Here is a 62,382-nt window from a genome sequence, read left to right as displayed (position 1 = left end):
GGTCTGAATCAAGCAGAAGGAGCCGCACTGGCTATTGAACTTCCTTTTTCTCGGCTCGTCGTACGTGTTGTACGTCACCGCGGTTTTGTTGTCGAAAATCCGATCGTGTGTACGCGGCATAAGAGTTGGTACATGTAGCCTGATTGTTGCAGTAAATATATCTAGCAGCAGTCATAATCCAGACCATGAAATGATAATAGCAATTCTTCTCTAAGCAAACGTTATAATATACAACTGACAGTCCCCACCTCTCTGCTCAGGGAGCTCTGTGAACTGAGCACTCAGTCCTCAGTCTAAAGCCTCGTACACACGATCGGATTGTTGGGCATCAAAACTGTGGAATTTTGCCCGAAGGGCGTTGGCCCAAACATGTCTTGCATACGCACAGCCACACAATTGTTGGCCAACAATTACGAATGTAGTAACGTACTAGACATACTACGTGTTTTTTCAGCTCTTTAGTGCCACCCTTTGGGCTTCTTCTGCTAATTTCGTGTTAGTAGAAGTTTGGTGAGTGTTGATTTGCGCTTTTCAGTTCGCACTTTTCATTTCATGCTTTTCAGTTCGTTTTTGAACGGCCGTTCGTCAACCAGACATGTTGAGGAATCGGAGGAGATAACGTGCTATTTATTATTGGCCTTGCGCAGTTATTGCTTTGACATAATTTTTTTGGTTGAATAATGATTTGATTTGGTATATTTTCTATATTTTTGGATGCATAAAATGCACTTTTTGGTTAAGTTCTATTGGCAGATAGCATGTCTAATTTTATTTGTTTTCTTTTTTTAATGCACAATTAAAAAATTGTGTAGGCTATGTGTTTTACTTCAAAGGACACTTTGGGGGTAGGCAGTTACATTTAAAAAAATACAATGTAAAATTGACAAGGAACATAGTTGTATCTTTGATCTTAAAAACTACGGGATAATGGTGTTGTGGTAACTTGCCCAAAAAAAAAAAGCATAATAATATTATTCTTGAGATCACTAGAAAAAAAAAGCCTTTGAAAATGTGTTTGCAATAACTCCATCAGTATCACCAGCAAAGCAGCTTCATTATTATCCCATTAAAGAAGAAGAGAATGTGCGCTGCATTTCGAGATTTCATAATTTGCCGCGTCATGAATGTTAATTCTCCATTACGAACGCTAGTTTACAAGACCGACCGATTCTGGCTCGTCCTTGCTCCCGATCATGCGTGTTTGTACTTTGGACTTTTGTCCGACAGACCTGTGTACACACGCTCGGAAAATCCGACAACAGACATTTGTCCGCGGAAAATTTTAAAACCTGCTAGCAAATATTTGTCCATGGAAAGTCAGACAACAATTGTCTGATGAAGCATACACACGGTCGGATTTACCGCCAACAGCCTGTCATCACACATTTCCCATCGGAAAGTCCAATCGAGGACTACTCTGTGTAAAACCAACTGCACATTGGAGGTAAGTATGACATGTTTGTTATTTTTAAACAAAAAAAACCCAAGATGTAATATCACTTTAAAGGTTGTTGCATTTTTTGGGAGTGAACCTGCAAAGTTTTCAGCCAAAAGTTTGCAATTTGTTAAGATTGCGAATCCCCGAAATTCACCGCAAACCTATACAAATGGTGAACCAGAACCTCACCCTTGACAAAACCGATCTTTGAATTCTTTACATTAATTAGCAGTCCAAGTGCTCACATGTAACCCCCACCCTTCCTCCATCTGAAATACAGCAGGAAAAACCTACAGATTCAACACTTGAAAAGGTATGCAAACTAAATTTTGGGGTGTACACATTTGAGGGTGTAGACATTCAAAGCATCCCAGCAATAATAAAATGAATATAATGAATGAATAAAATGAATATGGCTGCAGCATGGAAGTGTGGGCTTTTAGGGGTTAAAACAAAGACATAACGCCTCCTCCCCTCCTGAAATGCCATATCGAAGAGCAATCCACAACGGATTTCTCTTCAGAGGGCTAATAAACCCTTAGGAGCTTTGAAAAAAAGGCAAGGGAAAACACACTGCTGTCGTACATAGACAGTAGCCAATCGGAGATGAGTAATTTACAGATCTGTAATGCTTTAAACCGAACTGATTGGCTGCTTTTGATTACCGCTATTTGAACTGTTTTCTTAAATAAGCCGGGCAAAGTTGATCTTCATATAGTGAATTCTCTCTCACTTGCCACATACAGACATGCTAATAAAGTGTTTTGCACAGTTTGTCTTTCCACTTCTTTGGGATTAATGAGAAATCACAATGTGTATTTGTGTGACTTCCTCTTATTTGTTCCCCACAGTGTCTGTACAGCTGTCCAGGTTTCCTCTAATCTCCTCCTTGCTGGGAATTGTCCTATTTTGTCTGTGGGGCCACCAATACTCAAACAGTCTACAGTAATCAGAGATCGTCTCAGCTGAAAAAGAACCAGTTATATACATGTCACTGGAGAAAGAGACATGGCCTAGTGCTGTATACCTTGACAAAGCCTTATTTCTGAGATAATATGCTCCTCAATCCTGACGAAGAGGGATGTAGAATTCAACAAAGACTAGACCTCATGCATTTTCTGTGTTGGTGATGCCGCTGGTATTGAAGCTTAAGCCAAGACAGACAGGAAAAGCAGAATATTTTAGCTAGGGACTCCGGAAAATAGATGCCGAGCACTTCTTAATGATTCTCTTAAATACTGAAAGTTCTGAGAGTTTACCAGATTTTTACAAAAATGTGTTTTTTTTTAAAGTATTAGGAAGTGGTACCTACTAATTTAATTCACATATTTTACTCATTATTAGCTAGACATTAATACAGTAAAACCTTGGTTTGAGAGTAACTTGCTTTGAGAGCGTTTTGCAAGACAAGCAAATTTTTAAAATAAATTTTGGCTTGATAAACAAACGATATCTTGATAGCGCCTTGTCACAACTGAGTATACAAGAGAAGAGAGACGCCTCTAAGTGTAGCAATATGGTTACATTTAATGAAGGTACAACATTTAGCAACATATTGCTACACTTAGAGCAGGGGTCTCAAACTGGCGGCCCTCCAGCTGTTGCAAAACTACAAGTCCCATGAGGCATTGCAAGGCTGACAGTTACAAGCATTGACTCCCACAGGCAGAGGCATGATGGGACTTGTAGTTTTGCAACAGCTGGAGGACTGCCAGTTTGAGACCGCTGACTTAGAAGCTCCTCTCTTCTCTTTTATACTCTGTAGCTCCTGATGGATTTTGCTTCTAATCCCCTTGTGGAGGCTTCCATTTGTGGATGGACATTTTATGGTTATTAAATTGCTATGAAATTTTTATATGGACTATAAACTGAAGGACCTGTGAATAAATGGTTGTGGAACGAATCATTTGAGCTTCCATTATTTCTTATGGGGAAATTCGCTTTGATATACAAGTGCTTTGGATTACAAGCATGTTTCTGGAACCAATTATGCTCGCAATCCAAGGTTTTACTGTAAATACGTTTAATGGGAGCAGAACATTTCAATGCAGCTGCTGTGGTCAGTCCATGTCACGTATTCTGTGGATTACTAAGCAAATGTCCAACCTTTTAACTGTCTTATCCTGATTTGTTTCTAATCTATGGATATTAACTGTGCTGAATTCCCAGTTATTATTAGACCTTAATCATTATTGATACAGTCAGTTTATAGAAAACCTCTTTCATAGGTCTGTACAGACTAATGCTTGAGCATAGAGGGACAGTTTTGCAGACATTACAACATGCTTATTTATACGGCAGTAAGCAGAGTTATTCTTTTGGTATGTACATGACCGTGCATATGTGTGCGTGTGTATGCAGGTTCAGTCCATTTTCTCCACTGCAGGTGGCACTGGTCCACAGTGGCAATGCAGATGAGAAAGTCAAGAGAAGTAATGTTTCTCTATGATTTCCTCGGTCACTTGGGCAGTGATCTGGTGGGATACACATTCCCCACGCGACCCTGGGGGGTCATTCTTAGGTCAGGCAGAGCCTATGGTAGGTTAATTGGATCCTGTCTAAATTGGCCCTAGTATAGGTATGAATGTGAGTTAGGGACCTTAGATTGTAAGCTCCTTGAGGGTATAGGGACTGATGTGAATGTATAATATATATATGTAAAGCGCTGCGTAAATTGACGGCGCTATATAAGTACCTGAAATAAATAATAAATAAATAAATAAATTTAAGACTCTTGCCCTTGGGTTTGGGGCACTTTATGTGAGTGGACAGGTTAGGGACAGGTTCTCCATCTGACAGAGACAGTGGTAGCGGTAGGGAAAGGTTGAGTAGTGGAGTAGGGAGAGAGCAGGGCCTACCTCTTCAGGAACCTGCTATTTGGGTGTGGACTTCTGGCCACTGTCACCCTCTGCATGACTGTAAGTGGCATCAGATGGGTGAGTTCCCCGCTGGGCCTGTTGTACTGTTGACTTACTGTTCAATACAACGTTCTATACAAATTGGGACTGTGTGCCACACCATGTTGCACCTACCGAACACATGCCATGTGGTATTTTATCATATGCCAATAATGCTGCATAGCTGCATTTATAGACCACCTGATGTAAATTGATAGTGCTGATTGTAAACGAGGCAATGTATGTTCAACCGATGGTAAATTCAGAGGGGGGGGGGGGATAAATGAACTTCTATATAAATGTATACCCGTGCAAGTGCCCAACAATTTAAATATATTAAAATAGCAAACTAAATCTGTAATATGTGTAGAAATGTATTTGCTTGGGTAGCCAGTCACATAATACTGTGGAAACATTGTGCTTGAGTGCTGTTTTTAGCACAAGGGGCTCTTCATGATATTCATGTAGGCAGGTGCACTACTTTCTCTACTGCAGGTGGTGCTCTTCTGCAACGGCACTGCAGTTGGAGAAGAAGTTAAGACAAACATAGTTCATCTTTGGTTTCCTGGGTCATTGGGGAAACATCCAATTGGTTGCTGCTGCCTCATGTGACTTTGGCAGCCATCTTGGGTCAGGCAGAGCCAATTTAAGGCCCTGGCTCCCAGGTTTGGCACGCATTTGTGAGTCGATAGAGTAGAGACAGGTACCCCGCCTGGTAGAGACACTACAGGTGGCAGGGAAAGGTTCCTGGCGAGGAGGTAAAGCGTAGGGATTGCAACTTCTCTGGACTCCTGCCTGTTTAGGCACAAGACGGCCAGGCCGCATTCTGCCCCTCTCTACAGTTTGGCTGCATTCCGCTTTCTACATGCTTTTGGAACTGTGAATGATCCTGGTTGGGTTGCCTTCTTACCGGATTATTTCTGAACTGTCTGCATTATTTCAGTACAAGTTATTTCATTGCATGAGGACTGAGTGTGTTATTCTCGCCGCACTGCACTCCACCCTACCTGCTGTACATTCGTAATTGTAAATCTTCCTCTGTGTGGCCAGCAGAAAGGTAACACAATCACAATCATTTATTATAGCACAGAGCAGTAACCAAAGGCCAGTAACCAATATCAACAGATAATTTTTCATAAATCTGTCTTCACTAAATTTCCACTCTTTTATCTAACAAACCAGAGTCAACCACTAGGGACTGCTTGGGAACTGCATCGTTGAGTTCACTACTATTTACAAAATTGACCATGTGTCACTCATACACAGGTGAGCTAAGTTGTCTGAGAATTTTCCCTGGAAGCTGCTTGCAGCCCTTTCTGAAAAACATTTGGTATTTACAGTGATGGGCAAATCTGAAAAAAAAAACTTGGGGGATGCATTAAGTCTGCCAGGCACTAAAATTGTTCTGGTAATAGTAGAGTTTCATGGACTCACTAATGCTTTATTGATATCCAAGCAGATTATTTCTGAAGTTGAAATCTGTGTTCTGCCCAAATAATGCCATATGTAGAGGCAGAGAAAGTCTAAAACACCTTTTTTTTAGCAGATAACTACATGTATAGACAAGAACAATTTATTCTGCAACTATGCAATGGATTAAAAAGCCAGAACTATGCTTTATTACTATTTGTAAGCCACAAAAAGCTCTTACTAATGTCTTTCTAAGGTGATATATGTTGTTCTTAGACTGCCTCCCCTTAGTAACATGTCTGTGTCACAAAGAAGGGGCTGAGCTCGGAGTGTAGGAGGATACAATAAGCTGTTCATGAGAATTTCTGTCCTTTTTTGTGTCAGGTTACCTGGATGTGTGATGGGTCCCTGTCCTCTGGTTATGCTCTTCAGTCCCCTATCCTCCTGAGATGGGGTGTGGAGCAAGCAGTAAGGTGCTCCCAGAGTCTATGGAACCCCCATTAAAGAAGAACCCTTACTATGTCAAACTGATCCGTGCTATGGTTCCAGTCCAGTTCTGCAACGAGCCAGTAAAATGCAAAGCTGAATTCTGGGGGCTACAAGAGGAAACCAAAAAAGATCGGGACATGGAGGCAAAGAATATTCAAGTCGCCAGATACCGTGCAAAGTTTGACCCAAGAGTTACAGCCAGGTAAGTTTTTACTGTAGTGATCAATTGTAGATCTGGGATCAGACACAGGTAGATTGAAAAACTTTATAAGTATGGGCTCATGCACTCCAACAACTTTTAAGAAGCATAACAAAGTGTATAAATGGAACATGTGACTACTCAGATGAGTATTTGATCGAATATTTTTGTGCAAATTTACTTTTGCTTTTCAAATGCTAAGATCCATACCCTTTCATCTTTGTCTATCCTGTAATTATATAATACATGTTACCACAATGTGTACACACTACAATTACATGTTTTTGGGAAAAAAAAACTCACCCTACTTGCATACCACATACAAATAGATATGGGACATAACAGATGAACTTCTGTGTCATGGAAAACATTTGTTGACTCACTTCGTGGTATCAAAGAACATTGGTTTAAAATACTCCCCTATAAAAAGCTCTAAAATCTCACATTATTAAAAATAATCAGTAATCTTCAACCCAGGGAGAGCATTTATATAAGTCTGTGTTGCATCATTGCGTTATGTTGTACTTGCCATAAAGTGAGCTCCACACTCTGCAGTTCAAAGGCGGCTATACGGAGCAGTGAAGATTGCAACGCCTGCACATATGAAGTGAACATTGAAGGACAGGTCAACGCAAGCATTGTTCCCATTCCTCATCATAAGTTTTATCCCCAATGTGTGTACAGGGAGTGTGAGCTTTAGGGATAAGTTGGGGTTTTCTGCTTTCAGTTTGCAAAAAGTCACAAGAGCAAACAGTTTCAAAGAACAGATTTCCCGGCCCCCTTTCTACAAAAGGTGGGCTCCAAGCAGCCACATTGTCAGTGTATGTTGTAGTTGTTAGGAAGAACTGTCAGTTCTGTTTAGAGCGATATACTGTTTTTATTTATTTATTTCATTTGGTATTGGCATATGCCCCCCAAGGCAATGCCCAGCTTCTTATGCCTTGGAATAACAAGCTTTGCCCATATAGATTTCAATGGGGCTTGCTGTTCAAGCAAGATTTGTGAAACGGTTTGCGAACCAAAAACCCACGCAGATTTACTCATCCCTAGTGATCTTCAACATTATTTTACAGTTGAGGTTCATTACTTTTACCATGCAACAGTCACAACCAACAGCAACGCATAACAGATGCCTGTGTGCATACAACGCTACTTTTCTTAAAGTGGAGTTCCAGCTTGGTCTCTCCAACTTTGTGATAATCCAAACTACAGGAATACCCCACTTTTAGGTACACATTGGGGTTTATTTACTAAAGCTGGAAAGTGCAAAATCAGGCTCACTTCTGTATAGAAACCAATGAGCTTCCAGGTTTTATTATCAAAGCTTAATTGAACAAGCTGGGGTTAGAAGCTCATTGGTTTCTATGCAGAAGTGAGCCTGATTTTTCACTTTCCAGCTTTTGTAAATAAACCCCGTTGCGTACAGAAAAGTGGGGTATGACTGTACAAACAGCAAGTCTCACACCTTTCATTTTTGTTGATGACAGCTCTGAACGTCTGCTGGTCACAAAAAGATGTGTTTTTATCATTAAATAGAAGATACACTATATTATCAAAAGTATTGGGACGGCTGCCTTTACACGCACATGAACTTTAATGGCATTCCAGTCTTAGTTCGTAGGGTTCAATATTGAGATGGCCTACCCTTTGCAGCTATAACAGCTTCAACTCTTCTGGGAAGGCTGTCCACAAGGTTTAGGAGTGTGTCTATGAGAAGGTTTGGGCTTGGCCTCTTAGTTCCAGTGAAGGGAGCTCTTAAGGCGTCAGCAATTTCATGCTCCTAACTTCGTGGGAACAGTTTGAGGATAGCCCCTTCCTGTTCCAACATGACTGCACACCCTACGGACTAAGATTAGGATGCTATTAAAGTCCATGTGTGTAAAGGCACTACCAATACTTTTGGTAGTATAGTGTAGATTTCAATGGGGCTCGCTGTTAAAGCAAGATTCGTGAAAGAGTTTGCGAACCAAAAACCCAGGCATATTTACTCATCCCTAGTGATCTTTAATATCATTTGACAGTTGAGGTGCACTACTTTTACCATGCAACAGTCACAACTAACTGCAACGCATAACAGATGCCTGTGTGCATACAACGCTGCTTTTCTTAACCTCCCTGGCGGTTTTCCCGAGTGTGGCTCGGGGTTAAAATTCAGCACCATTAGCGGTAACCCCGAGCCACACTCGGGATTACATTGCAGGATCCTGGTGCCTCCTTACTTACCTTGTCCCCGGGATCCTGCGATGTCCCCCGCAGTGTCCGTGGGCTGTGTCCTCCTCCGAAGCCTCTCCGTGCCAGGCTCCGTTCCCTGCGAGCGTTGCGACGCACGGGGGCGGAGCCTGGCGGAAAATTAAAAAAACAGTAAAAATCATAACACATACAGTACTGTAATCTTACAGATTACAGTACTGTATGAAATGATTTCACATCCCTTTTGTCCCCAGTGCTTTGTCCCATGCCCTGCATGCAGTTTTACATGATATACACTGTTCTTTCTGCCTGGAAACTGGAGATTGTCCATAGCAACCAAAAAGTGTCCCTTTACGTCAAAAGTGGCTTTAGACCAGCTAGAAAACAGCGATAATAAATTAGAACACTTGCAGAATTGAGCGATAGTGAATCGTGGGGAAATTTATTTTATTACTATTTATTTTAATTTTTTTTAATTATTTATTTTTATTTATTATATTATAATTTATGTTTTTGTGTTTCAAACTTCATCATACCCGGGATATCTACTAGACTCTGGTTTGGACAGATTTAAGTGTGTTATTGTTAAGATTTACAGACCTACAATATAAAACGCCAAATTTCCATGCAAAATAATTGTACCGCTTTCAGCACCTAAAATCCGAAATAATCATACCGCCAGGGAGGTTAAGGTGCAGTTCCAGCTTAGTCTCTCCAACTTTGTGATAATCCCAACTACAAACAGCAAGTCTCACATCTTCCATTTTTGTTGATGACAACTCTGAACGTCTGTTGATCACAAAGGGTTGTGTTTTTGTCATTAAACCAGATCCTTCAGTCATTTTTTCAACTTTCCATCTATTAAATCTCCCTTGCTGTTTTAACTTTGGATAGTAACACATTTTTTTCTGCCGGTAAATACCTTATACAGCCCACTTCCTGTTTCTTGTCTGGTCATTAGCCTAGGCTTATGACATCATGTACAGCTCTCTCTCTCTCACTCTCGTGAGAGTTTGCCGGAAGGGAGGGGGGATGATTTTTGCTGATGCTACATGCATGCGGGAGCCACCAGTCACAGCATGATCCCTTTAGAAAGGGCACTATCGTCTAATGTGCGCATGTGCCGATGACATCGGCGCACGCGTATATTGTAAATATCTCCTAAACCGTGTAGGTTTAGGCGATATTTCCAGCACCTACAGGTAAGCCTTAATATAGGCTTACCTGTAGGTAAAAGTGGTTGTACAGAGTTTACAGCCACTTTAAAGAAATCTTCTAAAGAAAGTTCCTCAGTTAGTACATAGACACTGGACCAGTTAGTACATATCACATGGAAGTCTATCAATTGATCATAAAGAGTCATTTTTCTAACTCTGCAAATGGCAGACTTCTAATCACGCTGTATAATTACTGTACGGGTTATGTGTATACAAGCAAACAATAACTTTGGTGACCGAAGATTAGACATGTGCAATTAGTTTTGTTCCAAATTCGTTTTTTAATGAATTTTGACAAATTTGTTAATTCAGAAATATCTGAATTAACGAAAACCCGTTTAACAAATTTTTCCGAATATTCATAAATTCGAATATTCGTAAATTCGTAAATGTTAAAAATTTAGTAAATTCAAAAATTTGGAAATCTAAAATAATAACTAACTAATAATAACTATTACTAACTATTGAATTATAGGTATTATAATTTCCTTTCAAATTTGTCTGTTAGTGAATGTAACGAATACGAATTTATTTGAAGTTACGAATCATCCGAAATAAAGAATGCCTTATCTAAACGAATGGAACGTAACAAATTAATAATAAAAATGTTTTATTATTATTTATTATTAATTCATTATGCTCCATTAGTTTAGATAAGGCATTCGTTATTTCGGATAATTCGTAACTTCGTATTCGTTACATTTACTAACAGCCAAATTTGAAAGGAGATTCCAATACCTATAATTTAATAGTTAGTTATTATTAGTTATTAGTTATTCGAATTTTCAGATTTTATTTTTTATTTTCAGATTTTCTATTTTACGAATTTTTGAATTCACGAATTTTCGATTTGCGATCATTCATATTTTCAGATTTTATTTTTTATTTTCAGATTTTCGAATTTATGAATTTACGAATTTTTGAATTGCGATCATTACGAATGACCCGAAAAATGTAAAGAAAAAACCCCAAAAAAACGAATGAAAGAAAAAAGAACAAATTTTTCGGCAGTGCACATGTCTACCGAAGATAGGACCTGAAAATGTAAACTTGCCAAGGACCCCTTTTGGTTTTTAACCAGTACTAGTTTTTGGTTTACAGGGAAAGCTGTGAAAAAACATGCCTCTAATAATCTAACACTTGCTAAGCAAGCATTGTAATAAGTTTATCTGTTGGCATTTGTTGCTAAGCATTAATGGCTGGTTAATGTTTCAGGGAACATTGCACGCAGTGTCTATTTTAAAACAGTGATCTGCTATTCAAACATTTCACCTAGATCCTTGTTAGTAACAGGCTATTGAACAATGCTGATCATATGTACGCTCTGCAATGTCTGACAGAGTGCTAAATGCTTGATTTGAATACCTTTGTATATGCAGCCTAACACTGCAACATTCTCCGAAGGCAACATTCTAGATGTGCCAAAAATAAAGATGACAAGAATGATAAAACTACAGATTTCACCTCTGGTGAAATTTTGCCAAATCAGAAATGCTCCGTTTCGTTCACTGAGCCAATTAGTCGGAATGTTCTTAAAAATAAAATCTACTTCTTTTCTTTTTATTTAATGAGTGTGGATTTTTGGGGTCCGTTTACTGTAGTTTATTATATTTCATTTAGTGCTCTTTGTGTTTGTGTTTTTGTTTTCTTTTTATTGTGTATGTGATTAGCACTCATGTACTGATGTTTTATATTATTTATTTCACTTCTTTTGCTGTTTTTTTTTTTTCATGTGTGTAAATAATTAGGCTAATGAGGGGCCAGTTTTAGGTACAAGAATAAGTTCAGCATAGTTAAGAAGAGCTTATGTAACGCTCAAGAGCCAGGTAAAGCCCACTGCACCCTTAAAGTGATTGTAAAGGTTTACATTTAATTTTTTTTAAAATAAACATGTTACGCTTACCTGCTCTGTGCAATTGGATCCTCCTCTTCTTGGGTTTCCCACTGGCGCTCCTGGCTCCTCCCACTCACCAATGCTCCTATAGCAGGCCGTGTGTCCATAAGACATAAAGAGCGGGGCTTTGCCCCGCCCCTCGCTCCCTCCTCACTGGCTGTGATTGACAGCAGCAGGAGCCAATGGCTGATTGCCCACCAGAGCTCTCCCTTTCCCCTTTTAGAAAGAGGCATAAATAGAGCTATGACAGAGTAGTGTGTTGGTTGGAGTAGTGAGAAGTGTCTTGAAGTAAAGGGAGTACAGTGTTCCTGTTTTGACCCCCATGGGGGGCCTGGAGCCTTCTGTGGCAAAAATGTAATGGTTCTGCTTAATGGCCTTCTGTGATTAGAGAACACTGAAGACCTAATGGAGATCAAAGTTTCAGTCAAGATTACCCTGAAAATGGGCAAACGTTGGTCACAATGGATATTGCCTGGTGATTTAAAGACTATAATGTTTCCTGTTGCAAGAAAGTAAAAGATTTGGACTTGACTCTTTATGGTCATGTCTTTTACTATTTTTTTTTTGTGTAAATAATTGTGGTGGAGTGAATATGTACCTGGCTCAGCCAGGAAGGGGATGAAACATGTGGGGGATATTTTCCTGTGCCAAAGATCCCACAGTTTTAGGGGTTGGAATGTAATATAGCCATAAGGACTGTTTATGTTGTCTCTACTTATTAGAGTCCTGGAGTCCTCTAGTGGTGCCTAAAGAAAATGATCATACTCCTGCAATCAATTGCCCCCTTTTACACTTGGCATAGTTGGCAGGATAGCCACAAAGATTTTGACAATATTAAAAAATTATTGAATACAGACGGGATACCTCCTCCAATACCAACAGTTAGCTATATGAACTTAAAGGGGTGGGACAAAGAGATGTCACCAGAGGGCAAATAAGAGGAGGGTCTACCATGGTATAATTGAACAAAAATATATGGCTTTATTGATGAAACACATAATATCAAAAAATAGGTTTCAACAAGAGTGGCACAATGACCACTCTGGTGAACCACATTCCTCCAATGTACCATTTATTAGATAAAAAGTCACTGTAGTAAATTCACAATATTGTCGTTAAAAGACAATAAACTCAAAGAGCCCCCCATGACTCCATTCCTGTGGATCCTGTCTCCAGGGAGGGATTGAAAAGTGGTGCTACTATTTGAAATTGTCCTGGATGAAACCACAGTTTCCTCTTATGTTACACCCAATAATTTGATGATATCTATTGTCCGTTGGGGCAGCTTATACGTATATATGTACAAGGGGTAAGAGTGAAATGTGAACAGTCATATAATCATTTCATTCCGGTATCCTGCTTCTACTGATAGAATGATTCTACCATTCAAACAAACAATCAAATAGCAACTATTTATTGCTGTATACGGTAGAAAATAGGTGCAAAGTCTCTCGATCAACAAACAGTATTCACCTTACACGGCTGTTTCCATTAGTGTAGTGAACTGACAAAGACCCATATGGGTAGCGTGAGAGATAAAGCAATTAACACAGTACTCAATATGTCAGTGAATTATCGTTGTGATATTTCATTATTAGGAAGAAATATACGGATAGTGTTCACCCTGAATGGGCGCTTACCCTTCCTTTTGCCATATAATCCTGGTCGCGATATTGTTTCACTCGATATGTCCTCTGACCGTGAAATCACAGGAGGAGGGAGGGAATGCTATTTCAAGCGAATGTCTGTTTATCTGAAGGGATTTCCTTCAAAGTTTCACTTTTCGGCGTCTGGAGTACAGAGCTATGGTGGCCTGGATGGCTCACAAGTGGTTGCAAAGAGGTTTCCACAAGACTTCCGGATCAACGACTGGAATGCAGAGCTATGGTGGCCAGAACGGCACAGTTGTGATTGCGGAAGTAGATCATCACCACTGAATCCCTGGATGTCAAATAGTAAGGGTACACCTTACATTCCTGGATTAGGAGCCATCATGGAGTGGGGGGGTGGGCTAGCGTTGGCAGGATCCACAAGAATGGAGTCGCGGGGGGCGCTTTGAGTTTAGTGTCTTTTAACGACAATATTGTCAATTTACTACAGTGACTTTTTATCTACTAAATGGTACATTGAAGGAATGTGGTTCACCAGAGTGGTCGTTGTGCCGCTCTTGTTGAAATTATTTTTTGATATTATGTGTTTCATAAATAAAGCCTTATATTTTTGTTCAATAATATCGTGGTTGATCCTCCTCTTATTTGCCCTCTGGTGACATCTCTTTGTCCCACCCCTTTAAGTTCATATAGCCACAAAGATTCAGTGAGTCATTGGACTCCTAGGAGGTGGAGCGTCCTAGAAGAGAAAGAGAGAGTCTTCCTGGAACTTGCAGGAAAGTGGGACATTCTCAAGAAGTTTATTGGAGCACCTTGCTCATAAAAGGGAGACCACAAAGGAGAATGGGTGCGGGTGTTGTTTTTCTCAAGACCATTTCGGAAATAAGAAGTGCAGTGGTGGAGGATGTCTCCAAGCTCTTAGATGCTGGACTACATTTTCCTCGATGGGGCAGTTTGTCTTTCTGCCAATCAGATGGTGGTTTTACCTGTTTGCCCAGGCTGACCCCTGGTATCTTTGGGTGTAATGCGGCAATTACTCTGGGTTTTACTTCCACAGGTGACCTTCAATGATCTTCAGTGATATTCAGTGATCTTCAGGATTTGATTCCACATGGAATGAGAGCCAGATGGTATTATGGAAGGAAGAGAGTTTACAGGAACTGACAAAAGTCTTGCTTTTGGTGCCAAGACTGTCTATATCTTTAGAGGCCCTGAGAGTGGGTTCCCCAATCCTTTCTAAGGTTCTTATGGCTGAGGCTTTCAACCTCAGTGCTAGATATGTGTCACCTTCCCGTATAAGGAACATTGCCATTAGATTGGGACAGCACGGATGCAGAGTTTGAGTGGGCCAAGCCACTCAAGGGGGATTTCCCTCCGAAAAGCAATCAAGGGTTTTCATCTTTTGCTTCTCCCTAAGATGTTGGGTGAGGCACAGTTCCCTGTTTGCCTGCTAGAGGTGGCTTCAGGTAATAAAATGGTTGGAAAAGTGAGAGGTGTCTTGAAGGCAAGTGAGTGCAATGTTTCTGTTTTGGTCACCCTGAGAATGCCTAGGGCCTTTTGTGGCCTAGTTCCAGTTTACAGCCTTCCCTGGCTGAGGACTGCTGTAGAAACCTTCTCTGTAGTGAACTATGGTTAGGGAAAGCAAGGTTTCCCTAAAGGTCGGCATGGGTTGGATGCCATTGTGCACAATGGTTATTGCCTGGTGAATATTGCACTTCAGTAAAGAAAAGCAAGAAGATATATTTACATTGTGTGTGGCCTATTCCTGGTGGAGTGAGTATGTACCTGGCTCAGTCAGACAGGGGATAAAACATGGGGGACATTTTTTTGTGCCTGAGACCCAACAGCTTCAGGGGCTTGGTGTGTATTATGGCCAAGAGGACTGTTCAAAATGTTGTTCTTTATGGGAGTGTGGGTTCCGGCTAGCCCGATGGAGGCCTGGAGCCTGCCAGTGGTTCCTGAAGCAAATGATGATATTCCTGCATAAAGGCGGTCCGTCATATATGGTGCTATATGTCCATATTGGTAAATGTTCCTTTTCTGGAATCTCTTGTAACCTATGCAACATTTATCAAACTGTCTGATAGAAGTGTTCTTGTTGCTCATAACAACCCATCTGATTATTTTCATACTGCCACAGAAGAAAGAAAAGTGGAATCTGTTATTATAATATGTTATTTTTCTTTTGGAAGCTCACTTGGGAATCAATAAATGTTTGCTTCTTTGTTCAATTTGATAGGCAATATTGCTCTATATTATATAATATAATTATATATTACAGAATCATCCTTGTGTAGAAAAACATTCACTGTCAGAATTCATTATTATGTCAGTGTAAATTGGTAGATTTGTAAATTTAAAACAAAAACATTAGGCTCTAAAACCTTGCGCTTTTTTCTTATTTGTGGTGAGTATCAGTAACTGCAAGGGTTATTACTATGCCCCATTAACAGAGACAACTACTTGTAAATAATACATATACATTGCTCTTTCCCTGCTCTAATGCTGGCAACACACTATATGAAAAATCCGCCAAACCCATTTCGAAAAACGAACATTTGGCCGTGAGCGCAAACGATAGTGCCATCATGTAATCGTTCAGTGGACATAAATGAATGCATTTTTTGTTAGTTTTTTTTACATATACCTAGTGCAGACAGTTTGGATGGGAAACACATTAACCTTTCAATTAATCGTTCGTTCGGCAGAAAATTTCCAAACTTGTCCTTCGTTTTTTCGGCTCAAAAACATCCCAACGATTATCGATTTTGTGCCCATAAACTGGCCGAAAAAGGAATGAACTGTATAAATGACTGAATTTCGGCCGATTTTTTGTGTAGTGTATGGCCAGCATTACATAATACACCTGCACATTTTTCTTACAACAATCAGAAATGTAGCGGTGCTGTCAAATAGTAACACAAGGATGTCTCGGGTCACCTAACTGAGACTTTTTCTTCTTTCTGTTCCTAAGTCATGGAACCATGAACGTATATGAATAATGACAGAAGAAAGAATATTTTATCTGATGGATTGGTTATACAAGTCCAGACAAGTGCAGTTTTCCAGCATCTCATGTTCTAAATATAAACTTTTTATGTAAATTATATTGAAAGCAAGAGCTGTCATGCATAACTTATGCTGATTTACATCTTCATTTAGCTGAGTTAATCAACACTTAGAAAGGTCATACATAGCACTGCTTTGTCTTCACAAAAGCCTAGAGAAGGGAATCTTATACCCCGGGGCCATTTTTTCTAATATGCCAATACACTGAACATGAAATGATGTTTAAAGTGATTGTAATTGATCACCATGTAAAACAACCCATTCAATTTAAAATAGAAATTAAAAGCAAAACATTTGTGTAAAGCTATAAAAAAAAATTGCCCTTTCCCCTTTTTTAAGTGATCACATTCCCTCTGTTCTCAGTTGCATAAGAGCTAGAGGAGAACAAGCAACAGGACATGGAGCTTCCCAGAGAATGGCTGTGCAGGATGGGCATGTCAGGGCAAGCCCGATCATTAGAGGAGAGTAGACTAAGTTTGCAGCACAGCTAAAGAACTGACCATGCTGTGCCCTCCTGCTTAGTGTGGTCAGTTCTTAATAGGAAGCAGAGGGAGTAGCAGAAACACCAGTGATTTCACCAAAGGAAGCAATACAATGAGAACAGAATACATTTTCATACAAGTACATGAGTGTAACATTAAACATGGTCACTTTTTCCAACCCCAAACTACCTATCCACTTCATCTTTTTCCTGCATCCTGGTTGGTGTTCATAACACAAAAAAGTACCTTCAATTGCTCTCAACCGCCTCCAAAAACTCCAAATTTTTACAGCAGGCACATATCAGGAATATGAAATGTTGGGTTCACATACTTTTTAAAAAGGTTGTAAATTAAAAAAAAAAAAAAACAACCTGCAAGACAAAGGCATAATGAGCTAGAATGCTGTCACAGTCCATCTGAGTACCTGAGTACCTGTCACAGTTCATCTGAGTACCTGAGTACCTGTCACAGACCATCTGAGTACCCGAGTACCTGTTACAGTCCATCTGAGTACCCGAGTATCTGTCACAGTCCATATGAGTACCCGAGTACCTGTCACAGTCCATATGAGTACCCGAATACCTGAGTACCTGTCACAGTCCATCTGAGTACCCAAGTACCTGAGTACCTACCACAGTCCATATGAGTACCCGAGTACCTGTCACAGTCCATCAGAGTACCCGAGTACCTGTCACAGTCCATCTGAGTACCCGAGTACCTGTCACAGTCCATCTGAGTACCCAAGTATCTGTCACAGTCCATATGAGTACCCGAGTACCTTTTACAGTCCATATGAGTACCCGAATACCTGAGTACCTGTCACAGTCCATCTGAGTACCCAAGTACCTGAGTACCTGCCACAGTCCATATGAGTACCCGAGTACCTGTCACAGTCCATCAGAGTACCCGAGTACCTGTCATAGTCCATCTGAGTACCCGAGTACCTGTCACAGTTCATCTGAGTACCCGAGTACCTGAGTACCTGTCACAGTCCATATGAGTATCTGAGTACCTGTCACAGTTCATCTGAGTACCTGTCACAGTCCATCTGAGTACCCAAGTACCTGTCACAGTCCATATAAGTACCTGAGTACCTGTCACAGTTCATCTGAGTACCTGTCACAGTCCATCTGAGTACCCGAGTACCTGTCACAGTCCATATAAGTACCTGAGTACCTGTCACAGTTCATCTGAGTACCTGTCACAGTCCATATGAGTACCTAAGTACCTGTCACAGTCCATATGAGTACCCGAGTACCTAAGTACCTGTCACAGTCCATATGAGTACCTAAGTACCTGTCACAGTCCATATGAGTACCCGAGTACCTGAGTACCTGTCACAGTCCATATGAGTACCTGTCACCGCCCTTCAGAGTACCCGAATACCTGTCACCAGGCCATCAGAGTACCCAAGTACCTCTCACCAGGCCATCAGAGTACCCAAGTACCTGTCACCAGGCCATCAGAGTACGCGAGTACCTGTCACCAGCCCATCAGAGTACCCAAGTACCTGTCACCAGCCCTTCAGAGTACCCGAGTACCTATATGCAGCCCATCAGAGTTCCCCAGTACCTATTTGCAGCCCATGCCTCATAGAATATACGTTGGGGTGTTTGCTTTCCAAAATGGGGTCATTTTATGGGTAATTCCACTGTCCTGGTGCTCTAGAACCTTCAAAAGTGTGATAGGTAGGAATGAAATGAGACGTGTAATTTATGCTCCTAGAACGCCTGAGGGTACTACTTCAGTGTTGGTCCTCTGTATGTGGCCACCAGGCTGTGTAAAAGTCTCACACATGTGGTATCGCCATACTTGGGAAGAGTAGCAGAATGTATTTTGGGGTGTAATTTGTTGTATGCATATGCTGTGTGTGAGAAATAACCTGATAATATGACAATTTTGTAAAAAATAAATAAAAAATAAAAAAAATCTTCATTTTGCAAAGAATTGTGGGAAAAAATGACAACTTAAAAAAACTCACCATGCTACTCACTTAATACCTTGGAATGTCTACTTCCTAAAAAGGGGTCACTTGGGGGGTATTTGTACTTTCCTGACTTGTTAGTGTCTCGAGAAATGAGATTCACCTGATGTACTGAAGGCCTGATCAGATGTGATCAATTTTCAGAGATTGGCACCATAGTTTGTAGACTCTATAACTTTCACAAAGACCAAATAATATACACTAATTTGGGTTATTTTTACGAAAGATATGTAGCAGTATAAATTTTGGCCAAAATTTATGAAGAAAAATTACTAATTAGCAAAATTTTATGACAGAAACAAAGAAAAAGGCATTTTTTTTCACAAAATTCACGCTTTTTTTATTTATAGCACAAAAAATAAAAAAAAACACTAGTGATTAAATACCACCAAAAGAAATCTCTATTTGTGTGAAAAAAAGGACGCAAGTTTCATATTGGTACAGTGTTGCATGACTGAGTAATTGTCATTCAAACTGTGAGAGCGCTGAAAGCTGAAAATTGGTCTGGGCAGGAAGGGGGTGTAAGTGCACTGTATTGAGGTGGTTAAAGTTCATGTGCATGTAAAGGCAGGTGTCCCAATACTTTTGACAATCTAGTGTATATTAATGTCCACTCCAATAAAACATAGTGAGGACATAATAACAGTTCTTATTTTTCAAATCAATTACAAATAGATTTCTCTTCTGCTTTTATGTGCCCCAAATCCCAGTGGAGTAAATACCTTTGACAGAGAAAGTTTAATAACCACCACATTATATATGTTGAAGGTGGAATTTTCCACTCTGGGGGGTACATAGGCCTCTTGTGTTTAGCGTCTCCTTTAATGAATCACGTAGGTGTTTTCCCTTTAAAGCTCTTATTCCAAGAAGGTGAAATGTGGATGTTCAAAACTGAAACGCGTCCGCCATAGTTTAGTATGATACAATAATAGTTTTATTAAATGTTTCCAAATAAATGCTCTTGCAATAACAGGCATGTAGTGATACACACAGATAAAGCTGCATCCTACTTCCGGCATCCAGCACGTTATGTCACTATAGTCTCTGCCCCAACATGTTGTGCCATGCATCATGTGGCTTCATCAGATAAAACACTGTCATATAGGAATGGGAAGAAAGTCCTTAGCACCGTGTAAGCTCCTACAGAGTGGTAGTGAGCTATTGCTCTCTAGCTCCCTCGTCACCTCCTCCCATACTCACCTACGGGACTTCTTCCGAGCCTCTCCCATCCTTTTGGAATTCCCTACCCCAATCTGTGCGACTTTCTCCAACTCTATCCACTCTTAGACAATCCCTGAAAACTTTTCTCTTCAGAGAAGCCTATCCTGTCCTCACCTAATAACTGTACCATCCTCCTCAGTTATTACCTTTTGTATCACTTGAACCTCCCTTTTAGATTGTAAGCTCCAACGAGCAGGGCCCTCTGATTCCTCCTCTATTGAATTGTATTTTTGTATTTTAGCTGTACTGTCCTGTATATTAATAACAATAAAAAAGGAAAAAAAGTATAAATGACTTGGGGGGGCAGCATTCAATTATTGCTGGGCCCTTTGTTGAAAAACTGTCAAGGTGACCAGGGACTGGTTCTCTGCCGTGCCCTTAAAATGCATCTGTATTCAGGCTATGGACATCAACTGTTTACATATTATTACTAAGTGGAAAGTGAGCTTCAAAACAAACTCCACTGACCACTTTAGCTGGAGGCATGGGGGGGGGGGGGGGGGGTATTCATCCTCACAGTTCACAGCAAAAGCAAAGGGCACCTAGACGTTTGGCAACAGAATGGTTGTAAACAAACACCAAAGGCCAGAGGTACGATTTCAATGTGAGTATGCTTGTGTGTGTGTATGTGGTTTGTGGATGGAGGGGATTAGGTTAGATGGCAGTAATCTCTGTTTATAATCACTGCTCTTCTGCAGTGCCTGAGTAATTAGTATTCATTTATTGAATTGATACTTTACTATACTAATTATTGTCTTACACATACATCAGTGTTGGTTCATAGGACATTACTGGTGCAGTAATGTTCTAGTTAAGGTATAACTAAAGGCAAAACATTTTTTTAACATTTGGTAAGGAAAGATCTTTATTTCTTCCCTTCATTAAGTGGGTCTCTTTCTCATTTCGACATTCCTGAAATGCTTCTTAAAGATATTTTGATCCTCCCGTTAATGAACCCACCTCTTTGTCTTTTTGTCAGGTCCCACCTTGACCACTATCTCTCCTAGCCCAAAGTGATGGGCAAAGGGGCGTTGGGCGCAACCTCTTTAAACTCAGTCATGTAATCCCTGCATCTATGCCTTTGTCTTTCATACTCCAGGTCTAACTTTCTCTAGAATACAATTGAACCTAACTCTAAGCAAAGTATACATAACATGCCCCCTTGTATTGTTTATAGCAAGAAAGATTACATTAATGTCTTGTCTGTTCCATCAGGCAAATAATCCAGATTCAGTAGGACTTTAATGTATTCTCTTGTTTTTAAACACAAATTCTAGTTTAAAAACAGGATGTTTTCTAAAAATGGAACTGACACTAACCCTTATTATCACTTGAATTCTCCTTCCTGCAGTAAATTAGCATAGCAAGTAGAAAAGCTGCAGCAGGTCCCAGCAGCATGCAATTAAAATTAGCTATGACAGCTGTAAGACTAATCATGAAAACCTAATTTTACTGGAATATAGAAGACAACACGTTTCTAATAATAAAGGCTATAATATTAGAAGGTTCTAATAAGATCGTTTTTTTCTCTTTCAGATATGATATTAAGGCTCTAATTGGCAGGGGCAGTTTTAGCAGAGTTGTGAGAGTTGAGCATAGAGCCACCAGGCAACCATTTGCCATTAAAATGATCGAAACAAGAGCCAATGAAGGCAAAGAAGTCTGCGAGTCTGAACTCAACATCCTCCGAAGAGTCAGCCATCATAATATCATCCAGCTCATCGAAGTGTTTGAAGCTCACGACAGAGTTTATATGGTCATGGAGCTGGCCACTGGAGGAGAGCTCTTTGATCGAATCATCGCTAAAGGGTCCTTCACAGAACGGGATGCCACCAAGGTGCTTCAGATGGTTCTTGATGGCATAAACTATCTTCACGGACTAGGCATTACACACAGAGACCTAAAACCAGAAAATCTTCTCTATTACCATCCAGGAGCAGACTCAAAGATATTAGTCACAGATTTTGGATTGGCAAATGCTGGAAATGGTAAATGTGGAGAATGGTCAATGAGGACCATTTGTGGCACTCCTGAATACATTGCACCTGAAATTATACTGAGAAAACCTTACAGTAATGCAGTGGACATGTGGGCTCTTGGTGTCATCGCATATATTTTGCTCAGTGGATCTATGCCTTTCGAGGATGAAAACCGTACAAGACTTTATCGACTGATTATTAAGGGCAAATATAGCTACTTAGGGGATGTAAGTATATGTGGCTGTTTATTTTCATTTACATCCTAACAGTGATCATCAACCTGTACAGTAAGGCCCAAGGCTCTGTTAGCTTGTTTGTATGTATCTTTAAATACTCCCACAGGCTAATAGTTTTTGGGACAAACACTAGTCTGACCAAAAGGTGGAAAATTTTTCTTACATGGGAACACTCAGAAAAAACAATTGTGGCACAGCCAAAGCCCTCCAGTAGATCATGCTGATTGATAGTGCAACCGATGCTGGTTCAAACCAAGGAGAGCTTTGTTTCCATCACAGACAATACATATTTGACAGGTTAAAGTAAACCTGTTGACACGTTTATACCATATGTTTTCGAGTTTGCTTTTATACACATGTGCGAGAAAAATGAATGTATTTCAGTGAGTCTAGTTTACAACACTGCAGTGCTTTCACATGCATTTGGAAAAAGTAGAGGATACTGCATTTTTTCAAACTGGAAGGCACCTGAATGCACTGCAAATGCATGTAAATGCAACTCGGGGAAAAAAATGAAAAAATAATTCCAAAAAAACCACAGCAAATGCACTGCAAACACACCAACAATGCATTACAGATGCACATAAAGCTGCATGCATAACTGTACACTGAATGCAGCAAATATGGTGTAAACAAGCCCTTTGAGGATGGAAATATGGTTTCTCTTAGATTAGCAGACATCTTCAGGCCCCCAAAAAAGTTTTGATCTTCTTTGCAAAGTAGCCTCCTAAAGTTCTGGGATATTCTCTAAAGGAAATTGCGACCAGAATTTTCCCTTCCTACTGCTTGTATCTTTCTATTGGCTTGAGGGAACCCATCACATCTCACTGACTTGCATTCTTGTACTCTTCCTTGCTTCTCTTCTGTGTTCTGGGAGATGTACATGATACTTAACGCTAGCCAGTGGCCAAATGTGGTAATTTCTGTTTTAAATTAATGAAAAACAGTCAACAGGCACATGAAAAAAGGCTAATAACAGGGTTTCTTTCCTCCATTCGCACAGAACGAATGTGCATGCACTTTTACTGATTGATTTGCTATGCACATTTTTGTTATGCATACACCACTTAATTTGAGTAGTGTGCTTAATTTAGTGTGCTCTGAAATGGAAGTTAGATCTCTAAGTGGACACAGTGCGGTTGTTTTACTAAAACTGGAGAGTGTAAATCAACCCCAGTAAGTCTAATGTGCTGGTGTCCTCCAGGTTTTTTTGTAATGATATCCTGAAAGCCTTTAAAGTGGAACTCCAGAAAAATATATATGTTTTTGGAGAAAGCAGAGAAAGATTAGAACCTCTACTAGGTTTTAATACCTGAGTATCTGTTGGACGTATTTCCAATAAGTTCCTGTCCTATGAACTGGAACAGAATGTGAGGGTCCAAAATTTGACAGCTGTCACTTAAGCAGCAAAGAAATAGAAATCTTTTCCACAGGCAACTCTCATAGTTAGGATTTGCATTCACTTAGGGAATATTCCCTCTCACTTGCTTTTGTGTCTTTAGGATGAGAAGGTAAAATCTCCCCAACTGGCAGCAATATGTATTTGTCAGATATTTCAAAATTTTCCCCACTTAGAAGAGAAGTTTGAAAATTGAAATAAAACAAAGTCATGCTCACCTAGGTGGATGCAGCATTGCCGTATCTGTCCCTCACTGCCTCTAAAACTGAGAACTGAGCAATCAAACACTGCTGATCGCTCAGTTCTCAGTCTTCAGTGAGCAGAGAGACGTGACTATCAGTCACCGGAGCGTTAGGCTGTGGAAGGGGCGGAGGTGGCTGGCTCAGTCTCCCAGCAGCTTGCTGAGAGGCTGAGCCAGCTGCCGGTCCAGGCATCTAGGTGGATCCTGACAGTCGGGATCAATTCAGAGCCTGGACCGGCTGAGTGACATTAGCTGACAGCGGACTTTAGCCTGCTGTTGGCTGAATATGGGTCGCAGGCATGCAGAACAAACTGCACTCCTGTGGCCCAAAGGAGAAGTAGTAGTTCCCTTACTACGAATGGCAGCGGCAGCACCCGAGAGCCGATGAAAACATTGGCTGGGGTGCAGACATCGCTGGATTCCAGGACAATAATAAAAGTCAGCAGCATTCAGTATAGTATAGTATTACATTTTTTGCTGGGGGGGGGGGGTTCTCCTCTTTAAATCCAAAACAACAGCAAAAAAGTTTTGCTCCCTTCCAGCCCAGCCCTCTTAACTACAAGGAAAAAAACATGGGTTTATGTGTATAAGATTTACCCACAATCCCATGTTTTTTTTCACACAGCTAAATTACGGTATATATTATGCTATATGTTATAAGATAATAATGTATTATTTATCTATTTACTTTGAAACTACTGAAGTTATAACATCAAATTTCAGTAATGTGTCAGTTAAGCCACCTGCTTGAGTAAAGTTTTTGAAAATATAGTAAATTACCTTAAAAATAATATATAATAATTATTTGTATATTACTTACTTATGGTAAGCCAATTCTGAAACTTCTCTCCTACATGTAAAAATCATCATTTTTTTGCTAGAAAATTACTCAGAACCCCCAAACAGTATATATATTGTTTCAGCAGACACCCTAGGGAATAAAATGGTGGTTGTTGCAACTTTTTATTCACACGGTATTTGCTCAGCAATTTTTCAAACGCATTTTTTTTAGAAAAGACTGTTTCATGAATACAAAAAAACCCCACTAAAGTTAGCCCGATTTTTTTGTATACTATGAAAGATGATGTTACGCAGAGTAAATAGATACCTAACATGTCATGCTTTAAAATTGCGCACACTTGTGGAATGGTGCCAAACTTCAGTATTTAAAAAATCTCCATAGGTGATGCCTTTAAAATTTTTTACAGGTTACATGTTTAGAGTTACAGAGGAGATCTAGTGCTAGAATGATTGGCCTCGCTCTAATGTTCGCTGTGTTTGTAACCTGTGTGTATCTGACTCTGATACTAGCCAGTGCCTCACCAGCCACTGACCTCACCGCACGTCCCTGCTAAAGACACAAGCACTTCTGGTACTTTCAGCAAGTCAAATGCCACTTTAGCAGAACTGGCGCAGTTACACAAGGGGTAAACAGCAAACAGTCACTAGGATCCCCCTTCCAGGCCTCTACTCATAAAGGTGTCCGTTTATGAAGCAGTGAAATCTATTCACTGCTTCGTTCTCCGGCATTCACAGTGAAGATTTTTCTCCTCTGTGTGCCAGTTTATGAAGCTTTGTAGATCGCTTCACCTTTGGAGGAGTGAAGAGATCTACAAATGCTTTCAACAGTGGAGAACGGCCCCTGATACTGGAATCTCGTGAGACTTTACGAGATTACAGCACCAGAATACAGAGATGTCAGTTTATTAAGCAGTGATAAATTATCACCGCTCAATACACAGACAGACGGCGTGGATTACTGTTAATAAAATAATGAGTCCCCCTACATTATATACATATGTATACACAAACACACATTATATATACATGTATATACACATACATTATATATATATACATATACACATTATATGTATATATGTATATATATATATATACACATAAATATGACAGGGGGACATGCTTACAGTGTTGGGGGGTCTGAACGAGGCATAAGGAAGTTAAAAATCCCCCTCCTTCCCCCTCAGATCCCCCAGATTTCCTCTTCACTCCCCGATTCACTACTTCTGAGCTGGTGAACCTGGGAGTGTGAATTCTGACTCAGATCACCAGTGAAGTGGTGAGATCACCGCTTCATAAACTGGCCATTACTGTGTCATTCAATGAGGATTCTCCGTGTGTAGAGATAATCGGCGGGAGAACAAGTTCAAACATGTTCTCCCCCGATTATCACTGTTTCATAAACTGTTTATGGACTGTGATCAGCGGTGATCCTCGGGATCACCGCTGATCACTGCTTCATAAACGGACACCTATGTCTGCAGACACTTGGATACCTCCTGTCCAATATTGGCTAGACACAGTAGTGTGAATCTACAGGCTGAATCCTAAATGCACCCTTCTGCTTGGCTCTGAGATGCTTCCAAGAAGATAGGTCCCCAGCTTCAGCATAGCTTGGACCTCTGAGATTTCTCTGCAGGCTTCAGCTGATTTGCCTAGAAGGGATCTCCTCCTCCAGAGAAAATAAACTTGCTGCTCTCTGCCTCAGGCTCCATTCACACTAGCGCATTTTTTTGATACATTTTGCATTTTGCAGAAATGCATGGGAATTTTTTAACATGGGTTCCTATGGAACATGTTCACATCAATGCCTTTTTGTACCTCTGCATTTTTGGAAAATGTCAGGGACTTTTTTTCATGCAAAATGCAGCGTTTTGCATGTAATGGAATTCAATGGACAAGCATTAAAAACACAATTGCACCGTTTTTGCAGCGTTTTTACAGCATTTTTGATGCGTTTTTGATGCGTTTTTTCCGGGTTTTTTTTTTAACTGTTAAAAAACCCGCAAAACGCCGCAAAAACGCAGCAAAAGCGCTGTGAAAACGCTACAAAACTGCGAATCGAGCCTCAGACTATTTATCTCCTCTCAGCCACCTACTGAGCACTCCCCCCCCCCCCCAAGATTGGCTACGAACTCATAAATATTCAGGCCCAGGGGCAGCTTCTTCCAGCCCACTATATTCCAGAACCTACTAGACCAGTGTTTCTCAAATCCAGTCCTCAAGGCACCCCAACAGGTCATGTTTTCAGGATTTCTCTCAGATGAAATTGATGTGGTAAATACTTAGGCATTGAAACTGATCAAATCACCTGTGCAAAATAATGGGAAGCCTGAAAACATGATCTGTTGGGTCGCCTTGAAGACTGGAGTTGAGAAAGGCTGGATTCACACCTATGCATTTTTAGTGCTTTTTGCATTTTGCAGATTTGCACCACAGAACGTGTTCCATAGGAAACCATGGTAAATGGACTGTAGTACAAATCTGCAAAATGCAAAAAGCACTAAAAATGCATAGGTGTGAATCCAGCAAAACACTGTATTAGACTACAGGGTAGTAGCTGAGTCTAGCTGAGTCTACAGTCTGTGAGACCCAGAGCGGCCAAAACTAATCAAACACCGCTCCTCTGTTTATGGAGGAGCCAAAAAACAATTTGCCTTTTGACCTATTGCTTACATTCACACCAACAAAAGAGCAAGCACTGTAATTGGTTTTTAGGCCTGGTTCACACCTATGCATTTTTAAGTGCGTTTTCAGTTTTGCAGAAACACACTACAGTCAATTTAACGTGGTTTCCTAGCGATGTAGTTCACATCTGTGCATTTAATGGAAAGGGCCAGGGACTTTTCTCTGGTTTTTGGTTCTATAGACTTCAATGGTTCCAAAATGTGTAATGAAAAAAGCAAACTGCACCTGCAATATGCAAACTGCCACCTGCATAGATGTGAACCAGGCCTAACAGCACATTGCAACAAGTGTGCACACCAGCTGTTATATGCACCCTAACACATGCTCACAGTTGTGAAGAAGCCCAACAAGGAGCCTGATTAGGGGGTGCTGAAAGCAGCCTCCATGGTCATTAATTAGTGAGCTGATTTGTTTCATACAGAAGGAGGGGAAACAAAATGTTCTTCTCCTGCAAGGTACATCTTCTTGCCCCGTAAAAAGTGGGGAAAGGAGAAGGCTTTAATTAAAAATGTAGGTGTTCTGGTTTCTAAAGTATACACTGGACAATTTAAAAAAACAAAAACAAATTTAGTATGCAGTGTTGTCAGCCCTGCCCAGTTCTCTCCATCTGGACTACAGAACACCTCCCCCTCTCCATAACAGTGGATTTCTGTAGTCCTGCAGGGGAGAACTCTGGCAAAGCTGACAACACTGCTTGGTATTTCAGTGCAGCAGAGGCACTGTGTTGATGGCTGAGGAAGTTAGCAGAACTCACTATGTTAAGGTTAGGTTTCCACTATTGCGACCCCAAAGTGCAAAAACCTGACTTGAGTCGCACCAATTAGAACGGGGACCATTGAAATACATGGATTTTGACTTGTCATGCGACTTCACATGTGTCAAGTTGCACAACAACTTGCAGTAGTGGCCTTAGTATTTTCATTATTTGCAGCATTTTTAAAGGGAAAGAATATAGGGAAATGTGAATGTATTGCAGAGATTGCAGAGGCAGACGAAAAAAATCACTGGCGCATTTAGGAGAGGAGAATTTTGGCAGAAAAAATGCCTGATGCTAATAAATGCTAGGCGCATTTAGTGCATTCATTTTAATGACTAGAATAAATTCAAATTCTGGCTCATGGAATGAATGAACGCCCAAATGCTTAAAGTTTTTGTTACCCCAACATTTCATATTCCTGATATGTGCCTGCTGTACCATGTACTTGTATGATAAAGTATCCTCTTTGCATTGCTTCTTTTGTGTGAAATTCTTGGTGTTTCTGCTAGTTCCTCTGCTTTACTATTAAAAACTGATTAAGCAGGAGAACACATCGTGGTCAGTTCTCTAGCTGTGCTGGGAACTTAAACCTCGTACACACGATCGGATTTTCCGACGGGAAACGTGTGACAACAGGCTGTTGGTGGAAAATTCGACCGTTTGTATGCTCCATCGGACAATTGTTGGATTTTCTGCGGACAAATGTTGGATGGCAGGTTTTAAAATTTTCCGCGGATCAAATGTCTGTTGTTGGATTTTCCGATCGAGTCCATCGGACAAAAGTCCAAAGTACAAACACACATGCTCGGAAGCAAGGAGGAGCTGGAAGCTGTCGGTCTTGTCAACTAGCGTTCGTAATGGAAAATTAACATTGGTGACGCGGCAGATTATGAAATCTCCAAATGCAGCGCACATTCTCTTCTTCTTTAATGGAATAATAATGAAGCTGCTTTGCTGGTGATACTGATGGAATTATTGCAAACACATTTTCAAAGGCTTTTTTTCTAGTGATATCAAGAATAATATTATTATGCTTTTTTTTTGGGGGGGGAGGGGGGGGGGGGGGGCAAGTTACCACAACACCATTATCCCGTCGTTTTTAAGATTTAAGATCAAAAATACAACTATGCTAGTGTCCCTTGTCAATTTTACATTGTATTTTTTTAAATGTAACTGCCTACTCCCAAACTGTCACTTGAAGTAAAACACATAGCCAAGTATTATTCTACACAATTTTTTTATTGTGCATTAAAAAAGGAAAACAAATAAAATTAGACATGCTATATCTACCAAAAGAACTTAACCAAAAAGTGCATTCTATACATCCAAAAATATAGAAAATATACCAAATCAAAGCATTATTCAACCAAAAAATAAAATAAAAGCCTCATGCATGTGTCCTGCTTCTTAATATAGGGGGTCAACAATGCCAAGAGTTGGTGAAAGCAGGGGTCCGTCATCCGGAGATAATTCCGAAAATCATCCAGATTATTCTCCTGGAGCTTCTGCAGCAAAGGCATATGACATAACTGGTCACGATTAATAAAGCAACCAATTTTTGGTCCAAAAACTCCTCCTCCTCCTGTTCCTGGACTGGACTTGGGTCAAAGCAATAACTCCAAGGCCAATAATAAATAACACGTTATCTCCTCCGAACATGTCTGGTTGATGAACGGCCGTTCAGAAACGAACTGAAAAGCACGAAATGAAAAGTGCGAAATGAAAAGCGTGAATCAACACTCACCAAACTTCTACTAACACAAAATAAGCAGAAGGAGCCCAAAGGGTGGTGCTAAGGAGCTGAAAAACCACGTAGTACATCACTACGTTCGTGTTTGTTGGCCGACAATTCTTTGCCGTTTGTATGCAAGACAAAATCCAGACACACGCCTTCGGACAAAAGTCCAAGGTTTTGTCTGCGGAAAATCAGATTGTGTGTACGAGGCTTCAGATTGCTTTCCTCCAATGATTAGACTTGTCCTGACACGCCTTCCCTGCACAGCCATTGACTGGGAAGCTCAGTGTACTGTTGCTTCTCCTCCCCCCCAGTTCTTTTGCAGCTGAGAACAGAGGGAATGTAATCATAGCTACAGAAACAATTTGCCTTTCATTTATATTTTAAATTGAATGGGTTGTTTTACAAGGTGATTGTTTATAATCACTTTAACATGCATAAACATGTTTGCAAAACGTGGCTTTAGGTGCAGTTTTTACACTGCTTTCTCCTGCCGGTGTTCTGCCGAGAAAGTTCCCCTCGGCGGATAAGGACCCCCCTCTACTGCGCAGGCACAGCGCTTGCGCAGTAGGAGCCGGCGGAAATAGCCGAAGCCGAAAAGAATACAAATCAGCTGTACACGGCGCCTGTAAGAGGGCCCCTCGCGGGCTCACTTCGCTCGCCACGCTTCGGGCACGGCCTCGCTTCGCTCTGCACTTTTTATTCCCCCTCTAGGTCCACTTGGATGGTGGGGCTTGAACCTGGACCTAGGGCGCAGGCGCCGTGTACAGCTGATTGAAGTTTCTCAGCTTTGGCTATTTTCAGCGGCTCCTAGTCGTTCGTACTGCGCAGTACAGGGGGGTCCTTATCCGCCGGGGGAACTTTCTCGGCAAGACACCGGGAAGAGCCCAGTGTGCATGAGGCCTAAGTATTATTGTTGTTATTATTATTATTATTATATATATTATAATATAACATAAGCAGTGAAATCAAAAGGTGGAATAATTATCTATTCAATCTTTATTAAAAGTTCACCAAGCAGTGAATAATGCTAATTAACTATATTTATATCCAGAATGGGGTTATTTTTTATGGAAGCAAGAAATTGCCCTTACATTAACAATTCTCATGTGTAGGGGACTGATAATTATCACTACAGGACGCATGGATGAGTTTGTTGACTTCTTTTTACTTGAATTGCTTTTTGGCATTTTAATGAACTGTGCTGAGTTATACTTAAGCTTTACCAAGCAGTGTTCAAATGTATTACAGAAAACATACAGATCCTATATAAAATGTAATGCAGACACTTTCCCATACGTGCTTGTCTATTTTAATAAACTTTTGTGCTTACTAGTATATTTATCATAAAAAACGATATTATAATAAACAGTATCTAATTATATATATATATGCTTTCAGAGATAGAAGTGTTAATACTTTATTTATATCAACAAGATGGAAAGTAAAAAAACAGAAGATAAATCCAATTTACACACCAATATTTGGTGTGACCACCCTTTGCCTTAAAAAAAAGCATCAATTGCTATATATAGGTACACTTACACTCAGTTTTTGAAGGAACTGGGAAGGTAGGTTGCTCCAAATATCTTGGAGAACTAACCAGATCTTCTGTGGATGTAGGCTGCCTCAGATCCTTCTGTCTCTTCATGTAATCCCAAACAGACTTAATGATGTTGGGATCGGAACTTGGGGGGGCCAAACCAGGACTTTTTGTTCTTCTTTACACTGAAGATAGTTCTTAATCACATTGGCTGTATGTTCGGGGTTGTTGTCCTGAAATTGATGATTATTTGTTCCTGCTTGTTGATTAATTGTGGTGCTACCCTTGGCTAGGGCTGCTGTTTTAATGTCCTAGGTTATATTCCCTCTAGTGCAGCAGCCAGACAAACAGCAACTTCACACTCTGATTGCAGAAACCACAGTCCATAAGGTTTGGCTTTTTTAAGTTTATTGCAATGATAACTTGGATGGAGATCATAGAGCTGTGGGGCACTCCACATTACTAACAGGAACAATGAGGACGTTCTTCCTTGTAGTAGTTCTGCTGAAAAGTCCATTTAAATGGAGGGGCATTGAATGGACAGCACTGGGGCACCAATAGCAATGACCTTGGCCAGGCAAGGGTTGCACTTGGTGCAGCACGGGTGATAAAAGGGATAGTTACTTAAATTCTTCCCCCTTTTGGGTCAGTACTTACAGTGTTCTTCCAGTCTAGACTGTAATGCCGCGTACACACGGTCGGACTTTTCATCTACAAAAGTCCAACGGACGCTGACGGACTAAAGCTGGCTGGTAATCCGATCGTGTGTGGGCTTCTCCGGACTTTCAGCAGACTTTTTCAGCCTCAAATCCGACGGACTTTAGATTTGAAACATGCTTCAAATCTTTACGTCGTAACTACGACGGACCCCGAAATCCGCTCGTCTGTGTGCTAGTCCGACGGACAAAAACCCATGCTAGGGCAGCTATTGGCTACTGGCTATGAACTTCCTTATTTTAGTCCGGTGTACGTCATCACGTACGAATCCGTCGGACTTTTGTGTGGTCGTGTGTAGGCAAGTCCGTTCGTTAGAAAGTCTGCTGCAAGTCCGCCGAAAGTCCGCCGGAAGTCCGCCGGAAGTCTGTCGGACAGGCTGTCGGACTTTTGTAGACGAAAAGTCCGACCGTGTGTACGCGGCATAACTCTCTGATTCCAGAAGACGGGCTCACCCTGTGAACTCCCTAGGCAGGTCTTCAGTGGAGCCCCTCTTTAGTCCCTAAAGCGGTTTGTGACTGAGCAGGCCCTATCAACATGGCTGGGATCTTGATGAACAGCCTGGACCTTCAGCAAGACAGTCAGAAGGCAGGCAGCCCTCCCTGGCTGGGAACTTCTCCTCCTAGACAAGAACCCTGGCCTCTGGGCTCCAGACTATTTATACACTTCCCAATCACCTTCTGGTCACACCTCTCCAGGGATTGGCTGGTGCTGTATAAATATTCAGGCTTTCTATTTGACTCTTCCATCCACTATATTCTAGAAAGCTGCAGCCCGCAGAACCCAGAGCAGCCCAGTGCAATCAGTTCTGCGCTGCTGATAACAGGAAATCCAAAAATTGAATTTTCCTTAACAAAGAGAACCAAGCAGCCTAGTAGGAGGGTGCTACAAACCATATACCTAATCCTACAAAATCACTCACTTTTTGCAAGTGTACAAAGTGTAAAAATGGATGCTGGTTTGAAGCCAAAGGGTAGTCACACCAAATATTGATTTGATTTAGATTTTTCTTCTGTTTGCTCACTTGAAGTTTGTAAAATGATAAAAATAAATAATATATATATATATATATATATATATATATATATATATATACAGTATATATATATATATTTGGGAAAGCATTCTTAGGCCTTATTCGCAGCTGATCAATTTGTAGCTTGCAGCTCGAAACTCCAAAAATCTCAACATGTATTACATAGGTGACTGTACACATGGAGTGCTCATACTCCTATAGCTCGAAGCCTAAGGCTGGGTTCACACATATGAGACCTGGATGCGGATTTACCTGCATCCAATCCGCATGACAGGAGAGTGTGATCAGCTCTCATTGGAGCCAGTTTGCACATGTCTGGGGTGGCCGCAGGCTCCAGTTAAAAAGGGTCCTATGCAGCTTTGGTTCCGATTCAGGTGTGAATTCAGGAAAATTTCGGACCTGATTCGCACCTGAATCATTGAACAGGGACGCATCGAACCCCATGCTGTGAACTGTGGCGGCAGCATATGTGAACCCAGCTCCAAATACTACATGAGCTACTTTTGAGGCAGATTTGGGTGGTTTTGGCTCCATAGACTCCAATGGGAACGGCTGAAAACTTTGGAATCAAGCGTTTTTGTTCTTTTAGGTGTATTTCAGGCATTTTTGAGTCTGTAAGAACTGGTCTCCTCCCCCTAGCAAAAGTAACCCAACTTAACCGGAGGATTTTACCCCCTTCCTGACCAGAGCACTTTTTGCGATTCGGCACTGGGTCGCTTCAACTGACAATTGCGCGGTTGTGCGACTTTGTACCCAAACAAAATTGATGTCCTTTTTTTTCCCACAAATAGAGATTTCTTTTGGTGGTATTTGATCACCTCTGCGGTTTTTATTTTTTGTGCTATAAACAAAAAAAAGAGCAACAATTTTGAAAAAAACGCTATATTTTTTACTTTTGCTATAATAAATATCCCCCAAAAATATATAAAAACACAATTTTTTTCCTCAGTTTAGGCCGATATGTATTCTTCTACATATTTTTGGTAAAAAACAAAAAAAACAAAAAACACAATAAGCATATATTGATTGTTTGCGCAAGATTTATAGCGTCTACAAAATAGGGGATAGTTTTATAGCATTTTTATTTTTAATTTATTTTTTATTAGTAATGGTGGCGATCTGCGATTTTTTTTGGGACTGCGACATTATGGCGGACACATCGGACATTTTTGACACTATTTTGGGACCATTGCCATTTATACAGCAATCGATGCTATAAAAATGCATTGATTACTGTGTAAATTACACTGGCAGTGAAGGGGTTGACCACTAGGGGGCAGTGAAGGGGTTAGGTGTGTCCTAGGGAGTGATTCTAACTGTTAGGGGGCTGGACTTCAACACACAGGACAGTGGTCACTGCTCTCGATGAGAGAGAGAGCTGTGATCACTGTTCTGTCATTAGGCAGAATGGGGAAATGCTTTGTTTACAAAAGCATCTCCCCATTCTTCCGCTCCATGACACGATCGCGGGCACCCAGCGGACATCGAGTCCGCGGGACCCGCGGCTGCCCCCCCGCGGCACCGGCTGTGGGTGCGTGTCCGCGACACCGCTTCTTAAAGGGGACGTACCTGTACGCCCTTTTGCCTACCAGCGCCATTCTGCTGACGTACATTAGTGCGCACTGGTCGCCAAGCGGTTAAAAACAAAAAATAATTCCGTTTACCATACTAGAAACTAAATATATATGATTCAATGCTAATATTTTGTGTTAGCTTTAGATTCAATGGAGTTGATTTACTAAAGGCAAATAGACTGTTCGCTTTACAAAAGAAGTTGCAAATTTTCCAGCAGACCGTAGTGAATGAGGTGAAGCTCTGCTAGCTTCCATCATTCAATCATGTGCAAGAAAAAATGCTGTTTTTTATTTTCCATGTGTTTGGGCATTCTTTGATAAACTGAAATTTCACCACATTCAGTAAGCTCTGGGGAAAATTCCCCTGCAATAGGCAACTTCCATTGCAAAGTAAACAGTCGATTTGCCTTTAGTAAATCAACCCCATTATTTTTCGTCTGATTGAAAAAAGAAGTACATTAGCCAGTTAATATACTAAAAGTATAACCATACCATAACAGTAAAATGGTCATTAGAGTGTCCTCTTATATTGGTAGAAATACCCCCTTAGATTGTTGGTCAATAGAGAAATGCCTCCTTATGTTGGTGGTCAGTGATAATGTGCCCTGTTAAACTGGTTTAAATGATAAAGTGGCATTTTACATTCAGCGTCTCTAATAAGGGGTTACAATCGGTCCTCCTGTAGGGGTCCCGGGTGAACAAAGGGGGGGGGGCACTCAGGGGGGCCTGGGCACACAGGGAGGGGGATCAGTGTGGTGGGGAGGAAAGTACAGGAACAATGCCCTGTGCGACTCTCTGCAGCAGCCAAAAGCCGGTTTCTCCCCTTCTCCCTCCCACTGGCTTTCAGCTGCTGCAGAGAGAGAGACACAGAGGGCATTTTTCCTGTAATCCCCCACCCCCCCCTCCACCACATGGATTCCCTTCCCTGTCCACATCTAATTCCCCCTGCTGTGTAGCCATCACCCCCCCACCACCACCACCACCAACAGTGCTGCTATCTTCCCCCTCCCGGGATACGGGGGGGATGTTCAGGATGGAGAGCCTTATTTACTTTCCTTTTCTGTATGAACACAGTGAATGATCGCTACCGATCACTTACTGTGTTCATTCATAACTGAAGTATAGTAAACTGTGTACTATGCTTCAGTTTATAAATTAACAGGAGGCTCTGTGTCCTGTTTATTCATCTGCAGTACAGCTGAGGCTGCAGAAAGGAGATGGGGATTGTGTTTCATCAGTCCCTTTCTCAGTCTCAAAAGTGAAACTTCAGACTCCTGATATCTCACCTAAGACTCGTCCCCAACAGCAAAAATGTAAAAAAAAAAAAATGTAAAAAATGATGAAAAGAAAATTGTAAAAACGATTAAAAAAAGAATAAAACTAATGACACCACACAATACCCTACTGACATCATTCACTGACCCCAATAAAAAAATTGCAACAAATATTAAAAAAAAAGTAAAGAATATATAAAGATGTAAAAAAAAAAAATGAAGGGCTCATTCACACAGATTCTCTTGCACATACAGTGTAACTGAGTGGCTTGTTTGTGTGGCTGGAGCGATCTGTTACCCTATGAGGATACAGTGGCTGTATGAACGAAGCCGCAGATCCTAATTTGATACTTTAAGTGTGCAGGTATCAGTGGGGGCCCCCAAATACACACTGTCAGTGTTCAGGGGCCATACACCTGCATCTATGTGCCTGTCAAATTAGGCCCTTCGGCTGTGTTTGTACAGCTGCTGCATCCCCTTAGCATAGCATAGGCTGCCTGCACATAGCAATAGTCACAGCACCTATGTGAATGAGCCCCAAGACCTCATTTACACACAGAACTTTATTAATCAACCCAATACAATTTTATCATTTAGTAAGTTATGGTATGTTTGTGTTCGCTAATAGTGATTTTAGTGTATTTTTTGTGAAAATATAATTTTGATATTTTTGGGGGGAGGGGGTGGTTGCCCTGTCAGGTAAGCTGTATGTGGCCCCGTGATTTCTAACAGCAGTCCTGTTTACATTAGTGCCAGTTGTGCCCTATTTTGTTGATGGGCAGTGGAAGCTAAATAGATAATTGAGGTTTGTGAGTTACTTACCTAAGAGAAAAGACATTCCCTATCCTGTGCTGCTGGCTCTGCGGAGTGAAGCCACAATCAGAACTATGCAGGGAGCATCAGGCATAAGATCAGTACGCTCGATTGTGCCTGCACTGCCTTAACCATATAGAAATTATTACATACGTTCATTTTATTGCATTTAGTAAACAAAACCATTGTGTTTTTCAGCCTTGGCCTAGTGTTTCCAATCTTGCAAAGGACTTTATAGACCGTTTGCTCAATGTGGACTCCAATGACCGACTGACAGCTAGAGATGCCATACAGCACCCTTGGATCAAAACTATGGCTGCATCTTCTTCCATGAAGAATCTACACAGGTCTATCTCTCAAAACCTGAGAAGAAGAGTCTCCTCACGTTGTCAGAGCTCCAAGTCAGAGCACTCCATGAGATCTGGTCATTCCAACAAGTCTCGGCGTATGAGAGAAATGATGGAACGTAACTTACGTTACCAAGCACACGTTGTGAACAGTGATGTCATTTAATCAGTGTTACCACTCACCATTTTACAGTTGTCATTGTTTAGGGCCAATCCTGGTTTGTATCACCCTTCATCCTACACTTCTCATGCACTTTATTATGGAGATATCTAATCAGTTATTTGTGTCCCCACCTTATCCTACAAACCTATAAAGTAGGTGTTACGCTCTCCCATCTGATCTGCAATTATTTATTTACTCTACATTGTGGAGAATTTATCAAAAGAGAATGACTCCATAATTTAACTCTTTGCAACTGGGTGGAACTCAGAATACAAGGGAAGAGATTAGACTTTTGGAGGACTTGAGAGATCTAAAAAGCCATCAGGCCACAATCTTCCCAACAACCACACAAAACTGAAATTTTACTTTAGAGTAGAGCTTGCCTTGAATATTGAAGGATATTTTAATAGATATATCTAGTTTACTTTCCACAGTTGTCTTGATGCATCTCAAGTCTCAAACCGAACTGGGACAGATTTATAGAAAATGTACATAAAGAAACTAGGTGTACTGTTGCATAGCAACCAATAAGATTCCAGTTCATTTCATCCTCCAAGTAAAGCATGTTTGAACTCTGTTTGCAAAGGGCTACAAGGATACATTATTTAACCTACCATATGTGACAGCATAAAAGTTACATGAATGGCTTATTTTCAAGCAGACTTTGAAGCTTGATTTACAGTGCCTTGAAAAAATACCCCTTAAAATTTTCCACATTTTGTCATGTTACAACCAAAAACGTAAATGTATTTTATTGGGATTTTATGTGATAGACCAACACAAAGTGGCACATAATTGTGAAGTGGTAGGAAAATGATAAACGGTTTTCAAAATATTTTACAAATAAATATGCGAAAAGTGTGGCATGTATTTGTATTCAGCCCTCCTGAATCAATACTTTTAGACCTACCTTTTACTGCAATTACAGCTGCAAGTCTTTTTGGGGCTGTCTCTACCAGCTTTGCACATCTAGAGAGGGACATTGTTGTCCATTCTTCTTTGCAAAATAGCTCAAGCTCTATCAGATTGACTGGAGAGCGTCTGTGAACAGCAATTTTCAAGTCTTGCCACAAATTCTTAATTAAACTTAGGTCTGGACTTTGACTGGGCCATTCTAACACATGAATATGCTTTGATCTAAACCATTCTATTGTAGCTCTGGCTGTATCTTTAGGGTCGTTGTCCTGCTAGAAGGTGTACCTCCGCCCCGTTTTAAGTCTTTTGCAGACTCTAACAGGTTTTCTTCTAGTGCCCTGTATTTGGCTCCATTCATCTTCCCATCAACTCTGACCAGCTTCCCTGTCCTTGCTGAAGAAAAGCATCCCCACAACATGATGCTGCCACCACCATGTTTCACGGTGGGGATGGTGTGTGGTGGTGATGTGCAGTTAGTTTTCCGCCACACATAGCGTTTTGCTTTTAGGCCAAAAAGTTCAATTTTGGTCTCATCTGACCAGAGCACCTTCTTCCACACGTTTGCTGTGTCCCACACATGGCTTCTCACAAACTGCAAACGGGACTTCTTATGGCTTTCTTTCAACAATGACTTTCTTCTTGCTACTCTTCCATAAAGGTCAGTTTAGAGCAGTACACAAATAATAGTTGTCCTGTGGACAGATTCTCCCACCTGAGCTGTGGTTCTCTGTAGCACCTTCAGAGTTACCATGGGCCGCTTGGCTGCTTCTCTGATTAATGCTCTCCTTGCCCGGCCCATCAGTTTAAGTAAACGTCCATGTCTTGCAGTTGTGGCATACCCTTTCCGTTTTCAGATGATGGATTAAACACTGCTCCGTGAGATGTTCAAAGCTTGGGATATTTTTTATAACCTAACCTTGCTTTAAGCTCCACAACTCTATCCCTGACCTGTCTGGTGTGTTCCTTGGCCTTCACTAGATCTTAGTTAGGGGTATCAGAGTAAAGGGGACTGAATACAAATGCGCACCACACTTTTCACATGTTTGTAAAAAAATTTAAAAAACATTTTTTAATTCTCCTTCCACTTCACAATTGTGTGCCACTTTGTGTTGTTCTATCACATAAAATCCCAATAAAACACATTTACGTTTTTGGGTGTAATATGACAAAATGTGGAAAATTTCAAGAGGTATGAATACTTTTTCAAGGCACTGTACCTGTGCAGCAATAAGGCTGCTTTAATTGTGTATAATGCTGCACCACAAGGGTTGGAAACCTACTAGAAATGTATGTGCTGTCTATAAATGTTCAGCCTTATTAAAGGTTTTCTGAGTCCTTGAAAAACACTAACATCCTTTTCAGCGAGTCATAATGTTTTTTTGATAACAGAGGTAAAGTCTCTACATGTCAGAGAACTCTCTACAGTGTCATATCAAGCTGCCTGAATCTTTTTTCTGTTACACACAGTAATTGAATCCCCCATTTAGACTGCCACTGTGTTCACACTTCCTCCATGTTCTCAAGTTAAAAGGGACTTGCCTCCTTACACATTTAGAGCCACTTTGTCTCAAGAGAACTCTCTCAACTTGGCATAGGTACTGGCTGACTGAATAGGGGGTACCATGGTAGGACTTTGTGCGGTGTATAGATTATACATTTTTACTCATTTAATTGTATGCTTTGTATTTAGTTAAATGCAGTTTTGTAGATGCTAAATAAACTTTAGCTTTTTTCAACAGGGAAAATTAAATATAAAAGTTCCACTTGTCTTCTTTTTTATTTTGCATTTCCTAAAATACTGAATATGCAAAATTTGGGGCCCCGCAAATATGCAGGGGCTACGAATTTCAATAATATGCCCAATCTTGACTATCAATATAGGGAAGCTACTTCTACAACTTTGACATATCAATTATTCTAGTATAGGGGGAGAACTATACAGTCTCAGATCACTTAACCCTACGTTCACACCTATGCAATTTGCAGTTTGCAGAAATGCACTACAGTCCATTTAACATGGTTTGCTATGGTACACATTCACATCTATGCGTTTGGCAGCTGGTGCATTTTTGGAAAGAGTCAGGGACTGTTTTTCCCGCATTTTGCGTTTAAAAGACTTCAATGGGGTCACACCAGAAAGCAAGTGTTGCGTTTGTGATGCGATTTTTGATACATGTTGTGTTTAGTTATTTTTTTCCCTTTAAAAACACTGCATATAGCTGGTTGCTAGGGTACGGGCCGGGAAGCCGGCCGCTGTGTCCTTAACAACCGATGTGTCATTAGCAGTCAGCTGAATGTGAAAAAAATTACCGGCAAAAAAAATTGTGAAAAAAGTGACGTGGGGTCCCCCCCAGGCCCATACCGGTCTTCTCTGGGACAAGGTACTTTGGGGTGAGTTGGGGGCAGCTCTCCTATGTTGAGGGCATGCAGCCTGGTATGGTTCAGGAGGGGGGCGCTCACTCATCCCTTTCCTTTTCTAACATGCCAGGCTGTATGCTCGGATAAGGGTCTGGTATGAATTTTGCGGGGGACCCTACCCCATTTTTAAAAAAAATGTTGCCATGGGGGTGTCCCATTCAAATCCATACCAGACCTGAAGGTATGGACCAGAGTAGGGCCCCACGCCGTTTTTTTCCACAATTTTTTTTTGCCAGCAATTTTTTTACATTCAGCTGTCAGCGGGGAACTGTTGTTAAGGACACCTCGGACGCTTAGCAACTAGTTATATACAGTAGTGTTTACAATGTGTTTAAAGAGAAGACAAAAAAAAGTAAATGCAAAATGCATAAAAACTGCATGCAAAAATGCATCAAAAGCGAGGGTTTAAAAATGCACCGCAAAATGTGCCAGAAAAACCGCATCAAACGCAGCCCGCATAGATGTGAACCTAGACTAAGAAGACATGTGACCACTCAATGAAGTTGGACAAGAAGCGATTTAACCTTAAACGGTGTAAGGGGTTCTTTACTGTTAGAGCGGTACAGATGTGGAACTCTCTTCCACAATTGGTGGTACCAGCTGGGAATGTCGATAAAAAAAAATCTTAGATGGACATCTCAGCAAGCACAATATACAGGGATATTGGAAATTATGGTGACATAAACACACACACCCGCACCCACAAAGGTTTAACTGGATGGAGTGGTGTCTTCACTCAACTTACCAACTATGTAGCATTCTAACATCCAAGAACTGGATAATTGCAAGCCCCATGTTCACCAAAACCCAGTCCATCAAAGAATGCCAACATTACCATAAAGCCTATATTCTTTGTGTATACTATAATATATATATATATATATATATATATATATATATATATATACACAGTGGGGCAAAAAAGTATTTAGTCAGCCACCAATTGTGCAAGTTCTCCCACTTAAAAAGATGAGAGAGGCCTGTAATTGTCATCATAGGTATACCTCAACTATGAGAGACAAAATGTGGAAACAAATCCAGACAATCACATTGTCTGATTTTTGAAAGAATTTATTTGCAAATTATGGTGCAAAATAAGTATTTGGTCAATATCAAAAGTTCATCTCAATACTTTGTTATGTATCCTTTGTTGGCAATGACAGAGGTCAAACGTTTTCTGTAAGTCTTCACAAGGTTGTCACACACTGTTGCTGGTATGTTGGCCCATTCCTCCATGCAGATCTCCTCTAGAGCAGTGATGTTTTGAGGCTGTCGCTGGGCAACAAGGACTTTCAACTCCCTCCAAAGGTTTTCTAAGGGGTTGAGATCTGGAGACTGGCTAGGCCACTCCAGGACCTTGAAATGCTTCTTATGAAGCCACTCCTTCGTTGCCCGGGCGGTGTGTTTGGGATCATTGTCATGCTGAAAGACCCAGCCACGTTTCATCTTCAATGCCCTTGCTGATGGGAGGAGGTTTGCACTCAAAATCTCACGATACATGGCCCTATTCATTCTTTCATGTACACGGATCAGTTGTCCTGTTCCCTTTGCAGAGAAACAGCCCCAAAGCATGATGTTGCCACCCCCATGCTTCACAGTAGGTATGGTGTTCTTTGGTTGCAACTCAGCATTCTTTCTCCTCCAAACACGACGAGTTGTGTTTCTACCAAACAGTTTTACTTTGGTTTCATCTGACCATATGACATTCTCCCAATCCTCTTCTGGATCATCCAAATGCTCTCTAGCAAACCTCAGGTGGGTCCGGACATGTACTGGCTTAAGCAGGGGGACACGTCTGGCACTGCAGGATCTGAGTCCCTGGCGGCGTAGTGTGTTACTGATGGTAGCCTTTGTTACGTTGATCCCAGCTCTCTGCAGGTCATTCACTAGGTCCCCGCCGTGTGGTTCTGGGATTTTTGCTCACCGTTCTTGTGATTATTTTGACCCCACGGGGTGAGATCTTGCGTGGAGCCCCAGATTGAGGTTTTGTATGTCTTCCATTTTCTAATTATTGCTCCCACAGTTGATTTCTTCACACCAAGCTGCTTGCCTATTGCAGATTCAGTCTTCCCAGCCTGGGGCAGGTCTACAATTTTGTTTCTGGTGTCCTTCAACAGCTCTTGGTCTTCACCATAGTGGAGTTTGGAAGTCATAGTCTTCACCATAGTGGAGTTTGGAGTGTGACTGTTTGAGGTTGTGGATAGGTGTCTTTTATACTGATAACAAGTTCAAACAGGTGTCATTAATACAGGTAATGAGTGGAGGACAGAGGAGCCTCTTAAAGAAGAAGATACAGGTCTGTGAGAGCAAGAAATCTTGTTTGTAGGTGACCAAATACTTATTTTCCACCTTAATTGGCAAATAAATTCAAAAATTCAAAAATCAGACAATGTGATTGTCTGGAGTTGTTTCCACATTTTGTCTCTCATAGTTGAGGTATACCTATGATGACAATTACAGGCCTCTCTCATCTTTTTAAGTGGGAGAACTTGCACAATTGGTGGCTGACTAAATACTTTTTTGCCCCACTGTATATGTATATATACAGTATATATATATATATAATTGTGGGTGGATGTTATTCTGTGATACATACTGTCCAGTAGAGACAAACAAGTTCCCTCTTGGTTTTGCAGAGCACACAATACCATCCCTGCAGGAAGCCTAACCTCTGGTAAGAAGTTTGAGTGGGATCACACTTTTAGAATAATGGGGCAAGATTCCCTTACCTCCTGTGATGGTATAGCCCTCATTGGGAAGTACTGTAATATTTAGCAATTATATTGGCTATTGGAGGAAGGAAGATACTATGCACTGTGGTTGCCACATTTTTGTCTGTGAAATGGGGAATGGACGTAGTTGGGAAGTGTTAAGCCTAGTACACACAGGCCGAATGTTGGACAATGTTCCATAGAAGCAGGGCCGACATTCTGCCCAAGTGTATGACAGCCAGTCCAACAGAAGCCGGCCGAAGAAGAAGGCTCATGACCGAAAAAGATCTGCCAACCAGCTCTTACTCCAAGCTCTCAGCCAATGACAAAACCAGGCTACTGTTTAAAACAGAAGTGTGAGTCTCCTGCGAGCCACAGATGGACTAATGCCTCTAAGGAGTGAAACCATTAATTTTTAAGCAGCAAACACTAAACCACGTTTCATAGCATGTAATATAATGCATAAAAATATTTGTGCCTGCGCTAAAAAATGGACTAAAAAAATGACGTGCAAAAATAGTTGAATTAAAACACAAAAAATATAATAATAAAATCATACATGTGAAAATAAATATATATATATGTGTGATCTATTATATAAACCTCAAAGTGCATATAACATTGTGCAATATTAATATAAACCATTAAAAGTACACCGTGCATTAAAGAAATCATAAATGCCAAGTGCTATCCTCTGAAATACAAGTGTCCAACACAATCAGCAAATTCAAATTAAAAAGAGTGTGCACAAACAGTGTCCATGAAATAAATATTCATCAAGCTTCTTCTGAACGGTGTCCAAATCACAGCAAACAATATGTGCTCTCCCGTGACACCCCACATGTGCTTGCGCTCACCTCTGGCCGTGTGACACAGTAAATAAACTGTGTCAAACATGCAATGGGGACACTCCTGGGCTCCCTCAGGATAAAATGATGTAAATACAATCCTCACAGGTAAAGCCAGAATCCACATTCATAGAAGAAAAAAAGAGAACTCCATGGTGTAATATAGCCAGGACATTTATTCAAATAAAAGAGATTCCTCCAGGAGGGTACTCACATTGAGTGGGTGCTGCAGTGCACCAAACTATACAAGTATGAAAAGCCAGCTGCGACTCATATGGCGTGCGGTGTGGTGTTAGATAATCTCCTCCACTGCTGACAGCTCCGTCCTACCCCTCCCCGACGTGTATTCGGCACAGGGATCACGTGCCTTCCTCTGGGGGATATCCCATGGAGTTCTCTTTTTTTCTTCTATGAATGTGGATTCTGGCTTTACCTGTGAGGATTGTATTTACATCATTTTATCCTGAGGGAGCCCAGGAGTGGCCCCATTGCATGTTTGACACAGTTTATTTACTGTGTCACACGGCCAGAGGTGAGCGCAAGCACATGTGGGGTGTCACGGGAGAGCACATATTGTTTGCTGTGATTTGGACACCGTTCAGAAGAAGCTTGATGAATATTTATTTCATGGACACTGTTTGTGCACACTCTTTTTTAATTTGAATTTGCTGATTGTGTTGGACACTTGTATTTCAGAGGATAGCACTTGGCATTTATGATTTCTTTAATGCACGGTGTACTTTTAATGGTTTATATTAATATTGCACAATGTTATATGCACTTTGAGGTTTATATAATAGATCGCACATATATATATATTTATTTTCACATGTATGATTTTATTATTATATTTTTTGTGTTTTAATTCAACTATTTTTGCACGTCATTTTTTTTAGTCCATTTTTTAGCGCAGGCACAATTATTTTTATACTGTTTAAAACAGAATTGTTCAATGATAATCCTACTTTTACTCTGCTATTGGAAATGTTGATTGGCAAGTGAAGTTGTCCTTACCAGTTTACAAAATTAGTGGAGTAAATTGGTGATCCATGGAGAACATTTGAATCTAGGTGTGCATGAACGTTATCATCCATCCCTGCAGCATATAACTCCACCTACAACATATCATACTGAATCTTTCCAAAAAACACAGTCACTTCCAGCACTAATAGGTCTTCCAAGGTGTGGAGTAACAGATAAAATGGTGGTGTGAAAGGTATATATGGTATCCAAAACTGGGTGGATGCTGCCTTCCTCAGATGGGGTAATCCGAAAGGAACTACAAGAAAAACAGAAATGGAAGGCACGCACACCTAGTGCATTACCAGAGATAATGTAATAATAAAAATGTTTTATATAAAAGTGGGTACTCACAAAATGCAACTGACAAAAGGCCATAAAAATAATGCATGGACATACACAGAACACGGGGTACAGCTAACGTGTTTTGGGGGCACACCCCCTTCCTCAAAGTTAGGCCTAGCTCTGATAAAGGGGGTGCGCCCCCGAAACGCGTTAGATGTAAATTATCTTTGGTAATGCACTAGGTGTGCGTGCCTTCCATTTCTGAATTTTTCCACTTCCAAGGGAGCTAAAAACATGCATCTCAGTAACCCGGCAAGAAAATCTAAGGTCTGATGTGCAAAATATTAAATGACAGAATTATTGAAGAAAAAAAGTGATTTTAATCACCTTGGGGACATTTTTTATTTGTGAACGGCAAACTCATCAAATCATCTGGATAGTTAGCTTGAAAAAGCTAGATAACTCCACTTGATGTGTGAACAGGTAATTACACTCTTAAATTACATGCTTTGACATTGTTCTGCACAGGAGCTAATCTTTAAAAGAGACTGGATTTAGAACACAGGCTGTTCCTGGAATATATTATTGATTAAGTGATTAGCCTTTATAATGAGAATTGATGATGTAGAAGTCAAACCACAGTCTTAGGAAACTGATGGCAAGCTGATGGCTTTATAACAATGTTAAGGCATTCATTTCCAGCATTAATTACCTGTAACAACTGGCCCAAGATGTATGTAGGTTTTAGGAAAAAAGGAGATCCAGGTGTCAAACACATGTTGAACAGTCTCTCAATATGGCTTAGTAAGTGAGCAGTGCCAGTATATACCCTGTATTACCAAAAGTATTGGAACGACTGCCTTTACACACACATGAACTTTAATAGCATCCCAGTCTTAGTCCGTAGGGTTCAATATTGAGTTTTGCAGCTATAACAGCTTCAACTCTTTTGGGAAGGCTGTCCACAAGGTTTAGGAGTGTGTCTATGGAAATGTTTGACTATTCTTTCAAAAGCTCAATTGTGAAGTCAGACACTGATGTTGGATGAGAAGGCCTGGCTTGCAGTCTCCGCTCTAATTCATCCCAAAGATGTTGTATCGGGTTGAGGTCAGGACTCATGACTAGGACTCATGACTAGGCCAGTCATGTTCCTCCACTCCAAACTCGCTTATCCATATCTTAATGGACAGTTGGCAAGCATGATGTAATGCAAGGTTATCATAGGGACCCCATGCACCTGGGGTCCCTGGGCAGTGCCCAGGGGTGCCCATGCATTAAGACAGTCCTGGCTGCAGAGACTGGTCTAACAGCACAGAGGAGCCTGCATTAACAGGGGATCAGGTTAGTTAACCAGCTTTACTGAGTCCCCCTAGACATAAATGAGCAATTATCTGCTACAATGCAGATGCAGCCCCACTGCAAGAGAGGACTACATCTCTCAGAGTTCAGCTTTAAAAGTGGTTGTAAAGTCAGAAGATTGTTTTATGTTAACTACTTGCTGATCAGCCGTCGTCATTACACGAGGGCAGGTTGGCTCCCCTGCGCGAATTGCCGTAGCTGTACGGCGGCCACTTTAAGGGCTATAGGGGGCCCACGGCGCACGACCGGAGCCGATGCGCATGGCCGGAGCGATCTCTCTCTACTCCAAGGCAGTACATTCTCCCCATTACTTAGAAACACCTCCCTAGAGAACACTTAACCCCTTCCCTGCCAGTGACATTTATACAGTAATCAGTGGCTATTTTTAGCTCTGATCGTTGTATAAATGTCACTGGTCCCCAAAAAAGTGTCAAAAGTGGCCGACCTGTCCGCCACAACATCACAGTCTCGCTAAAAATCGCTGATCACCGCCATTACTAGTAAAGAAAAATGTACAGTGGGGCAAAAAAGCATTTAGCCAGCCACCAATTTTGCAAGATCTCCCACTTAAAAAGATGAGAGAGGCCTGTAATTGTCATCATAGGTATATCTCAACTATGAGAGACAAAATGTGGAAACAAATCCTGACAATCACATTGTCTGATTTTTGAACGAATTTATTTGCAAATTATGGTGCAAAAAGTAAGTATTTGGTCAATATCAAAAGTTCATCTCAATACTTTGTTATATATCCTTTGTTGGCAATGACAGAGGTCAAACGTTTTCTGTAAGTCTTCACAAGGTTGTCATACACTGTTGCTGGTTTGTTGGCTCATTCCTCCATGCAGATCTCCTCTAGAGCAGTGATGTTTTGGGGCTGTCGCTGGGCAACACGGACTTTCAACTCCCTCCAAAGGTTTTCTATGGGGTTGAGATCTGGAGATGGCTAGGTTACTCCAGGACCTTGAAATGCTTCTTACGAAGCCACTCCTTTGTTGCCCGGGCGGTGTGTTTGGGATCATTGTCATGCTGAAAGACCCAGCCACGTTTCATCTTCATGGGAGGAGGTTTGCACTCAAAATCTCATGATACATGGCCCTATTAATTCTTTCATGTACACGGATCAGTCATCCTGTTCCCTTTGCAGAGAAACAGACCCAAAGCATGATGTTGCCACCCCCATGCTTCACAGTAGGTATGGTGTTCTTTGGTTGCAACTCAGCATTCTCTCTCCTCCAAACACGCCGAGTTGAGTTTCTACCAAACAGTTCTACTTTGGTTTCATCTGACCATATGACATTCTCCCAATCCTCTTCTGGATCATCCAAATGCTCTCTAGCAAACCTCAGATGGGTCTCGACATGTACTGGCTAAAGCAGGGGGACACGTCTGGCAGTGCAGGATCTGAGTCCCTGGCGGCGTAGTGTGTTACTGATGGTAGCCTTTGTTACGTTGGTCCCAGCTCTCTGCAGGTCATTCACTAGGTCCCCCCGTGTGGTTCTGGGATTTTTGCTCACTGTTCTTGTGATCATTTTGACCCCATGGGGTGAGATCTTGCCACCTCTTATCAGTGGTCTTGTATGCCTTCCATTTTCTAATTATTGCTCCCACAGTTGATTTCTTCGCACCAAGCTGCTTGCCTATTGCAGATTCAGTCTTCCCAGCCTGGTGCAGGTTTACAATTTTGTTTCTGGTGTCCTTTGACAGCTCTTTGGTCTTCACCATAGTGGAGTTTGGAGTGTGACTGTTTGAGGTTGTGGACAGGTGTCTTTTATACTGATAACAAGTTCAAACAGGTGCCATTAATACAGGTAATGAGTGGAGGACAGAGGAGCCTCTTAACCACTTCAGTACAGGGCACTTAGACACCTTCCTGCCCAGACCAATTTTCAGCTTTCAGTGCTGTCGCAGTTTGAATGACAATTGCGCGGTCATGCTACACTGTACCCAAACTAAATTTTTATCATTTTGCTCCCACAAATAGAGCTTTCTTTTGGTGGTATTTGATCACCTCTGCGGTTTTTATTTGTTGCTAAACAAATAAAAAAAGACAGAAAATTTTGAAAAAAATAAAAGTTTTGCTTTTGTTTCTGTTAAAAAAATTTGTAAATAAGTAAGTTTTCTCTTTCACTGATGGGCACTGATAAGGCGGCACTGACAGGCACTAATACGGCGGCACTGATGAGGTGGCACCAATGAGTGGGCACTGACGGGCACTGACGATGGGCACTGATATGCGGCACTGATGGGCACTGGTAGGTGGCATTGATGGGTGGCACTGATATGCAGCACTGATGGGCATTGATAGGCAGCACTGATGGGCACTTATGGGTGGCACTGGTTGGCACTAATGGGCACTGAAAGGCAGCACTGCTGGGCACTGATAGGGTGGCACTGATAGGCGGCACTGCTGGGCACTGATAGGCGGCACTGCTGGGCACTGATACGTGGCACTGCTGGGCACTGCTGGGCACTGATACGTGGCACTGATGGGCACTGATACACGGCACTGATATGAGGCACTGATGGGTATCCCTGGGGACACTGGCAGTGGTAGGCATTGAAGTGGGCACTGATTGGCAGCTGCCTGGGCATATAGTGGCATTTCCCTGGGGGTCTAGGGGCATACCTGGTGGTCCAGTGTGGATGGCTTCCCTGGCGGTCCTGGCCGGCTTCCCTGGTGGTCCTGGGCGGGATCTGAGGGGGGGGCTGTGCTGATAAACAATCAGCACAGACCCCCCCTGTCAGGAGAGCAGCCGATCGGCTCTCCTCTACTCGCGTCTGTCAGACGCGAATGAGGAAAAGCCGATCACCGGCTCTTTCTATTTACATCGTGATCAGCCGTGATTGGACACGGCTGATCACGTGGTAAAGAGTCTTTGTCAGAGACTCTTTACCTAGATCGGTGTTGCAGGGAGGGTGTCAGAACAACGATCGCCGCGATGCGTGCCCCCGGGGGCGCTCAGCGGCTCGATATTCCTGATCACTTCATATGACGTCCAGTCAGGAATATCAAACCACTTTGCCACCCTCATTTGGTAATAGGGCAGGCAGCAAGTGGTTAAAGAAGAAGATACAGGTCTGTGAGAGCAAGAAATCTTGCTTGTTTGTAGGTGACCAAATACTTATTTTCCACCATAATTAGCAAATAAATTCTTTCAAAAATCAATGTGATTGTCTGGATTTGTTTCCACATTTTGTCTCTCATAGTTGAGGTATACCTGTGATGACAATTACAGGCCTCTCTCATTTTTTTTAAGTGGGAGAACTTGCACAATTGGTGGCTGACTAAATACTTTTTTGCCCCACTGTATAATACAAAAGCCATAAATATATCCCCTATTTTGTAGGCGCTATAACTTTTGCGCAAACTAATTAATATACATTTATTGCGATTTTTTTTACCAGACATATGTAGAATACATATTGGCCTAAACTGATGAAGAAAATGTTATTTTTTTTTGGATATTTATTCTAGTAAAAAGTAAAAAATATTGGGTGTTTTTCAAAATTGTCGCTTTTTTTGTTTATAGCGCAAAAAATAAAAACTGTAGAGGTGATCGAATACCCCCAAAAGAAAGCTCAATTTGTGTGAAAAAAAGGATGACAATTTTGTTTGGGTGCAGCGTCACATGACCACGCGATTTAAAGCGACACAGTGCCGTATCGCAAAAAATGGCCTGGTCATTAAGGGGGCAAATCTTCCGGTCCTTAAGTGGTTAATGCATTCTTTACATTAAGATAAAAAGCCTTCTGTGGGGGGCAGCAGCCTCACTAATACTTACCTGAGCCCCCTCTCTCTCCAGCGATATTCACAAGTGCTTCGGCTGTCCAGGACTCTCTCTCTCCTGATTGGCTGAGACACAGCAGCGATGCCATTGGTTCCCACTGCTGTCAATCAAACTCAGTTAACCAATCAGGAGAGAGAAGGGATGGGGCTCAATGGCAGCTCCGTGTCTGAATGGATACAGGGAGCTGCAGCTCGGCTAGGGTGCCCCCATAGCAAGCTGCTTGCTGTAGGGGCACTCTACAGGAGGGAGGAGCCAGGAGCTCCAGCCAGGGACCCGAGAAGAGGAGGATCCATGTTGCCCTGTGCAAAACCATTACACAGAGCAGGTAAGTATAACATATTTGTTATTTTAATAGAAAAAAAAATGAGACTTTAGAATCACTTTAATAATTTTTAAAACAAGTATCACTATAGGTATAAAGTACTAATTTTATTCTGTGGTTTGTCCTGTGAATCCCAACATCATAATTTTTGTGGTACAGAGTATGGCAAAGTTATTTACACATTAAATTAAGGCTTTCTTTTTTAATTTTGCCTACATGCATTATTTACACTTACAATACAAAAACATATGAAATTAAATAAATAAAATATCAAAGTAAATTACCTAAAGTGTCTGTAAAAGCAAAATATATACAAACTTTAACTGGCACTACCCATCATATACTCTTACAAAATATTTTTAAAGTAAAAAAAGTGACAAAATATCAAAAACAGTTCAAAGTAACATAAAAACACATAAGTGTGTGTGCTAAAAGTCACCACTAGTGTCCATATCTTCAATGATAAATATCAATCTTTATGCAGTGCTCCTGACACCCTCTCTGACAGTGTAGATTGAATGAACTCACCAAAAATCAATGCCTCATATCAAAGATGATTGGCATATAATGCTTTCAATGATGAAAATCAGTTCCCAGCTTTCCCAGGATCCTCCTGCTTTAGGCATTCACATCTTCTTATAGACTCTCAAACCAACACTCGCCCATAAAAGAGAAAGGGCCTCAAAAGTGCTAACTAATTTATTTAAAAAACATTAAAACCATTCCCAAAAGTTTTATAAAACATTGCCTTCTATCAAACACTCATCCATCAGTATGCCAACTTCCCGTATTTCAGCTGGGTTCCCAGTGTCTCACCACCTCTGCATAGACGAAACATGTCAGGACTAGGGATGAGCCGAACACCCCCCGGTTCGGTTCGCACCAGAACCCGCGAACGGACCGAAAGTTCGCACGAACGTTAGAACCCCATTGACGTCTATGGGACTCGAACGTTCGAAATCAAAAGTGCTCATTTTAAAGGCTAATTTGCATGGTATTGTCCTAAAAAGGGTTTGGGGACCCGGGTCCTACCCCAGGGGACATGTATCAATGCAAAAAAAACTTTTAAAAACGGCCGTTTTTTCGGGAGCAGTGATTTTAATGATGCTTAAAGTAAAAAAAAAAAAAGTGAAATATTCCTTTAAATATCGTACCTGGGGGGTGTCTATAGTATGCCTGTAAAGTGACGCGTGTTTCCCATGTTTAGAACAGTCCCTGCACCAAATGTCATTTTTAAAGGAAAAAATCTCATTTAAAACTGCTTGCGGGTTTAATGTCATGTCGGGTCATGGCAATATGGATGAAAATCAGTGAGACAAACGGCATGGGTACCCCCCAGTCCATTACCAGGCCCTTTGGGTCTTGTATGGATATTAAGGGGAACCCCGCACCCAAATTAAAATAAGGAAAGGTGTGGGGCCACCAGGCCCTATATACTCTGAACAGCAGTATACAGGCGGTGCAAACAAGACAGGGACTGTAGGTTTGTTGTTAAGTAGAATCTGTTTGTAATTTTGAACATTTTTAACGTGTTTAGCTCCAGCCAAAAAATCTTTTCTAAGCTTTTTGGAAAACATAGGGAAGGGTTATCACCCCTGTGACATTTGTTTTGCTGTCTTTCCTCCTCTTCAGAAGATTTCACCTCACTTTTTTGTCCCAATGAAAAATGTTTTTTGAAAATTTGGGTTTTTTTGTGGAACAAGGATTGGAAAGCATCAGTGGAAAGGAGAAATTGTTTTCCCATATTAACTCTTACAGGAAAGAATTTCCCTTCCTAGGGGTAGATTTCATCTCACTTCCTGTTGTCTCCTTCCGTTTGCAAGTAGGAGTCGTTTGTAAGTTAGATGTTTGAAAGTAGGGTCCTGCCCTATATACTCAGCAGAAATTTGGGCCTTAGGTGTTGCTGTGGCCACAACACTGTAAGCCCTCACAGGGCCCTGCTGTGAAATATTAGATCAAGAATTGTAATTACATGCCCCTGTTGAACAGGAGCTGAAAAATTAGGCCTTAGGCACTGGTGCTGGTGCCACAACACTGCAACCCCTCACAGACACTCTAGTTGGAACGCAGGAACGAGCCCTGCTGCAAAGTATTGCTTCAAAAATTGTAATTACACGCCCCTGTTAGACAGGGGCAGAAAAATTGGGCCTTAGGCACTGGTGCTGGTGCCACAACACTGCAACCCCTCACAGACACTCTAGTTGGAACGCAGGAACGAGCCCTGCTGCAAAGTATTGCATCAAAAATTGTAATTACACACCCCTGTTAGACAGGGGCAGAAAAATTGGGCCTTAGGCACTGGTGCTGGTGCCACAACACTGCAACCCCTCACAGACACTCTAGTTGGAACGCAGGAACGAGCCCTGCTGCAAAGTATTGCATCAAAAATTGTAATTACACGCCCCTGTTAGACAGGGGCAGAAAAATTGGGCCTTAGGCACTGGTGCTGGTGCCACAACACTGCAACCCCTCACAGACACTCTAGTTGGAACGCAGGAACGAGCCCTGCTGCAAAGTATTGCATCAAAAATTGTAATTACACGCCCCTGTTAGACAGGGGCAGAAAAATTGGGCCTTAGGCACTGGTGCTGGTGCCACAACACTGCAACCCCTCACAGACACTCTAGTTGGAACGCAGGAACGAGCCCTGCTGCAAAGTATTGCATCAAAAATTGTAATTACACGCCCCTGTTAGACAGGGGCAGAAAAATTGGGCCTTAGGCACTGGTGCTGGTGCCACAACACTGCAACCCCTCACAGACACTCTAGTTGGAATGCAGGAACGAGCCCTGCTGCAAAGTATTACATCAAAAATTGTAATTACACGCCCCTGTTAAACAGGGGCTGAAAAATTGTGCCTTAGGCACTGGTGGTGGCGCCCAGAACCAAAAATGTTTTTACAAGCTATCAGCGTGATGATTGAGGAGGAAGAGGATAATTACTCAGGGATAGTCACTCAGCATCAGCATAGGCAGTCTTTGAAGGGATCTGAGATTTCAAAAAAAATTATTCGGTTACATCAGCATCAGGTGCTTGGTAGCTGGTGGTGATCCAAGACTCATTCATTTTTATGAAGGTCAGCCGATCGACCGAGTCGGTGGACAGACGCACCCTGTGATCGGTTACCACGCCTCCAGCAGCACTGAATGTGCGTTCCGAAAGAACGCTGGATGCAGGACAGGCCAGTAGCTCAATTGCATACTGTGCAAGCTCTGGCCAGTGATCCATCCTCAAGACCCAGTAACCCAGAGGATTTTCGGTGGGAAAGGTGTCCAAGTCTGATCTTGCCCCTAGGTATTCCTGCACCATGTAAAACAGACGCTGGCGATGGTTGCTGGAACCGATCATACCTTGGGGCTGCGGACCAAAAAATTGTCTGAACGCATCGGTCAGACGGCCACCTTCTCCACCGCTCCTTCTTTGACTGACCGAAGCCTCAGCAACACGTTGTCCAGAAACAGGAGTTTGTAACCTCCCAGTCTCTGGGAACGCGTTGCACAGACCTTTCTGCAAGGCCTCCCGAAGATGTTTCATCCTCTGCTCCCTCTGCGATGGCAAGATAAGGTCCGCAACCTTACCCTTGTAACGTGGATCAAGGAGGGTTGCCAGCCAGTATTGGTCCTTCTCCTTGATACCACGAATACGAGGATCCTTACGCAGGCTTTGCAGGATCAGGGAGGCCATGCAGCGTAGGTTTGCTGAGGCATTCGGTCCGGAGTCCTCTGGGTCACTAAGAACGACATGGTCCGCAGCCACCTCCTCCCAGCCACGTACAAGTCCATGTGTTTCTTGGGACTGATCCCTTAAAGACTGCTGCTGATGCTGAGTGCCAGGCTCCACCTCCATACTGACACAATCTTCCTCCTCCTCCTCTTCCTCCTCGTCCTCTTCCTGTGTGATCGGCGGGCACGCAGGAACACTGTCTGGATAAAGGGGGCCTTGAGAGCTAAGGAAGTCCTCCTCTTCCTGCCTCTGTTCTGCCTCAAGTGCCCTGTCCATTATTCCACGCAGCGTGTGCTCCAACAGGTGGACAAGGGGGACAGTGTCACTGATGCATGCACTGTCACTGCTCACCATCCTCGTGGCCTCCTCGAATGGTGACAGGACAGTGCATGCATCCCTGATCATGGCCCACTGGCGTGGGGAAAAAAAACCAAGCTCCCCTGACCCTGTCCTGGTGCCATAGTCGCACAGGTACTCATTGATGGCCCTCTGCTGCGTGTGCAGCCGCTGCAGCATGGCCAACGTTGAGTTCCACCTGGTGGGCATGTCACAGATTAGGCGGTTCTTGGGCAGGTTAAACTCCTTTTGGAGGTCCGTCAGCCGAGCACTGGCATTATATGACCGGCGGAAATGCACACAGACTTTCCTGGCCTGCCTCAGGACATCCTGTAAGCCCGGGTACCTGCCCAAGAACCGCTGCACCACCAAGTTAAGGACGTGAGCCAAACAGGGCACATGGGTCATTTGTCCCTGTCGGAGGGCAGAGAGGAGGTTGGTGCCATTGTCGCAAACCACCATTCCTGCCTTAAGTTGGCGTGGCGTCAACCACCTCTGAACCTGCCCCTGCAGAGCTGACAAAACCTCTGCCCCAGTGTGGCTCCTGTCCCCCAAGCACACCAGCTCAAGCACCGCATGGCATCTTTTGGCCTGCGTACTTGCGTAGCCCCTTGAACGCCTACGGAGCACCGCTGGTTCCGAGGAAGAGGCCATGGAGGAAGAAGAAGAGGAGGGGGTGGAGGAGAGAGGTGTGTCACAATCAGCATTTTGGAGGCGTGGTGGCGGAACAACCTCCAACACTACTGCACCTTGTCCTGCATCCTTCCCAGCTGCCAGCAGAGTCACCCAATGCGCCGTGAAACTTAGGTAACGTCCCTGTCCATGCCTGCTGGACCATGAGTCAGCGGTAATATGCACCTTACCGCTGACCGCCCTGTCCAGCGAGGCATGGACATTGCCTTCCACATGCCGGTAGAGAGCCGGAATCGCCTTCCGTGAGAAAAAGTGGCGTTTGGGTACCTGCCACTGAGGAACCGCACATTCCACAAACTCACGGAAGGGGGCAGAGTCTACCAACTGAAAAGGCAGCAGTTGAAGTGCTAGCAATTTTGCCAAGCTAGCATTCAACCGCTGGGCATGTGGATGGCTGGGAGCAAACTTCTTTCGGCGGTGCAGCAGCTGGGGCAGGGAAATTTGCCTGGTACAATCTGACGTCGGTGTACCAAAAGCAGATTGCCCACAAGTACTTGGCTGTGACACACCTAATTCTACACCTTCATTCCTCTCACTGCAGGTCTCAGAGAGGACTGAAGGTCTAGTGGGGTTGGAAATCTCAGCTGATGAGGAGCAAGGAGAGATCCTCTTTGTTCTTTGGTGTGGGTCTTTTAGATACGCTTGCCAACGAACTGCATGGCAGGTCAACATATGTCTGGTCAAGCATGTGGTACCCAAGCGGGAGATGTTTTGGCCACGCGAGATACGCTTGAGACATATGTTGCAAATAGCAGCGGTGCGATCTGATGCACTCGTCTCAAAAAAGGCCCACACCAAAGAACTTTTTGAATAACGCGCAGAGACTGCAGCGCCCTGCACATGTGGAGCTTTGGGGTGTGATGCAGTCAATGTGCTGCCCTTAGGCTGGCCCCTGGAGGGCATCCTGCCTCGTTGGTGATGTGCCGCCGCCTCCTCCTCCTCCTCCTCCTCCTCCTCTCTCCTATCAGGCACCCACGTTGAGTCAGTGACCTCATCATCCCCTCCCTCCTCATCACTGGAGCAAACATGGCAGTATGCTGCAGCAGGGGGAGCATGACTGCCAGATTGCTGTCCTTCTTGGGCACCCCCTCTGTCCGTGCTCATGTTACTGCCTTCATCGAGCTCAGTATCGTCATCAGAGCCTTCCAAACGCTGGGCATCCTCCTGGAGCATGTACCCAACACTGTGGTCAAACAGTTCGAGGGAATCCTCATGAGGACATGGTGGAGCTAGGGAAGGAGTCACTGATGACATTGAGCTGAGGGAAGAGGCCGCTGCTTTGCCAGACAAAGCACCCTGGGCATGGGTGAGAGAGGATGAGGAGGATGAGGACGGCTTGGTCATCCACTCGACCAAGTCTTCCGCATGTTGCGGCTCAACACGGCCAGCTGCCGAAAAAAAGGCCAAGCGTGTCCCATGGCCACGTGCTGATGAGGATGCACCGTCTCCACGACCAGCACTAGACACAGAGCCTGCTTGCCCTCTCTTATTGGCTTGTGACTGTCTGCCTCTCCTTCTTGGCCTTCCAGACATACTAATGGCCTGTAGCTGCACTAAGCTGGGATAGAACACCTGTAATTTTCTTCAAGTAGCTTTATATACTGTAACCAGACAAGCCTGCCTGTCAGTAGGAAGATAACAGGAACGGATCTAGCTGAACACTGTGAGCAGGACGCACTGTACTAAATGTAAATAGTCTAGCTGCCTGACCGTGGTACTAATAGGATCAAATAGAACACCTGTAATTTTCTTCAGGTAGCTTTATATACTGTAACCAGACAAGCCTGCCTGTCAGTAGGAAGATAACAGGAACGGATCTAGCTGAACACTGTGAGCAGGACGCACTGTACTAAATGTAAATAGTCTAGCTGCCTGACCGTGGTACTAATAGGATCAAATAGAACACCTGTAATTTTCTTCAAGTAGCTTTATATACTGTAACCAGACAAGCCTGCCTGTCAGTAGGAAGATAACAGGAACGGATCTAGCTGAACACTGTGAGCAGGACGCACTGTACTAAATGTAAATAGTCTAGCTGCCTGACCGTGGTACTAATAGGATCAAATAGAACACCTGTAATTTTCTTCAGGTAGCTTTATATACTGTAACCAGACAAGCCTGCCTGTCAGTAGGAAGATAACAGGAACGGATCTAGCTGAACACTGTGAGCAGGACGCACTGTACTAAATGTAAATAGTCTAGCTGCCTGACCGTGGTACTAATAGGATCAAATAGAACACCTGTAATTTTCTTCAAGTAGCTTTATATACTGTAACCAGACAAGCCTGCCTGTCAGTAGGAAGATAACAGGAACGGATCTAGCTGAACACTGTGAGCAGGACGCACTGTACTAAATGTAAATAGTCTAGCTGCCTGACCGTGGTACTAATAGGATCAAATAGAACACCTGTAATTTTCTTCAGGTAGCTTTATATACTGTAACCAGACAAGCCTGCCTGTCAGTAGGAAGATAACAGGAACGGATCTAGCTGTACACTGTGAGCAGGACGCACTGTACTAAATGTAAATAGTCTAGCTGCCTGACCGTGGTACTAATAGGATCAAATAGAACACCTGTAATTTTCTTCAGGTAGCTTTATATACTGTAACCAGACAAGCCTGCCTGTCAGTAGGAAGATAACAGGAACGGATCTAGCTGAACACTGTGAGCAGGACGCACTGTACTAAATGTAAATAGTCTAGCTGCCTGACCGTGGTACTAATAGGATCAAATAGAACACCTGTAATTTTCTTCAGGTAGCTTTATATACTGTAACCAGACAAGCCTGCCTGTCAGTAGGAAGATAACAGGAACGGATCTAGCTGAACACTGTGAGCAGGACGCACTGTACTAAATGTAAATAGTCTAGCTGCCTGACCGTGGTACTAATAGGATCAAATAGAACACCTGTAATTTTCTTCAGGTAGCTTTATATACTGTAACCAGACAAGCCTGCCTGTCAGTAGGAAGATAACAGGAATGGATCTAGCTGCACACTGTGAGCAGGACGCACTGTACTAAATGTAAATAGTCTAGCTGCCTGACCGTGGTACTAATAGGATCAAATAGAACACCTGTAATTTTCTTCAGGTAGCTTTATATACTGTAACCAGACAAGCCTGCCTGTCAGTAGGAAGATAACAGGAACGGATCTAGCTGAACACTGTGAGCAGGACGCACTGTACTAAATGTAAATAGTCTAGCTGCCTGACCGTGGTACTAATAGGATCAAATAGAACACCTGTAATTTTCTTCAGGTAGCTTTATATACTGTAACCAGACAAGCCTGCCTGTCAGTAGGAAGATAACAGGAATGGATCTAGCTGTACACTGTGAGCAGGACGCACTGTACTAAATGTAAATAGTCTAGCTGCCTGACCGTGGTACTAATAGGATCAAATAGAACACCTGTAATTTTCTTCAGGTAGCTTTATATACTGTAACCAGACAAGCCTGCCTGTCAGTAGGAAGATAACAGGAACGGATCTAGCTGTACACTGTGAGCAGGACGCACTGTACTAAATGTAAATAGTCTAGCTGCCTGACCGTGGTACTAATAGGATCAAATAGAACACCTGTAATTTTCTTCAGGTAGCTTTATATACTGTAACCAGACAAGCCTGCCTGTCAGTAGGAAGATAACAGGAACGGATCTAGCTGAACACTGTGAGCAGGACGCACTGTACTAAATGTAAATAGTCTAGCTGCCTGACCGTGGTACTAATAGGATCAAATAGAACACCTGTAATTTTCTTCAGGTAGCTTTATATACTGTAACCAGACAAGCCTGCCTGTCAGTAGGAAGATAACAGGAACGGATCTAGCTGAACACTGTGAGCAGGACGCAGTGTACTAAATGTAAATAGTCTAGCTGCCTGACCGTGGTACTAATAGGATCAAATAGAACACCTGTAATTTTCTTCAGGTAGCTTTATATACTGTAACCAGACAAGCCTGCCTGTCAGTAGGAAGATAACAGGAACGGATCTAGCTGTACACTGTGAGCAGGACGCACTGTACTAAATGTAAATAGTCTAGCTGCCTGACCGTGGTACTAATAGGATCAAATAGAACACCTGTAATTTTCTTCAGGTAGCTTTATATACTGTAACCAGACAAGCCTGCCTGTCAGTAGGAAGATAACAGGAACGGATCTAGCTGAACACTGTGAGCAGGACGCACTGTACTAAATGTAAATAGTCTAGCTGCCTGACCGTGGTACTAATAGGATCAAATAGAACACCTGTAATTTTCTTCAGGTAGCTTTATATACTGTAACCAGACAAGCCTGCCTGTCAGTAGGAATTTAACAGGAACGGATCTAGCTGAACACTGTGAGCAGGACGCACTGCACTAAATGTAAATAGTCTAGAAGATAACAGGAACGGATCTAGCTGAACACTGTGAGCAGGACGCACTGCACTAAATGTAAATAGTCTAGAAGATAACAGGAACGGATCTAGCTGAACACTGTGAGCAGGACGCACTGCACTAAATGTAAATAGCAGGAACGGATCTAGCTGAACACTGTGAGCAGGACGCACTGCATTAAATGTAAATAGTCTAGATAGAAGATAACAGGAACGGATCTAGCTAAACTGAATACAGTGTATATATATATATGCAACACCTGGGATGCATATATATACACAATACACTGTAAGTGCAGCTAACTGACTGACTGTTCAGCCTAATCTATCTAACTCAAATCAAATGACACTGTCTCTCTCTCTCTCTCTATCTCTCAGCACACCGGAACACACACTACACAGGGCCGCCGTGCAGGCGGCCTTATATAGTGTGGGGTGTGTACTAAATCCCCTGAGCCATAATTGGCCAAAGCCACCCTGGCTTTGGCCAATTACAGCTCTCTCTACTGACGGCGCTGTGATTGGCCAAGCATGCGGGTCATAGTGCATGCTTGGCCAATCATCAGCCAGCAATGCACTGCGATGCCGCAGTGAATTATGGGCCGTGACGCGCCACACGAATTTAGCGCGAACGGCCCATAACGTTCGCAATTCGGCGAACGATCGAACAGCCGATGTTCGAGTCGAACATGGGTTCGACTCGAACACGAAGCTCATCCCTAGTCAGGACACTGCCGCACACTGACGAGGATGTGACGCAAGCACGCTAACCCGGAAGTGACACTGTGCTTGGTTAATACAGCCATAAGATGGTAAAACATCGGGAACCCAGCTGAGATACATGAAGCTGGCATACTGATGGATGAGTGTTCGAAAGAAGGCAATGTTTTATATCAATTTTGTGAGTAGTTTTAATGGTTTTTAAATAAATTAGTTGTTGTTACGTTACTGCACTATTGTGACCCTTTTTTCTATTATAGGTGAGTGTTGGATGGAGAGTCTATAAGGAGCTGTGAATGCCAAAAGCAGGAGGACCCTGGGAAAGCTTGGAGCTGACTTTCATTATTTAAATCGTTATATGCCGATCATCTTTGATATGAGGCAATAATTTTTGGTTAATTCATTCAACCTACACTGTGGGAGTGGTTGTCACAAGCACTGCATGAAGATTGATATTTACTTGTATCATTGAAGATACAGTATATGGACAATATCCATCACCACTAGAACAGAGGTGATGATGAGGGGGGTAGGGATGAGATCTGTGGTGGTGGTGGTGGGGGGATGGGATCAGTAAGAGGCAGAGGTGGTAGTGGGAGAGAATGGCACCACTACTGCCACAGCTGCCACCCCCTCTCCAGTACAATCGCTACCACCCCCTCCAGTACAATCGATATCACCCCCCTCCAGTACAACTGCTACCATCCCCCCTCCAGTACAACCGCTACCACCCCCCTCCAGTACCACCGCTACCACCCCCCCAATACAATCGCTACCACCCCCTCCAGTACAACCGCTACCACCCCCCCTCCAGTACCACCGCTACCACCCCCCCTCCCCTCCCCCCTCGCTACCAGCCCCCTCCAGTACAACTGCTACCACCCCCCCTCCAGTACAATCGCTATCACCCCCCCTCCAGTACAATCGCTATCACCCCCCCTCCAGTACAATCGCTACCACCCCCCTCCAATACAACTGCTACCACCCCCCAGTACAACTGCTACCACCCCCCTCCAGTACAACCGCTACCACCCCCTCCAGTACAACTGCTACCACCCCCCCTCCAGTACCACCGCTACCACCCCCCTCCAGTACAATCACTACCACCCCTCCTCCAGTACAACCGCTACCACCCCCCCTCCAGTACCACTGTTACTACCCCCCCTCCAGTACCAGCGCTACCACCCCCCCTCCAGTACAATCGCTACCACCCCCCTCCAGTACCACCGCTACCACCCCCCCTCCATTACAATTGCTACCATCCCCCTCCAGTACAACTGCAACCACCCCCCTTTCAGTACAAGTGCTACCACCCCCCTCCAGTACCACCACCACCACCCCCCCTCCAGTACAATCGCTACCACCCCTCCTCCAGTACAACCGCTACCACCCCCCTCCAGTAACACCACTACCACCCCCTTCCAGTACAATCGCTACCACCCCTCCACTAGTACAACCGCTACCACCCCC

General features: G+C 42.4%; 1 protein-coding gene across 1 annotated transcript; it reads left to right on the top strand.

The window, feature by feature from the left end:
* The first annotated feature begins 6,126 nt into the window (after positions 1 to 6,126).
* Positions 6,127 to 38,112, top strand: PSKH2 (protein serine kinase H2). The gene is made up of 3 exons (XM_073631906.1): positions 6,127 to 6,436; positions 21,637 to 22,306; positions 37,089 to 38,112. Exons 1-3 carry the CDS (start codon positions 6,195 to 6,197, stop codon positions 37,401 to 37,403), a joined length of 1,227 nt encoding a protein of 408 aa, XP_073488007.1. The 5' UTR covers positions 6,127 to 6,194; the 3' UTR covers positions 37,404 to 38,112.
* The last annotated feature ends 24,270 nt before the right edge of the window (positions 38,113 to 62,382 follow it).

This window comes from Aquarana catesbeiana, linkage group LG05, assembly GCF_042186555.1.
Source record: "Aquarana catesbeiana isolate 2022-GZ linkage group LG05, ASM4218655v1, whole genome shotgun sequence".
NCBI lineage: Eukaryota > Metazoa > Chordata > Amphibia > Anura > Ranidae > Aquarana > Aquarana catesbeiana.
The sequence above is the reverse complement of the archived record's forward strand: the minus strand, read 5'-3'. Positions and strand labels throughout refer to the sequence as shown.

Excerpts from the sequence above, each read along its gene's own strand:
- PSKH2 (XM_073631906.1), top strand. The coding sequence starts at position 6,195 with ATGGGGTGTGGAGCAAGCAGTAAGGTGCTCCCAGAGTCTATGGAACCC. Across the intron at positions 6,437-21,636 it reads GACCCAAGAGTTACAGCCAG|ATATGATATTAAGGCTCTAA; the intron begins GTAAGTTTTTAC and ends TTTCTCTTTCAG. Across the intron at positions 22,307-37,088 it reads AATATAGCTACTTAGGGGAT|CCTTGGCCTAGTGTTTCCAA; the intron begins GTAAGTATATGT and ends TGTGTTTTTCAG.